Raw genomic sequence first — 69,789 nt, forward strand, 5'->3', positions numbered from 1 at the left:
CCGGCGCTGCTCCACCAATCACGGGCACCCTCTGCTCCGGCTGCTCTGCCTGTGTGGGAGGGAGAAGCCTCCCAGGCGGGTCCCCTGCAGAACAGAGCGGCCGGAGCAGAGGGTGTCCGCAATTGGCGGAGCAGCAAGGTGGGCGTGGCCAGAGAATACTGGCTTCCCTGGTCACGCCCACCCAGCGCCGCTCCGCCAATTGCGGACATCTTCTGCTCCAGCCATTCTAGTCTCTGTGGCCACGAGGCGCCTCCCGCTCCACTCCCAGCCACGCCGGGAGAACAAGCCCCCTCATCGCCACTGTGAAAAGGTTTGGCACATTTGGAATATCAGTGCCAAGTTTGCAGGTGAACTATAAATCCCAGCAAATACAACCCCCAAACGCTACCAGTGTTCACATTTGGACATATTGAGTTTCTGTGCCAAGTTTGGTCGAGTTCTATCATTGAGTCAACAGTGATTTATAGAGGCAGGTAAACTACAACTCCAAAACCAAAGGACACTGCCCACCAAACCCTTCCAGTATTTTCTGTTGGTCATGGGAGAACTGTGTGCCAAGTTTGGTTTAATTCCATCGTTGATGGGGTTCAGAATGCTCTTTGATTGTAGGTGAACTATAAATCCCAGCAAATACAATTCCCAAATGTCAAGATTCTATTTTCCCCATACTCCACCAGTGTTTACAATTGGGCATATGGAATATTAGTGCCAGGTTTGGTCCAGATCTATCATTGAGTCCACAGTGATTTATGGAGGCAGGTGAAGTACAACTCCAAAACTCAAGGTCAATGCCCACCAAACCAGTATTTTCTGTTGTTCATGGGAGTTCTGTGTAACAAGACTGGTTCAATTCCATCATTGGTGGAGTTCAGAATGCTCTTTGATTGCAGGTAAACTATAAATCCCAGCAAATACAACCCCCAAATGCCACCAGTGTTCACATTTGGACATATTGAGTATCAGTGCCAAGTTTGGTCCAGATCTATCATTGTTTGAGTCCACAATATCTGCTTTGAACTGCATTATCAGAGTCCACACTGCCATATAAGCCATTTAAGTGTGGATTTTATACAGCTGTGTGGAAGGGGCCAAAGCAGCTTGCATTTCTGTTTATCCCAGATTATCTGTTTATCTGCCAGTGCAGACACATATAATCCAGTTTAGAGCAGAAAACCTGGGTCAGAACCTGGAATATAGGACCTGTCTGGAAGGGCCCACAGTCTCCTCGTGGAGAAAAAAAAGTGTATAAATAAACATAATAAGACATTTATAAAACAAAAATCTGTTCCTGGTTTGAAAGTGTTCCTGGTTTGAAAGTAAATTGTGTGGCCCTTACTTTGAAATTAGTTGTTTTCCTCCAGTTTTGATTGTTTTGAGGCATAACATTGTGCCATTGTAAAGCTGCCTTGAGTTCCCCTGTCGGAGTAGAGAAGGGCAAGGTACAAGTATGGCAAATAAATAATTTTAACATTACTTGTTCTTCATTTTAAATATTGTGTTTGTTCCCGTGTAAACTATAGTCCGGCCCTCCAATGGTCTGAGGGACAGTGAACTGGGCCCCTGCTCAAAAAGTTTGAGGACCCCTGGTTTAGAGGGCAGGCTGATCAAGTTTGCAGATGACTCCAGATTAGGAGAGAGAGAAATAATATTCCAGAGGAAAGGATCAAAATCCAAAATGACCCCCACAAACCAGAGATCTGTTTGGCCAAAACTGACGAAATGAATTTCAACAAGGATAAATGTAAGATACTACACTTAGGCAGAAAAAAATGTAATCCACAAAAGCAGGATAGGAGACGCCTCGCTCGGCAACAAATTTACATGTGGAAAAGATTGTTGCACTCTGGCCTGAAGTCACCTTTGCACCCACACCAAACAAGAGTCCAGTATTACTAACTAAACAGTTTATGAAATAAAGCAAGTATAGGCAAAAGGCAATGTAAAAACGCAATGTACAAAAAGCAATAGGAAAAAGACTTCAAAAGGCAATAGTCCAAACATCAAAGTTCTGTTCAAAAGAGGCAAGATACATGAAAAAACAAAACAAAAACAGGAAACAAAACATAGGCAGAAATCCATAACCAGGAATACAGGAACTTCTTCCAAAACATGAATCCATGAACATGAGCATGAGACTTTCCCAAATATCATAGGCATAGACTTGAACATGGAACAAGAACAAGATCCAAGGTGTACATAATAATGCAGCATTGCCTGCTCTAACCCTTTCAGTAAACAACAGTTTAATTTAAGGTCCACAAACCATGAAGTCATGCCTTTGACATCTGGTCTATTTCAAGGATTTCTCTCTGTGACCTCCATAATCTGACTCCTCCTCCTGGAGATCGAGTCTCATACTCCTAAAGCTCAGGTGTTTTCCACGGGGAAAGATCTTTCCCTTCCAGCTTCCAAAGATCTTTCCCTATCTTCCATTGCCAAGGAATGACCAGGGAAAGGTCTTCCCTGACTGCCAATGCCCAAGCATCTCCATCTCCTCCCTACTCTAAAGCTGTTTCTTTCTGACCACAGACCCATTCTCCCAGACAGAATCATGATCCAAAATCTCTTCATTTCTCACACTGGGAAACCCATCTTTCCTCACAACTTCTGACTGAACAATCCCCTTGTCTTCAGCTTCTGGCTGAACCACAACAAAAATCTTGGAGTCTTCGTGGAGAACAAGTTAAACATGATCCAATATGTGATGCAGCAACTAAAAAAAGCCAATAGGATTTTGGTCTCCATCCAAAGGAATCTAGTATCCAGATCAAGGGAAGTCATGGTGCCTCTCTGTAAAGCTTTGATCAGATCTCTTCACCTGGAATCACACTGTGTACAATTCTGGACACCACAGTTCAAAAGAGATATTGACAAGCTGGAAGGTATCCAGAGGAAGAGGGAGACTAAAAGGATCAAAGGTCTGGAGACCACAAATCCCTATGAGGTGCAATTAAAAGAGCTAGGTCTGTTTAGCCTACAGAAGAGAAGGGTGAGAGGAGACGTGAGAGTCATGTATAAATATGTGAAAAGATACCTTAAGGAAAAAGGATCAGGTTTGTTTTCTGCTGCCCTTGAAACTAGGACTCAGAGTCATGGGTTCAGATGACAAGAAAGAAGATTCCACCTGAACATTAGGAAGAACTTCCTGACAATGAGAAGAACTGTTCAGCAGTGGAACTTTCTGCCTCGGAGTCTGGCGGAAGCTCCTCTCCTGGAGGTTTTAAAACAGAGACTGGGTGGCCATCTGTTGGGAAGGCTTTGATTGTGCTTTTCCTGCATGAAAAAAGAGAGCTGGACTAGATGGCCTATACGGTCTCTTCTAAGTCTATGATTTGGGAAAGTGTGCTCCTTGGGAGTCTCCCAAAGGGACTTGGAAATGCCCAGGTCTGACTGATGGAGATCTAACCCTTCCCTGGACTTCTACTGACAGCTCGAGGCCCAATGGCCTTTGCCAACACTCCTTTGCCCACTTGGGTGTCCTACGGTCCCACCCTCTTTGTCCCTCCTTGCTTTGTCAGCCGTAGTTTGCCTTCGGTCTTTTGCTCATCTTCTTTTCTTCTCAGCCATAGTTTGCCTGTGGTCTTTGGCTCATCTCCTTCTTTCCTTCTTCACCCTCTTTCTATTGCCCCCTATTTTTTGACCCATCCAGCTTTTTAATCTTCCTTTTGACCATCTTTCCTTGCAAACATGAGCAAACTTAGGCCCTCCGGGTAGTTTGGACTTCAACTCCCACCATTTCTAACAGCCTCAGGCCCTTTCCTTTCCCCCCTCAGCCGCTTAAGCGGCTGAGGGGGAAAAGGAAAGTGCCTGAGGCTGTTAGGAATGGTAGGAGTTGAAGTCCAAATCAGCTGGAGGGCCTAAGTTTGCCCGTGCCTGTTTCCCTTGCCTGTCTTCTATTGCCAACTCTTCATTTGTCCACCTTCCTTTCCCCAACCCTGCCTTGGCTTCTTATGCAACTGATAAGCCTTTTTTGGGTGGGGATCTTGTGGAGGGGGAACCTGTGGCCAAAGCCCACCCTCAGCATCCCCAGAGGCTGTGCCCCTCCCTCTTCCCGGGGGAGGGGGAGAAATAGATTAAGAGGAGGCCCCTCCCATCCCCCCTCCTTCTTCTCCCCACCCCTCGGCCTCGCCCCCCGGGAGCTCTCCATTTCAGCACCGCAAGAAGCAAGGGGCCCCTCCTTTGGTTGGAGATAGGCGCCCCCCCTCCACAACCCCCCTCTTTCAGGCCCGCCACCTCAAGCGCCCCCCCCCCCTTGTTCCCGCGTCTGCAGCCCCCGCCTCCCTCCTCTCTCTGAGAGAGACACAGAGATTCGCGCAGAAGCAGCTGAAGCCGGGAAGGAAGGAAGGAAGGAAGGAAGGAAGGAAGGAAGGAAGGAAGGAAGGAAGGAAGGAAGGAAGGAAGGAAGGAAGGAAGGAAGGAAGGAAGGAAGGAAGGCAGAGGAGAGGAGAGGAGAGGAGAGGAGAGGAGAGGAGAGGAGAGGAGAGGAGAGGAGAGGAGAGGAGAGGAGAGGAGAGGAAGAAGAGCTGCCTTCTTCACTCCAAAGCCTCCGGGATGGAGCCAGGGAAAGGGACAGGGGAGAAGAAGCCCCCCGCCCCGCCCTGAAAGGAGAGACACCCCTAAGAGCAGCTGAGAAGGAAGGAGGGAAGGAGGAAAGAGAAGGGAGGAGAGGAAGAGAAAGGAAAGTGGGAAGGGAAGGGAGGTGTGGAAGAGAAAGAAAGGAAGGAAGGGAAAGAGGAAAGGAGGAAAGGAGGAAGGGAAGGGAGAGAGGAAGGAAAAAAGAAAGAGGGAGGAAGCAAGGAAGGGAGCCTGGTTTTCCATCTGTCTTGGGCGTGGGATGCTCCAGGGGCGAAGGGCTGCTTAGACACCTTGTCCTCCTCCTCCTCCATCCAGATGCCCCGGCTGCCCCCCTCGCTGCACCCCTCACTCCTGAGGCCGGCGAGGCCCTTGTGGGGCTGACCTTTGCCCCCAGGCCCCTTCCCTCTGGCCACTGCCTCGGGCAGGGGGCCATGCCTGACCATGCAGCTGTGTGACCGAGGCCTGCAGATGCTGGTGACCACCCTGGGCGCCTTTGCAGCCTTCAGCCTGATGACCATCGCTGTGGGCACCGACTACTGGCTCTACTCCCGGGGCGTCTGTCGGACCAAGTCCTCCAGCGACAATGACACCAGCCGCAAGAATGAGGAGGTCATGACCCACTCGGGGCTCTGGAGGACCTGCTGCCTGGAAGGTAGGCAAAAGCTCACCACAAAGGGTCAAGGAATGGGCCAGCATCCCCATATCTCCTGCGATCCCCACCTGGGCCTCTTAGGATGGTACCACTCTCTTGCATGCAACAATACACAACAATACTCTGGCTGCTGGGAAAAGGGTGCCAGGTGGGCAGAGCCAGAGGGACGCTCCTCGGAGCCCAGGGCTCACTTGTTGCAGACGGGGCTCCCAGTGTCTCTGGTGCATTTTGTGGCTGCAAAAGAAGCTCTGGAGCAGCCTTGGGAGGGCCGTTGCTGCAGTTGTTGTTGTTATTGTGACTGTTCCTGTGAACCCCAGCAAATGAGTCTGAGGGATGGAGAAGAATACTGATGCTGGGTGGGCAAAGGACTGGCCTCACAGCTGCTCCCAATGCAAGGAAACTGGACTTGCAGGGAGAATGATGTTGCATCAACCTGTAGGGACATTCTGTGGGTCCAGTGGATCTACTACTCTTAGATTTGGCTGCATTATACGGAATTCTCACCTCATTCATGACAAATATATCATTAACACAATTAAGTGGTACTTGTGGGGGTAACAGGGGTGCATGCATCCTGACATGAGATGCATCTCTTTCTTAACCCTTACTTTCTGTGTTAGGACCCTATCTCTCAATTTACCCCTCCTTCCCTCCATCTCTTCCTCCCTCTATCTATCCCTCCATCCATCCATCCCTCCCTCCCTCCATCTATATCTCTCTCAATCAACCCTCCATCTATTCATCCCTCCCTCTCTCCATTCTCTCTCCCTCCATCCCTCTATCCCTTCCTCTATCCATTCATCCATTCCTCTATCTATCTATCTATCTATCTATCTATCTATCTATCTATCTATTGTCAACCTCTGGAAGGGGCTGCCTGGGTCTCCCATTCTCAGCATGGTTCCCTATATCCATATGGCACACCAGCAACTGGTCTACTCCATTGATATGCACAGTCTCACTTTGCTTTCTCCTTCCGCACTTATTTGGGTCTGCAGCTTTCCCAAGGAAGCAATCCCGCTCCTCTTTCAAGTCCCCAACCTGTGGGGGAATGCCAGCGTGGCTTCTTTGCCCCTCAATCCCCGAACTTTCCCAAAAGATACACACATGTGGATGTGTGTGTATGGAGCACATGCTCACACATGGGGGCATACACACACAAATGCCCAGATCCCGCTTAAGCGCCAGTGAGTCATCCGGAAAGTGTTCCACGTCTCTGCTCTGCTCACTGGTCTTCAAACAACACCGAGCTTGTAGAGGTGGGAGAAGGCAGGGCCCCACACTTTGGAACGCAGGCATGGAAGCAGTGGGAGGTGGGAGCAAGGCCTCCACCCTCACATAGGCCCCAACATGATTGGATGGATGGATGAATAGATAGGTAGATAGATAGCCAGGTAGGTAGGCAAGTATATGGGTACATGGTTAGGTGGATAGAAAAATAGAGAGAGAGAGAGAGAGAGATAGGCAAGTAGGCAGGTGAACATGACAAGTGCATTGGTAAGTGGATAGATGGATGGATGGATGGATGGATGGACGGACGGACAGGTAAGTATGCAGTTAAGTAAATAGGTAGGCAGGTGAATAGGATAAGTATATTGGAAGGTGGATAGATTTTTATTTATTTATTTATTATTTAAACTTATATCCCACCACTCCCCTGGGGCTCGGAGTGGCTTACAAGAACAGGCTAAAATCTAACAAAATTTAAAAGCAATTTAAAACAATTTAAAAACAACACTATCAAACATTAAAAGCCTGTCGGAACAGGTATGTCTTATATGCCCTGCTGAAAGCTGGTAAGTCCCGCAAGGCACGGACTTCAAGTGGCAGAATATTCCAGAGTGATGGTGCCACTGCTGTGAAGGCTCTGCGTCTGATTGCTGTTAGACGCAAGGTCTTGACACTGGGGGCTTCCAATAGATCTTGGTCCTCAGAATGGAGGGATCTCTGGGGTTGGTAGGGGGTGAGGCGGTCCCTCAGATACATTGGCCCCAGACCATGCAAGGCCTTATAGGTGAGTACCATCATTTTGAAAGTGATCCGGTGCTCAATTGGTAACCAATGCAGTTGTAGTAAGATTGGGGTTATGCGGCATCTCATCGGAATTCCCGCAAGAAGCCGAGCAGCTGCATTTTGTACCAACTTGAGCTTCCAGATCACCGACAGAGGAAGGCCAATGTAGAGGGCATTACAGTAGTCCAGTCTTGAGATGACCATGGCCTGGATCACCGTAGCTAGCTTGTCCCTGGACAGGTAGGGGGCCAGCCATCTAGCCTGCCGCAGATGAAAGAAGGTGGTTCTGTTAATGGCGGAGACCTGGGCCTCCATCGTCAGCAGAGGGTCCAAAAGGACTCCCAGACTCTTTACCAATGATGATGGGCGTAGCACCTCGCCATCCAGGGTAGGCAGCTGGATGTCCCCACTGCCCGGTCGACCCAGCCATAGGATCTCCGTCTTTGCTGGATTCACCTTCAACCTGCTGGCACACAACCATCCAGTAACGGCCTCGAGGCACCGATGGAAACAATCGGGTACAGAGTCCGGTCGGCCTTCCATCTTCAGCACCAGCTGAGTGTCATCAGCGTACTGATAACACTCAAGCCCAAAACCTCGAACCAGCTGAGCAAGTGGTCGCATATAGATGTTAAATAACAGAGGGGGGGGGGGAGAGAATGCCCCCCTGAGGAACCCCACACGATAGAGGGGACCTCTCAGAGACCAGGCCTCCCCTCTCCACTCACTGTCCACGGTTGTGAAGAAAGGAGGACAGCCAGTTTAAAGCTGTCCCCCTGACTCCAGCAACAGCAAGGCGGTGGGTCAAAAGATTGTGGTCGACTTTGTTAAATGCTGCTGTGAGATCCGATAACACAAACAGCGCTGACCCGCCCTGGTCAAGTTGGCATCGAAGGTGATCCGTTATGGAGACCAGCACAGTCTCTGTCCCATGCCCCGCATAGAAGCCGGACTGGAAGGCATCTAGTTCGGCTGTGTCGTCTAGGAATTGCTGCAACTTCTCTGCTGTTGCCCTCTCAATCACCTTGCCCAGGAACGAGAGATTCGAAACTAGATGATAGATAGATAGATATGCAGTTAGGTAGGTAGATATGCAGTTAGATATGTAGGTAGGCAGTTGAATAGGATAAGTACATTGGTACATGGATAGATTGATGATAGATGGATGGATGGATGGATGGATGGATAGATAGATAGATAGATAGATAGATAGATAAGTGGGTAAGTAGGTGGGCAGGTGAACAGATAGAAAGAATAGGATGGATGAATAGAAATATAGATCAGAAGGTGGAAAGACAGATTAGGATAGATGGATTGATTTGTAGCCGCTATGAGTCTCCTGCGGGAGAGAAAAAGCGGGGCATAAATAAATATAACAATAACAATAGCAACAGATTTGTAGGTGGATAAATAGATAGATAGATAGATAGACAGATAGAATTGGATGGATGGATAGATAGATATGTAGATAGGTAGGTAGCTAAATGGACAGGTGGATAGAATGGATGATGGAAGTAGGTAAGGTAGTTGCGTACATAAAAGGTAGGAAGTAGGTGAATGGATGATAGATAGATAGATAGATAGATAGATAGATAGGCAGATAGAGATTTTTGTTGTGTCTTCGTTCAGTCACTTCCGACTCTTCGTGATGCCATGGACCATCCCACACCATGAAGTCACGAAGATAGATAGATAGATAGATAGATAGATAGATAGATAGATAAGTGGGTAAGTAGGTGGGCAGGTGGACAGATAGAAAGAATAGGATGGATGGATAGAAATATAGATCAGAAGGTAGAAAGACAGATTAGGATAGATGGATTGATTTGTAGCCGCTATGAGTCTCCTGCGGGAGAGAAAAAGCGGGGCATAAATAAATATAACAACAACAACAATAGCAACAGATTTGTAGGTGGATAGATAGATAGATAGATAGATAGATAGACAGATAGAATAGGATGGATGGATAGATAGATATGTAGATAGGTAGGTAGCTAAATGGACAGGTGGATAGAATGGAAGATGGAAGTAGGTAAGGTAGTTGCGTACATAAAAGGTAGGAAGTAGGTGAATGGATGATAGATAGATAGATAGATAGATAGATAGATAGATAGATAGATAGACAGGCAGATAGAGATTTTTGTTGTGTCTTCGTTCAGTCACTTCCGACTCTTCGTGATGCCATGGACCATCCCACACCATGAAGTCACGAAGATAGATAGATAGATAGATAGATAGATAGATAGGCAGATGGATGGACAAAACAGGCAGATAGTTTCCCTTCTTTCTTTGGTCTCTCCATCAAAACTTTGATTCTCTTTCCCAGGTGAGCAATGCAACTGATCAAGGAGTGTGGTGAGATGAGAAACAGGTAGCTCAGCTTAAGGTCAAGGGAAAGATAATATGGAAATCGTTCAGAGGGAAAGCTATGTGTCCCTTTGCCCTTCACTTTGTTGAGAGATACACCGAATTCTTCATTTCGAAGTGTTTGAGGGAGAAGATGAGAACAACATCTCTGCATTAGGTTTCTCTAGGCAACATGTTCCCTTCTATTTTCTAAGAGGCTATTGTCCTGGCTGCTATTCATGACCAATAGATTCATCATAGTTTGTGGCAGCCACACAAACAAAGTTTCTGGAGAACAACTACTTTCAAAGTAAGGGCCACACAATTAAACAGGAAATAACACTTTCAAGCCAGGAACAGATTTTTATTCTCCAATTTGGTTTCCAAAGCAGGAGATCACAAGAGGAGGGCATCATTCTTATTCTTATATTTATGTTTATTATGTTTATTTATACACCACTTTTTGTCTCCACAAGGAGACTGTGGGCCCTTCCAGACAGGCCCTATATCCCAGGATCTGATCCCAGGTTTTCTTCTTTAAACTGGATTATATAAGTCTGCACTGCCAGATAATCTGGGATAAAGAGAAAACCTAGGATCAGATCCTGGGATATATGACCTGTCTTGAAGGGCCCTCAAAGGGCCCTTCCAAACAGCCATATAACCCAGAATTCAAGGCAGATAATCCACAATATCTGCTTTGAACTGCATTATCAGAGTCCACACTGCCATATAAACCAGTTCAGTGTGGATTTTATACAGCTGTGTAGAAGGGGCCAAAGCAGCTTACATTTCAATAAAATTTCAAATCTACAAATATATGAAACACTACAACAGAATTAAATATCATTGGTATTTCTTAAAGCAGGCATGGGTCAACTTGGGCCCTCCTTGTGTTTTGGACTTTAATTCCCACAATTTCTAACAGCCTACCTACGGGCTGTTTTCACAGCAGGACCCTGGATTTGCCGAAGAGAAGCAGAGGACAAAGAAGGGAAGAAAAGGAACCCCAGGTTTTGAGGAGACGTCTTTCCTCCGAGAGGCTGGCGTTTCTGCCGCCCCCATTCTCCCCTTCCTGTTTAGCTGGGAGGGGGTGGGCTTTGCAGGGGCTCCTTGAGCTGAGTTGAGGTAGAGGTGGAGGGAAGGAGGGAGGGCTTGATGGTGAGGGAAGGCTTCGGGGCTGCCCATTGGCTGCTGTGTCTTTTCTGGAAGAGTGGAAGCAAGGTATTCTCTTGCCTCCGCTCTTCCACCGCCGCCTTCACCTCCTCTGAGGAAGAAAAAGAGGAGAAAGGGAAGAAAAGAAAGGGAGAGGAAAAAAAGAGGGAGAAAGGAGGAGGGAGAAAGAGAAAGTTAGAGAGGAAAGGGGGAGAGACTGAAACGGGGAGAATGAGAGAGAGCTTGAGGGGGGGGGGGGGGGGAGAGAAAGAACAAAAGGAGCTCTGCGTTAGCAGAGCCAAGACTGATTTCGCTAAGACGCAGGCCAACTCCTCGGTGGGCCGGATAAATGCCCGGGGGGGGGGGCACATCCGGCCCCCGGGCCGTAGTTTGGGGACCCTGCTGTAGAATGTATGCAGTTTGATGCCCTTTGAACTGCCACAAATCAGTTCTATGGAATACTGGGAATCTCCGTTTGGGTTCAGACAGAGCTTCCAGGAATCCATAGCATTGAGCCAGGGCAGTTCAAATGGCATCAAACTGCATTAAGTCTACAATGTAATCATGTCCTTAAACCAAGGGTGGATCCTTGCAAAACTGCAATTCCCAGGATTCTATACGCTTGAGTCCAGGCAGTTCAAGAGACATCAAACTGCATTCGTTCACCACTATAGATGTGCACCTAAAACAAAGGGTAGATCCTTGCAAAACTGCAACTCCCAAGATTCTATACCCTTGAACCAAGGCAGTTCAAGACTCATCAAAATGCAAATAAATGCATTTTGATGCCTCTTGAACTGCCTTGACTTAAGACTATAGATTCCTGGATGTTGCAGTTTTTCAAGGATCCATCATTGTATTCATGATTGTAAACATGCCCTTAAGCCAAGGGTACATCCTTGCAAAATTATAACTCCTGTAATTTTATAGCATTGAGCCAGGGCAGTTCAAGAGGCCTTAAGTATACAGTGTAGATGTACTTTTAAGGCAAGGGTGGATCCTTGATTAACTACAACTCCCAGCATTCCATCGCCTCAAGCCAAGGCAGTCCAAGAAGCATTGAATTGCATTCATTCACCATTGTAGACACATCCTTAATCTAAGGTGAATCCTGCAGCATTAAAGGGGAATTAAGGCAATCTTGTTGGCTCAGGATTACCTGGCAGGGTTGGCGCTTTGCAGTGTGCCACTGCCTCCTTGTTCTGCACATGGAGGCTGGGCAGTGATCCGGCTCCATCGATTTAAAGGAAGGCGGGCGTAATGGGCTTGGCTAGTGCATGACTAGAAAGCCAGAGGAAGGAGGGAGGGAGGGCCAGAGTGAGTAGGAGGCCAGTTGTTGTTTGCTGCTTGCAATGACCTCCCCCTCGCCTTCTGCTTCGCTTGACTCGCCTTGCAAATCCCATTCGGAGGCATAACTGTGAGCCAGGGAAACCCTGCTTTGGTCTTGCCTCCGTGGCACAAAGCATGCCCATCTCCCTTGTGCCTTTGCCTGCATTGCAGGCAATGGGAAACATGGCAGGGGCCTACCTTGCATAGTTGTCGCAAGTGTTGTCATGATTGCATGCTTTGAAAACCTTGTTTGTCTACCCAAGACGTGTTTTAGAGTGAAAACTGTCAGCACACCAAGATTTGAGGGAAGGAGACACAAGTGTGGCAGAAACAACAGGTGTCATGTTTGGTTTTCAAAAGCAGAGACTTAGGGGTTCAAACCATCAAAACCAAGAAATCTATTGCATCGAATCCCTGGTTGATTAATTTCTTCATTCACTTGGCTATAAGCTGGTTTTCAGGTTTTCACAATGCATAAAGTGGAAAAAGGAAGGTTGTAGGCCGTACCTGAGCATGATTTTGCATTTTTGGGGTTCTGACCATTGTTTTCTGGTTTCCAAGCATTTAGCTCTTCTCATTGCTTTTTGGCACCAAGACGTTTTCTTGAAGCAAGTGGTTGTGGTTTATGTGCCATGTTGCATTCATTCTTTTTTAACAGAGCTTCTCCAGATGCAGCAGACAGTTACTATTTACATCTGTATATCTATCTACTCTTCCTTCCTTCCTCCTTTCCTTCCTCCCTTCCTCTCTCTCTTTCCCTTCTTCCTTCTACCATTCACATCCATATGTCCTTGCTTCCTTCCTTGTTCTCTCTCTCTCTCCCTTCCTTCCTTCTGTTATTTGCATATATCTTCCACTCTTTCTCCTCCTTCCTTCCTTCCTTCCTTCCTTCCTTCCTTCCTTCCTTCCATCATTTGCAATCATCTTGCTCTCTCCCTTCCTTCATTCCTTCCTTTCTCCCTTTCTCTCTTACCTTTCCTTCTTCCTTCTGCCATCTGTCTCTCCTTCCTTCCTTCCTTCCTTCTGTTATTTTCTGTTACTTGCATTAATCTCCCTCCCTCCTTCCTCTCTCCCTTTCTGTCTTTTCCTTCTCTTCATATTTCCACCATTTACATACATCTGTCCTTCCTTCCTTCCCCCTCTTCTCTTTCTTTCCCTCTCTCTCTCCCCCTCCCTCCCTCCCTTCCTTCCTTTCTTCTATCATTTGCAATCCTCTTCCTCTCTCCCTTCCTTCCTTCCTTCCTTTCTCTCTTCCTTTCTCTCTTTTCCTTTCCTTCTTTCCTCTTTTTCTTTCCTTTTCCTTTCCTTCTTCCTTCTACTATTTACATCCATATGTCTTCCCCTCCCTCCCTCCCTCCCTTCCTTCCAGCAGATTCCCTTTCAAAATTGTCTTTGCTTGACATTAAATTGTTTACATAAAAGACATCTGGTTCTGTTGCAGCCATCACGCGTACATTTCTTTATTTTGTCAGCGGACAGCTAAATAAAACGTTCCTCTTCACATTTATGATATTTCTGTAACAACTTCTTATCCAGTCTTCTTTAACATAAATAATATGACGAAGCAACATCTGACAAAATCCTCCAGAACTGGCTCTTTCTGGGTCCCTTTTGAGGAGGTAAAGCAGAGACATCCCAAACTTTTAATGGCATATTTATCAGTAGCTGCCAGGTTTCTCCCTTTTGCAAAGAGTGAACGGGCCTCTTGGTGATGAACCAGGAATAAGAAGGTAGAGCAACTGCCTCTGATTTAGAAATGAACTAAAGAAACTTTAAACAGCTAAAGGAAAGAAAGAAAAAGACAATTTTGTTACAATTTGGAGATTAATGTTGGAACTTCTAAAGGCATCCGACTCTCTTTGGCTGACTTTGGATATCCTTTATTTAAGAATTATAGCTCCATAAAGTAATTGAAAAGCAATTTTGTGTGCTGCTGGTTTATGAGTGTTTTATATATGTATGTATGTATGTATGTATGTATATGTGTGTGTACGTGTGTTTACACACATATTCATTTATTTACACACACACACACAAAGGCAAGTCCAGCAAATGTGAGTGTTTGGCATCCCAGTCCTGTTCTCCATCGCCTTTGCGGAATTAATGCAGTTTGACATCACTTGAGCTGCCATGGCTCAGAGCTATGGAACCGTGGGAGTTGTAGTCTGGGCAGGGCGCCTGCTTTTCAGGGACATGGTATAGATGGCCCATTCAGGGCCATCTCCTCCTGTGCGATTCCATTCTGCTCCTCGAGGCCCGGCTGAGCAAAGAGTCCTCAGCTTGGAGAAGATGTGTGCTTTGGGTAATGAGGAGGGATTAGCTCTGTCGCTAAACACAATGGTGGCGGGAGAGGAGAGGTGGCTCTGGCAGGGATGTTTGTTCCTCGTTCCCTCCCCCACCCCTCAAGTAGTCACAGTGACATTTCTTGCAGTCAGATCTCTCTGGGACATTATTTCAGAGGGATGGGAGAGAAGCCCCAAGGCTGAGAGATCAGCTAACATGGCAAATCCCATAGTCACACTTTAATGGGTTGAACAGGCCGCGTTGTGCTGTTGTGGAGTCGTTCTGCAGTATGTTTGTAGTGCATTGCAATAATATAATATGCAGAGGTCTGAATCTGAACTGTTCAGAATGGGCAGCACATATGACATTTCCCTTTGGAGATCACTGGAGGAAAGGGTAGCGAAATGGCCTATGATTTAAATAACAGGATAAAGTGCATGGTTTGCAGCAGGCCCTTGTATAGCAACATGAGAATAAAATAGGCGATACTGTAGAGACCAAGGCTAAAAGAACTGGGCTTTTTTTTTTTTTTGGAACATCTGCATTCATTTCAAGATTGCAAAAGCAGAGATGTGCAATGGGGCACATAGTTCTTGACCAAACAAAAAGAAAAGACATACTCCATTGAAATATCCGGGAGACACAAACCCAAAAGGATGCCAATGGGAATAAGGCATCACAAGTTGCAATGAAGGGAGAAGCTCTATTGCTTCTATCGGCGATTGTTTGCTTTTGTGGATTCATGTTGTTGTTGTTGTTTATATACTGCTTCTTTCCCAAAGGAGACACAGACTATTTCCACAAGGCATTGTTGTTGTTTGTATTTATATTCTTCTCTTTCTCTCCCAAAGAAGACTTAGGGCCCTTCCAGACAGGCCCAATATCCCAGAATGTGATCTCAGGTTTTCTGTTTATCCCAGATTATCTGGCAGTGTGGACTCATATAATCCAGTTTAAAGCAGAAAACCTGGAATCAGATTCTGAGATATAGGACCTGCCTGGAAGGGCCCTCAAAGTGCCTATTTCACTAGGACATCGTTGTTGTCATCATCATCATTGACATTAATATTTTTCTGCTTCTTTCCCAGACTGAAACTGTCTATTTCACTAAGGTATTATTATTATCTGTATTTATATTTTGTTCCTGCTCTCCCAAAGGAGACTCAAAGTGCCCATGTCATTAAGGCAATCTGAGCCAAATTTCCTGGTAAAAAGCCCCTAGAAAGCTTTACCTCCAGGACCAAAAAGATCCCTTTGAAAGAGAAAAGCAATCCCCATGAGATCTTCCCATATAAAGCGGCATTCAAACCCCAGCCTTGTGCTTCCAAGGTCAGGAGCATGGCTTGGTAATGCCACGATTCTCATTCCCGAGCCATTCATATGAAACGCCTTGAGATGCGTTGGTTTTATTGCATATTTATGGCGGCCGTCCCTTCTGCCGCCTGCCTGCCTTCCATTCAGGGCTGGCAATTGTCTTGGTGTAACCTACTGTCCTAGATTTCTGGATGGGAAACAAATGCTAATGAAAGGGGAGCGCCTGGGTTTCCACAAAATGTGAGCAATGAGAGGCACAGAGATGCGCCATTGGATTTCCTGGATTCCTGGAAGACTTGCTGGAGCCGAGGTGGAAGGGAGGAGAGAGAAAAAGGAAGAGAAAGGAGAAAGGAAGAAAGAGAGGAGAGAACGCATTGCAATGGTGCCCCTTCAGCTTCTCCATTCAACTGTCTGCATTATGCAGCACTGTCTCTCTGTAATGCAAGGGAGGGTCCCATTGGCCTTGGGACTCAGGCAACAACTATTATTGTTGTTGTTATTATTGTTATTGTTGCTCCAGTCTTCTCCCTTAAGTGAGATTTAAAGCAGCTCACAATGTTAGAATATAATTAAAAACCCATATAATTATTAAAATGATCTCTCTGACCCTGAAAATCATTGTTTTTAATGTAATTGGGAAAGGAGGATAAAATGCAGTGGTTTGACTGTTGACTCAATGCAACAGGAGTTGTGATATCGCAAGGTCCAGAGTTTTCTTTAAAAGCATGTTGAATGAATGCAGTTTGGACTCAGTGCTATGGGAGTTGTAGTATCACAAGGTCCATAGTTTTCTCTAAGTGCACCTATATTGTTGAACGAATGCAGTTTGGGCTCAAGGCAATGGGAGATGTAGTATCACAAGGTCCAGTTTTCTCTAAGTGCACCTGAACAAATGCAGTTTGGACTCAGTGCTATGGGAGTTGCAGTATCTCAAGGTCCACAGTTTTCTCTAAGCACACCTGTATTGTTGAACGGATGCAATTTAGGCTCAATGGTATGGCAGTTGTAGCATCACACGGTCCCTAGTTTTTTTATAAGTGCACCTGTATTGTTGAACAAATGCAGTTTGGGCTCAATACTGTGGGATGCGAGTTGTAGTATCACAAGGTTTTCACAGTTTTCTCTAAGCGCACCTATATTGTGGAACAAATGCAGTTTGTGCTCAATGCTATGGGAGTTGTAATTTGCCAAGTCGCAAGCACCCTCGGCAGAAAAGACCTTGCAAAACTACAACTCCCAGTGCCCCATAGCATTGAGCCGGGGCAATTCAAGTGGTGCTGAACTGCATCCATTCTACAATGTAGATGCACCCTTCGGACTTTTGAAACTACAACTCCCACAATTCTGTAGCATTGAGCCATGGTAGTTCAGGTGGTGTCAAACTGCATTCATTCTACAGTGTAGATGCATCTTAATATTGCAAGGGACCTAGAATGTTTTCTGTCATAAAATATGCCATTTTTGCATGCACTTACCTCGTTTTGAATCCCCCAAATGACTGGTGGAACTTGTCTAAAAGATACCTGATTTGCCCACCGTTCCTTCATTGTTGTTGTTTGACACTCGCAGCAGCAGCACTGAGCAGTTATATCTCCGAAATTGAATACTTCCCTTCTTATTGGATCGGCTTACCATGTCTCATTCCCCTCCATCCCTTTCTGTGAAGAGGAACTCTCTTTTCAAGTTCTATCAAGGACTAAAAGCACCAATAAATGCCAATCAATGGCAGGCTCTATGCGACGTATTGCAAAAAGGGCTCCTAGCCTCTTCTCTTGGCATGGAATTCAGACATGAACAGATCAAAAGCAATTTCTATTTTCAAAGGGAGAAGAAGCAGCGCCGAATAACTTGCCAGCAACAGTGTTGACCACAATTTAGTTAATTTTAAATTGTTCCCTGAATGATGATATAGTGGTTGAATGGGAGTTTAGAGACCTGGGTTTGAATCCCTGCTCAGCCATGGAAGTTCAGTGGATGACCTTGGGAGAGTCACGCTCTCTCAGCCTGAGAGGAAGGCAATGGCAATCCTTCCTGGGACAAGTCTTAACAGTGTCACCTTAGGTCAGAAATGCATTGAAGACACACAACAACTCATTGGAATTTGGGGGGGGGGGGGTTTGGTAACAATTGTGTGACCTTGGGAGAGTCACACTATCTCAATCCCAGAAAAAAATTGGAAAACCTTCCTTGGACAGGTCTTGATAAAGTCATCTTATGGTCACCTTTGGTCAGAAAGGCATCGAAGATACACAACAGTGTATTAGAAATTGGATCTCTTTTTTTGGGAATAATGGCATCACACTGCTTTTGAGCAAATCTTACAAGGAAACTCCATAACAGATTTGGAAATGCCTTGAAGACCCACAGCAGCACACTGGAAATTGGTGTTTGTTTTTTTTTTTTGACTAAATAAGAATGGTGTGACCTTGGAGGAGTCACACTCTCTCAACCTCAGAAGAAAGCAATGGCAAACCTTCTCTGGGCAAATCTTGATAGGGTCACCTTTGGTCGGAAATGACTTGAAGACCCATAACAAGCAACTGGAAATTGTTTTTGTGGCAACAATTGTGTGGACCTGGGAGAGTCACACTGTCTCAGCTTCAAAGCTGAAGCAAATGCGTACCTCTTCTGAACAAATCATGGCAAGAAAGTCCATGAAAGGTTTGGAAATACCTTGAAGACACACAGCCAATGCTCCCCAGTAACATTTTGAAAGGTTCAACTCCCCCCTCCCGCTTTTGTTTGCTGTGTTGCCTTCAGAGACAATAATGCGCAAGAAAACAAGTCCTTGGGCAGAGACACAAAAGCTTTAAATTGAGCCAGGAAAGTAGGAGAATCGGCTCTAATGCCAAAGAAGCATGGAAACAATGCCTGGAATCAAAAGTAATTGAGTGCTAGTGCTTTGCACAATTGCAAAAACTGGTGAAAATGTTCAGGAGGAAGAAAGCAGCTGCAGGGATGTGGGCAAACAATGGCTGCAGCTGAGCAGGAAAGCGATGTTCTCTCCTCTCTGGCCATTGAGCAGCTATTTTTGCCCCAAAGGAAGAGAGCCGCCGGGTCGATGGCCAAAATTGCATCCATCTCTCCAAAGACACAGTTTTCCAGGGATAGTAGCAATTTGGTGTCCCTTTATGGTGAATCTGTTCTGGGTTTAAGTCCAAACTTCAATCAAGAAGAGCCTGTTCTTCATATCATTAAGGAAGTGGTCTTCAAACACTTAGAAAGAAATGCGGTCATCACTAATAGGACCTATCTCCTTCTATGTCCCATCTCGGAGTTTAAGATCCTCTGGGGTGGCCCTGCTCTTGGCTCCGCCTTTATCACAAGTGAGACTGGTGGGGACGAGGGACAGGGCTTTCTCGGTAGTGGCCCCTCACCTGTGGAATGTGCTCCCCGGGGAAATTAGGTCATCAACATCCCTCCTCTCTTTCAGAAGGAAGCTAAAGACCTAGATATGGGACCAGGTCTTTGGGTAAGCTGGCAGATGGATAAAAGACAATGACGACCAGAGTAGGAAAGGACAATGACAATGCTGGCTGGATTATAGATTTATGAATTGACAAACGTTGACCACAAGATGATTTTATTGCTGTTGCTGTTTTAATTTGACTGTTTTAATTAGTTATAACCGTCATTGTTATATTGTAAATTGTATATTGTATTTTGTGAATTGTTGGGCATCGAATTGTGCAAATTCATTCTGTCCAACCAAGCATCTCTCCATATAAATATTAAAACCCCAGAACCAGGAGAAGTAATTTCAGGATCGGAAAACAGGGTAGCTATAATGGAGAAGAATGCACCTATCCTGAAAAGCCTCCCTTTGCATTTATGACCCCGCTAAGCCCATCCCTTTTTGGTTACTACTTCTTCTTCTTCTTCTTCTTCTTCTTCTTCTTCTTCTTCTTCCTCTTCCTCCTCCTCCTCCTCCTCCTCTTCCTCCTCCTCCTCCTCCTCTTCTTCTTCTTCTTCTTCTTCTTCTTCTTCTTCTTCTTCTACTCCCAGATTGTTTTCGGTGTTTCAACTACCTTGTGTAGGTTGTAATTATCCCACAGATTCCAGGATGGGAGCATGATTAATTGCTGCGATGGAGACTCCTACACGCATATGTATGAATGTTGAAATAAATGCCTCGGCATGCACTCCAAACTTTGCTTTAAGGACAGTCCAGAGGGGGAGAGTTTCCTTTGACACATTCTCCATTCCTCCGGCGCTTTCTATCTTTCTTTCATTCATAAAATCTGGGTCTCCTCCCTTTTGGGATTGTGTGCTTTCACGTTGCACTTATTCGACTCTGTCTTTCGCATCAAAGCCATGATAAACATGCGGAATCCATCGTTAAGCATTGCAAGTTTTGTGATTCTCTAGACCTTCCCATTGGTTTTGAAGACATAAAAATAAAAGGAGTTGGTGGAGAGGATACTTAAGGCTACATTGCCATCTTAAGAACAGTTCTAGAACTCTTTACTTCCAATCAAAACGATGATAAAAATGATGAATCCACAGAAAAGTTCTCATCATAAGTATTGCAAGTTTGGGGATTCTCCTGACTTCTCAATCAGTTTTGGAAGCATAAAACTCTTTATGGATGCTTCCTCCTTTGTTGCAATTAAAAAAAAACCCTTTGTGGTTGTTTTTTGCTTTGTCTCCAAGCCATCTTTGCAAAAATTAGCCTCTAGGGCCAGCGACCTGTTAGCTACTGATCCAAAGTGCCCTCTTTAATGCAAGCATCAATTGGGATGATGTATTTGAGCCTGAGCGCGGCAGGGAGCCCTGGCTTCACATTGGTGTGAACTGCAGTGGAGAGTTCCGCAGTTCCTGGGTCAAGTTTTGGGGACCAACGGATGAAATGTGCCCCAGCAGCCAGCTCAAAACCCAGGAATGCCTGCAACTTCCCTTTGCTTTCCCCTTCTCCCTACTTTGTATCATTTCCCTAATAAAGGTACTTGAAACTTGCAACTTTTTATCTCTCCGCTTGATACTTTTGTATCTTTCCTGGCTCAAACTATAACAACACAAAGATAAACCTTTTTCCGGGCTCCGGAGAGCCGTGAGCCCGCGGGAGGCGCCTTCGGGCGCCCCCGGGACCCCGAATCTGCGTCCGTTCAAACCGCGGATACGGAAACCACCATTTCAGACCCCCTTATCCGCAAAAAATAATAAAATGGCGGATCGCCGCCGTTTCAATTTTATATTTTTCTGCTACTAATCCTAAGCCTAACTGCTATCTCCCTTTTCTCATTTTGGGCTCCTACACCCGGGAATAAATTGTTTTGTTCCAAGTATTTTACTTTGACAGAAATCAGCTGTTTGCCAATTTGGCCGGGTTCTTCCCAGACAGTTCATTCCTCCTCAGCGGTGCTCACTCCTGCCAGGATCCAGCAACCGGGGACCCACTGCGGCCACCCACAGGAGACCCCGGGAAGGCAGCCAGGCGTGGGTCCTGGTCTCTGACCTAGGAGACATAGTTTTCCAAAGGACAAACAAGGACTCTGCCCCATCATTGCAACCCGGAAATCCTCCTTGGACTCTTTTTGCCCTCTCCTATTGACTTTCTGCTCCACGTCCCGGACTGTTTCCAGCCATATCTTTGGACATGAACTTTCAGACCAGGCTTGCCCTGAAGGGCAGGCAGCCTCCGTTTCCGCGCGCCTTCATCAAGGGACCATGAAATTCCCGTTTTTCTTAATAAAGATCAAATAATTTTTAATAAACTTTGCTTGGGGTGGGGATGGGATTGCCATATGGAATATATAAAATGTATGTAATGAGATATCATTTAGAATGTACTGTGTTTCCCCTTCCCGCCTTTCCTTTTGACCCTTGCCCCATAAAGATGTGACCTGGGGATTACTGTTGCGAGGAGGAACTCCTTTGTCCTCCCGAAACTCTCCTTAATTGTTTCATTTGCATGGGCCGTACTGTTAATCCCCCGACCCTAGCCGTCGGAGCAGACCAGCGAGGGGAGGGGGGGTCAGCAGAAACTCGGAAACAAAGACTGATTTAATCAACCAGGTATTGTTGATCCCCCTTTGAGGTCCGATATCGAAAAAGCCTTTTCATATTTACTCCCAAATCCCATCAACAGACCAGGAAACTCATTGTCCCCCTATCAGACACCTCGCCAAGTGAGGACAACGCCTCACATTCCAGCTGGCGGATGCCCTTAAGGCTGTCATTTCCTCAGTCTTTGTCAGGCTTCGTCCCGCCTCCTAGCTGCCGATTGGTCCATCTTCCGAGGCGCTAGGAAGGCGCTGATTGGCCTCCCAGAAGCTGCGGAGCTCGCTGATTGGACCAGAGGCGAGGCGTGCCGCCAAGCCTCCTCCCAGCTGTTCCGCGGCCAGCCAATCAGGGCGAAGCCGGCCGGCAGAGGGCGGGCGGGATTTTTGAAACTGTTTCCCTTTGTCTGAACCCTATAAAATGCTTGGAAAATTCTGTAAAATCATGCTTGTATGTGAATCATCACTACAATCTCATCCTTTTCAGCTGAATCGCAAAATAAACGCCTCGGTCACTGAACCTCTTCCGCCTCCGGTGAGATTAATTTTTAAAATATTTTCGTCTTCTTTGGATTGGCTTCGCTGGCCTCGCCGAGGTTCGAGGACCCTCTTGGGCGGTCCTAAGGGATCTCTCTCGCTGGGAGACCCCCACAAAATGGCTCGATATCATATAAAGCTCTATATAGCTAGGGGGCAGGTTATCCAAAGAGCTTTATTGTTCATTCTATTAAGATTATATGTATTTCAATTTCCCTTTTTTCCCAGGAAAGGGAGCATCTGGGTAGTTGAGAAAGCCAAACTGTGCTGTCAAAGCAAGGACCCTTTTCCTTTGCAGGAAAGTCTTCCTTGGCGTCACATTCAAAGGTGTGCTATGTCTTGGTCGGCATCTCATCCAAAGGTGGGCTATGTCTCACTTGGCATTCTATCCAAAAGTGTGCTACATCTCCCTTGACATCCTATCTGAGGGCGCTTTACATCTCCCTTGGCATCCCATCCAAAGGTGCCCTATGTCTCCCTTGGCATCCCACCCAAAAATCTGCCATGACTCCCTTGGCAGCCCATCCAAAAGAGTTCTGCGTCATCCAAAAGCATGCTACGTCTTCCTCAGTATCCCATACAAAGGTGTGCTATGTCTCCCTCAGTATGCCATCCTAAGGTGCACTATGTCTCCCTCAGCATCCCATCCAAAGGTGTGCTATATCTCCCTCAGCATCCTATTCAAAGGTGTGCTATGTCTCCTTCACATCCTATCCAAAGGTGTGTTGTGTCTCCCTCAGCATCCCATACATAGGTGCACTATGTCTCCCTTGGCATCCCACCCAAAGATGTGCTATGTTTCCCTCAGCATCCCATCCAAAGGTTTACTATGTCTCTCTTGGTATCCCACCCAAAGATGTGCTATGTCTCTCTCGGCATCCCATCCAAAGTTGTGCTATGTCTCCCTTGGCATCCCACCCCAAAGTCTGCTATCTCCCTTGGCATGCCATTCAAAATTGTGCTACATCATCCAAAGGTGCACTATGTTTCCTTCAGCACCCCATCCAAAGGTGTGCTATGTCTCCCTTGGAATCCTATCCAAAGGTATGCTATGTCTCCCTTGGCATCCCATCCAAAGGTGTGCTATATTTCCCTCGGCATCCTATCCAAAGGTGTACTGTGTCTCCCTTGTCATCCCATCCAAATGTGCGCTATATGTCCCTCGGCATCCCATCCAAAGGTGTGTTACATCTTCCTTGGTATCCCATCTAAAGATGTGCTATGTCTCCCTCAGCATCTTATCCAAAGGTGTTCTATGTCTCCCTCGGCATCAGCAATCGTGAGTGTTCGGCACACCAATGCCAATCTATTTTATTCTCTGACATTTCTCTTGGATTTTAGGAAAAGAAGGGGGAAGGAGGGAGAGGCGGAGGGAGGGGGGAACCTCCACTCTATTCATTAAAATCCGGAGATAGTTCCCATAGCAACCCCGTATTCATCTGGCATCCAGAAATATGTTCTGACTTTGGAAGAGATACCACAAAATTGCATTGAAGTGGACAAGGAAGGGCTCCAGAACCCCTTCTTGTTATGCCTCCCTTTCTTGGGTCTGCTTAACTATTGCACAGAGCCGTGATGGTTGAAGGGCTGCCAAACTGCATTCTTTTTACAGTGTAGATCCACCCAGAGACAGGCTACTAACTAGGTTTGACTGAGTATATCAGGTACCTAAGGTACTTTTTTTGTGCTTCATTGGAGGCCATTCCACATTATATTATTGGATATCCTGTTATCCCAGCATCGGGATGAACTAGATGGGCTTTGGAACCCCTTTGGATTTTGCTGCTCTACAGTTCTATGGTTCTCGGGCTTTGCAATGACCCTGGTGTCAAAATGCAAGAGGTTATTCCAAAACAGAACAAGAATTGGTGCAGAGGAGCTCTGAACCCTCATATACCACTAATTTGCAGACCTTTGGGGTCTGCCAATGAATTTCTGTGGCATTTGTGTAGCGGAGGGATGGAGCCGGGTCTGTGCTGGATCTCAAATTTGCCTGTGATCCCTGTCTTTTTAAATGCAGCTCCGCACTGGATTTCTGCCTCCTGCCTTGCCTTGAAGAGCACCCACAAGCACCCAGGTTCCTAAGCAACTCTCTTCATTGTGGGTGGGAATTGTTTCGATGGAGCACTCTCTCTTTGCTATATATGAGCGCAAAGTGGGAGGGATTGGGGGTATCTGCCTACCCCCCAAACCCTTCCCTCCTTCCTGCCTGATTATTTGGACTTTGGTGCTAATGATGGAGAGGAAAGGAAAAAGGAAAAGTATGCATTTCAGAAAGGAGTTGGACTAGATGACCTTTGGGTTCCTCTTCCAGCTCTCGTGGAACACAGCCTGCCTTCGAAGGCAGTGGATTCTCCTTCTTTAAAGAGATGTTGGGTGGTATCTCTATTTCAGTGTGCCCACCTGAATGACAGAATGGGGTGGGACTACATGACCTTTGTGTCCCCCTTTCAACTCTGATAGAATATGGATGGACTGAGAGAGATGGACTCTCATTCTTTTGGGGTCTTTAAAGGGAGTTTGGATGCACACCTTTTAGGAGTGCTTTGGTTGTGTATCCTCGCATGGAGAAGTGGGCTAGACTAGATGACTTTTGGGGGACCCTTCCAACTTTAATAAAACATGAGCAGCTATGGAGGGTAGTAGGCTATCTTTTAAAGAGAGGTTGCATGGGTATTGTTTGAGAATGCTTTGGTTGTGTATCCCTGCCTAGTAGAAGGGTACCTGCCCGCCCCCAAAGCTCATGGCAGAAGGGGGTTGGACTAGATGACCCTTGGGTTCCTCTTCAAACTCTAGTGGAAATTGACCTTTAGAGATTGGCTTCTAGGTGAGGGGGATGTATTCAAGAAAAGTTGGATGGGCATCTTTCAGGAGTGCTTTGGTTGTGTATCCCTGCCTAGCAGAAGGGGATTAGAATAGATGACCTTTGAGTTCCTCTTCGAACTCTAGTGGAAATGGACTTGATATCGAGCTGCTTTTAGGAGGGTCTCCCCAGCCGAGGAGATCCATGAGGACCGCACCAAAGAGAGTCCTGGAACCTTGGTGAGGCCAGTGAAGCCAATTTCAGCGATAAAAATATTAAAAATAATAAATCCTCACCAAAGTGGAAGAAGTTTCAGCGACCGAGGTGTTTTATTAGCGATACAGCTGCAATCGGATGCATTGTAGGGATAGTTCCACTACAAGCATGATGCTAAAGAATTTTACAGGCATTTTATAGAGAAAGTACAGCAAAACCTTTTGAATTTCCCGCCCGCCCCTCTCCGCCCGGCTTCGCGCTGATTAGTTGACAGCTGAACAGCTGGGAGGAGGCTTGGCGGCCTGCCTTACTTCTGGGCCAATCAGCGACCTTCTCCGCCTCTGGGGAGCCAATCGGCACATTTCTCTCGCTTCTGGAGATGGACGAATCAGAAGCGAGAAGGCGAGACGATCGCAAACAATGGGGAAAATGATAGGATTATAGATTGCCAGCCAGCTGGAATGTGAGGCTTTGTCTTGGCTGGCAAGGTGTGATCGCCGTAAACAAAGGTTTTCCTGTCCTTGATGGGTTTTGGTGGAAGAAACAAACAGAACGGGGCAGCAGACCTCGGGGGGATCAACACTGCCCTTTGTAAATCAATCATAGTGTCCAAATCCAAATAGATTTCCCCATCTCGCTAGACTAACTTAGAGGGCGAGGAAAGGAAATCACAAATGGCTTTTCTTTTGTCCATGCAGATGAGTCAATCAAAAGGAAGTTTCGAGGGAGGCAGGGATTCTCCCTCGAGCACTCCAACAGTCCTTGGCCACTTCTTTCTGGGGCAAAAGTCAAGGGAAAAAAGGAGGGAACGGACAATATTTCGTGCATTATTCCCTTATACAAAGTTCATATAAAAATATCCCATACCCACCCCACACCTTTATCATTTTATTAAAATATTGATTTTTATTAAAAAGAACTAGAAATCCCAAGCTCCTGGTGAAGTTCGCAGAAGTGGCCTGCAGCTCAGCCAAGCTGCAGAAAGTCACTTTTCCCTGACAGAAGTTTGCAGATGGGTGCTGAACTGATAAAAAACAAAATCCATCATTAGGGCCTTGGGAGACTATAACTTCCTCCCAAGGACCAGGCCTCCTGCCCGGCCCCTCTTCCGAAGTCTCCTGGGGGCAGCCAGATGGAAAGCAAAGGCAAGGCAGTTACCGAAGTGCCACCTGCCTGGAAAATGTATCTATTTATTTATTCATTAATTCATTTGTTTGTTTATTATTTCACCTTTTCTCAACATGAGACCCAAGGCATGTTATATACAAATATGCTTCGGAGTACCCATCTCTGGAGGTTTTTAAGCAGAAGCTAGATGACCATCTGTCTGGAAGGCTTGAATTTGTCTTCTATTTTGGCAGAAAGGAGTTGGCTGGATGGCCTTTGGCGGTCCCTTTCAACAATAGCATTGTATGATTTTATGTTCCTGCTGTATGATATCCTTCCTTTTGGGAGTCTGGTGAAATCTCCTTCTCTGGAGACTTTTAATCAAAGGCTGAATGACCATCTGTTGGGAGTGCTTGCATGGTGTCTTCCAGTTTAGCAGAATTGGCTAAGGCTGGATGGTCTTCAAACACGTGGATTCTGTGATTCTGTGGAAGTACAACTAAAACCTGACTGCTTCCTCTTGCATAAAATTGGGTATGCAATTCTGCTCTCCTCCAGTTCCCCAGTGCATGAGCAGAGTTCTTAATGGATAAAGGTTGCACAAATCCTTGCAAACTTATTGTATGCACGTAATGCTATGTCGGTGCCTTGATTTCCTTTGCAGTGTTCCCATTTTGCAGAAGGGGCCAAAAAAGAAGCAGCAAGCACGTTGCTCAGTGTGTCTGCAATTACTCAAAGTCAGCATTTAGCGGGAAAGCAGTGGCTTCCGATGTATATCCATTAAAAAAAAATATCCCGCAAAAGTGTTGTGACACCATTAAATATTATGCAATTCTATCAAAACTTTTAAAACATGTATAGGATGTATAGTAAGGATGAAAAAGCCGCACACCTATTAAAAAACCCAACCCTGCTGCCTCCGCATATGAATCATTTCCAGGAGATGCCTCCATTGAGATGGAGTGGGATCTGTTGATGGCTTGACGCTCCATCTCTCTCCCTCCGTGGCAGTTCAAGTGGTGCCAAACTGCATCTATTCCACATTGTGGATGCACCCTAGGTTTCATTTAATTTTGCTTCCTTGGGTTCCGGGTTCGAGAAAGGGTTAAAGCAAGGAGTGCATGGATGGAAACAAGTCAGCAATGTGAATTCAAGGGAACTGAGCTGGAAGCAAAAGGCTAGAGGCAAGAGAAGTCAGATAAAAAAGAGATCCGCTTCCCAGAATATGAAAGGGAGAGAGAGAGAGTTAGTTCACATTGCCATGAAAACCATAAAAAGCAGATCAAGCCCTGCAGAGGAAGGCATCTCCCTTGATCATCTTGCATCCCTTCCTCCACAATCTGGTCATCTGCATTCCTCACTGAAAGCCATCATTAAGTGTCTGGATTTGGACATTGGCCCAGGAATAATTTAAGGCAGGGGTCCTCAAACTTTTTAAACAGAGGGCCAGGTCACCATCCCTCAAACTGTTGGAGGGCCAGATTATATTTTGAAAAAAAAAACCCACCCATGAATTCTTATGCACACTGCACATATCTTATTTGTAGTAAAAAAAAAAAAGGGAAGTGTGGGCCTGCTTTTGGTTGATGAGATAGGATTGTTGTTGTTGTTGTGTGCTTTTAAGGCGTTTCAGACTTAGGTTGACCCTGAGCGAGGGCCAGGTAAATTACCTCAGAGGGCCGTATCCGGCCCCCGGGCCTTAATTTGAGGACCCCTGATTTCAGGCATTTTGGGGATGGGGGATAATCGATTGTCCCCATTGGGACCCATTGGATCCCTGGAGTTGACATTAAGGACAAGTCAGTGCCATTCCATCTGCCTCGATGCTACCCCAGGCAACTAAGAAAACGTGTTTCCGAATGCAAGTCATTACATGAAGCTGGGTTGCTGTGAGTTGTTTGGGTTGTATGGCCATGTTCCAGTAGCATTCTCTCCTGATGTTTCACCTGCATTTCTGGCTAATGCCATCTTCAGAGGTCTGTTGGAAGTGAGGCAAGTGTGTGTGTGTATCTGTGGAATGTCTGAGAAAGAACCCTTGTCTGTGTAAAGCTATTGTGAATGTTGCAATTAACAAGCTTGAATAGCACCAATTGTTTGCTGTCTGGAGTTCTCCTGTTTCTGAGTGTTGTTCATTATTTACTGTCTTGATTCTGGTGTTTTTCAATACTAGTAATCAGATTTTGTTCATTTTTTATGGTTTCCTCCTTTCTGTTGAAATTGTTCACGTGCTTGTGGATTTCAGTGTAGTCTGACATGATAGCTGTAAGAGTGGTCTGGAATTTCTGTGTTCACAATAATATTCAGCTTGGCTCAAGTGCTCTGCTATAGCTGACTTTTCTGGTTGAATTAGTCTGCAGTGCATTTCATAAAATCGTGGAATCATACAGTTGGAAGAGACCTCATGCGCCATCACGTCCAACCCCCTACCAAGAAGCAGGAAAATCACATTCAAAGCACCCCAACAGATGGCCATCCAGCCTCTGTTTAAAAGCCCCCCAAGAGGGAGCCTCTACTCCACTCTGGGGCAGAGAGTTCCACTGCTGAACAGCTCTCACAGTTAGGAAGTTCTTCCTCACGTTATTTAATTCGTACCTGTGCATTGCTTCGTTTGGTGGTCCCTATGTAGACTTGTCCATACCTGCAGATACCCTCACTGATTGACTTTGCAGCTTCATGGCTACTGAATGCTATTCATGCTTGCTACTTGCAACATTCACACTTGCTTCAGAATCAAAGAATCATAAAGTAGGAAGAGACCTCATAGGCCATCCAATCCAATCCCCTGCCAAGAAGCAGGAAAATTACATTCAAAGCACTCCAGAAAAAGGCATGGCCCAACTTATCGGGCAAAATAAGTTGTGGTGCAGGGTGTCCTCCACCGCCATTCTTGCCTGAGGGGGGACTTCTTCTTCCCAGAAGCCCCCTCTGATGGCGGGAAGGATTCCCGCCGGCAGGTCAAGGGGCCAATGGCCAATTGACCACGCCCACCATGGGTGAGGCCTGAGCTGGCCTCTCCATCCTTCTGGGCAGCCTTCATAAGGCTGTCCAAGGCTCTCCAGCAGGCACTTGGCCTGCAACAGCTGATCCATCCCACCCACCCTGCATGCGGTTTATGTTCTCATTGGCAGTTAATTTTGTTGGTGTGTACCTTGTCATGGTTCTGGTTAACAGTTACTTGTTTGTTTTATGCTCCTTGTCACAACTCCTTGTTGGCGTGGGGCATGAGCCCTGGATCTGGTTTGGTATCCCCCCTAGCGGTTAGGGGGGACACCTGGTGGTCCCAGGGGTGCCGAGTTGCGTTTGCCCAGTATTGTGCCGGCGGCACCCTGGTGTGTGCGGGATCGGGCAGTATTGGGCTGCCTGATCATGATCCAGAACCTATGCTTGGCTGCCAACCCTTGTTCCTGTTATCAATAAATGAATTGTGGCCATCGTTTATCCAACATCATGTGTGAGCGTACTTCTTGGGTTGGCTGTGGGAGGTGTATCGCACTTGCACACGCAAAGGGTTCTTTCTCCCACCCTGGATGTTCCACAGATATATATATATATATACACTCCATTTGCTTCACTGCCAACAGAACCACTAAAGATGCCATCTACAAATGCAGCAAAATGTTAGGAGAAAATGCTACAGGAACATGGCCATGCAGCCCAAAAAACTCACAGCAACCCAGTGATTCCGGCCATGAAAACTTTCGACAACACATTACATGAAATTGTGAAAATGAATGAACAGCATAAGTATAGAATGGGTGACACCTGGTTGGGCAACTTGTCAATGTGAACATCTTACATTTTGGTTCTGTCTCCTTTTTTTTGTTCTCCAGGAACGTTTCGGGGTATCTGCAAGCAAATCAATCACTTCCCAGAAGACGCCGATTATGAGCAGGATGCAGCTGAATACCTCCTGCGTGAGTTTATCTCTCCTCTCTGTTGGTGCCTCCAGCTACATCTACACAGTGGAATTAATTCAGTTTTGGTACCACTTTGACTGCCATGGCTCAATGCTATGGGATCCTAGCATTTTAGTTTAATGGTGCACCAACACTCTTTGGCAGAGGACGCTCAAGTCCTTGAGTATCACAGTTACAGTGGATTAAAACTGCATTCATTCCACAGTGCAGATGCACTTATCGGTTCATAAATGGGAGACAACAAATGAGTAAATTAGTGATTTCATGAAACCACAATCTCCCAGAATTTGAGATAAATTGACCTAAATACTCTCAAGGCACCAGATTCCATCTGATCTTGGAAGATGGGAGACTAAGAAACACTTATTCCTTGACTAAGACAACCAAGCAAAATTAATGTGATTGCCAGGTATTTTATCTATGTTTTAATATGTGCTTTTATAGATGTATTTGACTATTACTGTTGTTGTTGTTGTTAGTGTTATTATTTGATAGGTAGTTTAGTTTCTTTTCCCCAAAGACTATAGACCAGAGATGGGGAAAGGGACCTTTTGGGACTGTGATTTCCCCAAATCACTGAATGGTAGATTTTGGGAGTTACAGTCCAAAAAAGAAGGCCCTTTTGGACTGTAACTCCTGATGCTTTTCTCAATGTACCTTGGAGGCTATAGTCCCATAGAGGGCATTCTGTTCTTTATAGTAGCCATGCCACTTTGTTTGCTATTAAGCTGCAACTTTGTTTGCTATTAAGCTGCAACTCCCATCAGCCCCAGCTTGCATTGCTAGTGGATAATGGGACCCATCGCAGTCCAGCCCCATTTGCAGGGCTTCATGGTACCCATGGTGCCCACTGTGTAGGAACTGTGTAGGAAGGAAGTCCCCTCTCAAACCATATATTTTAGGATCTGTTTAATGTGATGAAGCTGCTGTAGCTCTGTGGTGCAGACGCCTTCCAATCCCGCTTAACGGGGGCTCCTTGCCTTTCCGTCCAGGTGCAGTGAGAGCATCTAGCATCTTCCCCATCTTAAGCGTTGGTCTCCTCTTCTTTGGAGGTCTCTGTGTAGCTGCCAGTGAGTTCTACAAGAGCAAACTCAACATCATCCTCAGTGCTGGGATCTTCTTTGTCTCCGCAGGTGAGTTTTCAAAGGTGCAGAATTAATATAGGGTCGCTGTGAGTTTTTCGAGCATAATGGCAATGTTCCAATGATCAAACCACTATGTCCTTCTGAATCCTAGGATTTTCTATGAAATATTTACTCAGAGAAGGCTTGCCATTGTCTTGGTGGATAACCTCCGCAGACAACTAGACAGGGGGAATGGTTCTCCTGGACATCTCAGTGGCTTTTGATACCATTCACCATGGTATGCTTCTGGGTCAACTCGCTGGGATGGGACTTGGGGCCATTGCTTTGCAGTGGCTATACTCATTCCTGGAGGGCCGGACCCAAAAGGTGGTGCTGGGTGATGACTGTTCAGACCCCTGGCCTTTAGCTTGTGGGGTTCTGCAAGGCTCGATTCTATCCCCCATGCTATTCAACATCTCTATGAAACTGCTAACCAAGGTCATTCAGAGTTTTGGAGTTTGGTGTCAACTGTATGCAGATAACACACAAACTCTGCTACTCCTTTCCGCCAAATGTCAGGGGAGCTGCTCAGGTCCTGAATCAATGCCTGGCAGCTGTAATGGGCTGGATGAGGGCTAACAGACTGAAACTTAATCCTGACAATACAGAGGTCCTCTTGTGGGGCCGATCAGGGTATAGAGTGGCAACCTGTGTTTGACGGGGTTGCACTCCCCCTGAGAAGACAGGTCCACAGTCTGAGGGTCCTTCTGGACTCAGCGCTGATTCTTGAAGTTCCTGTGTCGGCGAAGGCCAGCAGGGCCTTTGCACAGTTAAAACTTATGTGCTAACTGCACCTGCACCTCAAAAAGTCTGATCTGACCATGGTGGTCCATGCCTTAGTTACATCTTGGATGGATTACTGCAATGCACACTATGTGGGCTGCCTTTGAAGATGGTTCAGAAACTGCAATTAGTGCAGAGTGCAGCAGCCAGGTTTCTAACAGGAGCTGACTATGGGGAGCATACCACTCCCCTGTTAAAGCAGCTCCACTGGCTGCCTGTGAATTTCTGGGCCCAATTCAAGGTGCAGGTCATTACCTATAAAGCCCTTTATGGTTTGGGTCCAACCTATTTACACAACGGCATCTCCCCTTATGAACCCAGTCAGGCCTTAAGGTTCTCCAGGGAAGCCCTTCTCATGGTCCCACCACCCCCACAAGCACGGTTGGTGGGAATGAGGGAAGTGGCCTTCTTGGTGTGCCCCCCCCCCCCCCCGGCTCTGGAATGCCCTCCTTAAAGTGATTAGACAAGTCCCTTCATAGCTTCTTTTCAGAAATAATTAAAAACATGGACATGGAAGCAAGTTTCTGAAAATTGTTGATTTATAATTCTACTGTGAGGGTGGTAAGTGGTTTATAGCTGCACTAACCCAACTGTCTTGAACTGGTTTTGCCTCTGGTGGGCAACATGTTTAAATCCAGCAAAGGGTTTAAATTCACGCTGATTTCTATTGTGCTATTGTTTATTTTAATATTTTCATTATATATTTTGTTTTATTTTTGCCTTGGTTTTGCGTTTTATTTTGTTAGGTTTTGATATTGCTATTTATATATCATGTTTTATTTCTGTGTTGTACTGTGTTGTACTTTTTGTAAGTTTTGTAAGTTTGTACTGTGTTGTACTTTTTGTAAGTCACGCCAAGTCCTGTTTGGAGAGGGGGCAGGATATAAATGAAGTATTATTATTATTATTATTATTATTATTGACACAAAATCACAGTATGTCACAGCAAACGAGATCTATATGCTGGATTTCGTATCACAAAATCACAAGTTGAACACTTCCCAAGCGTCTAGGACTGTTTAGGGTTAACTCCAGCTGTGAAGTCTCGGCCTGTTTATTTCCCTGGAGTTAGACTGTTCCATTCTGTTAAGTTTTAGAGTAGGAGCTTAGGCTCCCCCTATAGGCCGAGCTCTTTGGTTCAGCCCATTCTGCCTCAGAGCCTGGTGAAAGACTTTTTGGCTCCATTCCTTTTGATCATAGTTTATAGATGCCAGAAAAGTGTCTGGTCTGGCTTGCAGTCCGTACAGGCCATCCTTATCACATATTTGCCTTAGAGTTTATAGTATTTGTAATAAAGAATAGATAATATTTGCCATAGAATAGTTATATTTGCCTTATAGATAGAGAGTTCATAGATAACACATGTTTCATAGAATAGTTATACTTGCCATAGTTTATAGAATACTTACCTCATAGAAATTATAGATTGTTACCTCAGAGTTTATATTTCACTGTTCTAACACCATCATAATCAAACTGTACTTTTACACCCGGTTTATCCAGTAAACAATTGTTGAACTTAATCTTGTTTGTAGAGTTTTATTTTGGGGGAATTATAGTAATTTAGGGCATACCAATGGTCACTGGGAAAATAGCCAGACACATTTAGTTTCTCATTAGATCTTCCTGGTGTGCCATCATACCAGCTGTGTTATGCCTCTGCTTTTAGTCTTTCTGCACAATATTCTTGCAGCAGCTGAGGATGTGATCTGTTGTTTCACCTGTTTCATACTGTGTTTAAATTAAAACCTAAAACATAAAAAGATTAAGAAAAAATTAAATAAATATCCTGCTTATCTGCAGCTGTTTCTGCTATTGCTCTTGTCTGTGGCTGAGAAAGTGTGACTCACCCATGGCTACTCATTGGATTGCCATGGTTAAGCAGGGATTAGAATCCTGGTCCTATCAAAGTGCCAAGCATTACATTCTTAAGTGACCCTCTCCTATGGTTTCCTTGGCAGAAAGTTTGTTATGGCCCTTTTCCGAGACTGAGAGAGTGTGACACATCCAAAGGCCACTCAGTGTGTTCCTATAGCTGATCTGGCTCCATTCCGACCCCTTCTCTTCCCTCCCTGCAGGCCTCAGCAACATCATTGGCATCATTGTTTACATCTCAGCGAACGCTGGGGACCCTGGGCAGAGTGACTCCAAGAAGAGCTACTCCTACGGCTGGTCCTTCTACTTTGGGGCCCTGTCCTTCATCATCGCGGAGATGGTGGGGGTGATTGCGGTGCACATGTACATCGAGAGGCACCGCCAGATGCGGGCCAAGTCCCACTCGGTGGCCCTGCTGAAGAAGTCGGCCTTTGCTCGCCTCCCCACCTACCGCTACCGCTTCAGGCGGAGGTCCAGCTCCCGCTCTACGGAGCCTCGCTCTCGGGACCTGTCCCCTTTGGGCAAGGGCTTTGGTGCCATCCCTTCCACCGACATCTCCATGTTCACCCTCTCGCAGGACCCCTCCAAGGTGACCCTTGGGACGCTGCTCAACTCGGAGCGGGACCACGCCTTCCTCCAGATCCACCACTCCCTGCCCATGGAGTTCAAGGACGCCTTGCACAACAGCCAAGCCAACAGACGGACCACGCCGGTCTGAAGGAGACGCGGGACCCCAGCCACGTCGCTCTTCGGCCTGCATGATGCCGCTGAACACGCCCCCTGCCCTGCCCCCTTCTGTGATGGTGTTCCTCGTGCAACCTTCGGATCCTTTCTCTTCCCCAAGAGAAATCCTACAAGGCCTCCTCGAGGCTTTCCTTGGGGGTTTTGCTCCATTTTGGGACCCAAAACATCCTCTGACTTGGTTCTTTTGCGGTCCCTCTTGGTCTCTGGCCAGGAACACACGCCAATGTTAGCCCATGTATGAACATGGCACCCGTTTTGGGGTCTTCGGTGGCCCACTCTTCTCCAAAATGCCCAATCCACAGAAATGCTGGAGAGCTTATGAGAAGATTGGGCCACAATCCCACTTCCAACAATGGTGTCTGGCATCTTGAGGGGTTATTGTGTTATCGTGTGCATGCATTAAATCCTCAAGAACCCAGTTTTGGGAATGGGACAGGGCCTTTTGACCCATTTAGGAAGGGTTCCCTATATTCTCTGTCTGTCCCATCCTCACCTCCAAGACTTGGGGCAGAAAACCCTGCTCCAATGTGATGGTCCTCAACCTGCCCCCCATGGGTCGCCTTTTGACATTCCAGGTGGGATGAAGCCCATGAAAAGAACCCTCCGGCCCCCAAACTGGACTTTCAGGGGAAGTCATGACCCAAGCGTAAAGGAAAACCAGTTTACCAATAAAAACACATTTGGATCAGCAGCCCTGGCTGAGTGACCCTTTGTCAGAAAGGCGAGGGGATGATAACAGCTTGAAGGTCAGGTCCTAATATTGATAAATACTAAAGGCCCTGATTGAAGAAAGCAGGGAAAGGAGGTTATTTGCAATTTAGGTCTTCCAGGTGGGAACATTCATGTACATGGTTCTCCTGCATTGGAAATAGATTTGAGGGCTGGAAAAGGGTATAGACTGCCCTATGCTTATAGGAGTAAATGCAAAGAGACTCAGTCACCCCATAGTTGAATAAGAGACCAGGAGAAAAATAAGAAATATGCAGGATAAACTAGGACAGAAATCAAGGCACAGTCTATATCATTCCACAACTTAGAAAAGTATGGATCTTGTTGGAAAAAAATCACACCAAACCCCTTCATTGAGAGATTATCCTTGTAGGTTCAGCGTCTTTTAAAGTGCAAATTAGAACCCAGAATGGATCCATGTCCCATTGGTGTGGAGACTAGGGGTGCAGCTAGACCAGGCATGGGCAAACTTTGGCCCTCTAGGTGTTTTGGACTTCAACTCCCTTAGGCCCTTTCCTTTCCCCCTTCAGCCGCTTAAGTGGCTGAGGGGGAAAAGGAAGGGGCCTGAAGTCAGGAATTGTGGCAGTTGAAGTCCAAAATACCTGGAAGGCCAAAGTTTGTCCATGTCTGATCTAGACTGTAGAATGAATGGGTCATGCTATTAGATCTTGGAGCTTTGAAAATTATTTTGCCGTCTCTGTCAAAGAGGACTGGTGCCTCTCCAAATTACATCTCTCAGGGTGCCAAAGCATTAAACCATGGCAGTTAAACCAGTATCAAACTGTGTTGATTCTACATTATATAGATGAAGCCCTAGAGAGAAAATATGGAATCAGTGAATGCTCTGAAGCAAAACCTGCAGGTGAGGAGCATTTTGTCAGGGTATTTTGTTTTACCCTGAGGGCTTGGGTGAAACATTTAAGATGGCTCTTCAGTTTCTTCCGTCTCCTGGCTGTCTCCTTCCATCCATCCCCCCAAACGCTCAGGATCTGCCTCCTTGGCTCTGAAATTCTGTGTTTGCAGAATCGATGAGGCTGAGGGCAGGTGAAGGACTTGCAGCCACCGGCTTTGAGGCTGAAGCACAAATGGAAGGCAAGGAGCTGGCAACAGAGCTTAGAAAGTTACGCCTTCCTTTCCTGTACTACTGGGGTGTCCCTTCCCCAACATCCTTGGGGCCAGATATGCTAAGGATTCCTGAACTTTTCAAATCTGCAGTAAGTGAGATATCTTGGATGTGGGACACAAGAAGTCTAAACATGACATTAATGGATGTTTACATAGGCACTGGAGCCCCCAGTGGCACAGTGGGTTAAACCCCTGACCTGCTGAACATAGAATCATAGAGTTGGAAGAGACCTCATGGGCCATCCAGTCCAACCCCCTGCCTAGAAGCAGGAAAATTGCATTCAAAGCACCCCTGACAAACGACCATCCAGCCTCTGTTTAAAAGCCTCCAAAGAAGGAGCCTCCACCACACTCTGGGGCAGGCAGTTCCACTGGTGAACAGCTCTGACAGTCAGGAAGTTCTTCCTGATGTTCAGATGGAATCTCCTTTCTTGTAGTTTGAAGCCATTGTTCCCTATCCTAGTCTCCAGGGCAGCAGAAAACAAGCTTGCTCCCTCCTCCCTGTGACTTCCTCTCACATATTTATACATGGCTATCATGTCTCCTCTCAACCTTCTCTTCTGCAGGCTAAACATGCCCTGCTCTTGAAGCTCTTGTTCTCCAGACCCTTGATCATTTTAGTTGCCCTCCTCTGGACACATTCCAGCTTATCAACATCTCCCTTCAATTGTGGTGTCCAGAACTGGACACAATTGGGCACATGCTGATCGAAAAGTTGCAGGTTCAAATCTGGTGAGCAGCATGAGCTCCCGCTGTTAGACCCAGCTTATGTCAACCTAGCAGTTCAAAAATGTGCAAATGTGAGTAGATCAATAAGTATCACTCCAGGAGGAAGGTAACTTCGCTCCATAAAGTCTTGCCAACCACATGACCTTGGAGTGGTCTACAGACAACAGTGTCTCTTCAACTTAAAAATGGAGATGAGCACTAATCCCCAGAGTTGGACATGACTGGACTTACTGTCAGGGGAAAACCTTTACCTTTACCTTACATAGGCACAGTATAAGGTCATTTCATAGTAATTTTGCACAGGGAACGACGTTTATGTAAGTTGGACCATGCGAAAGCAAAGGGGAGACTATCTCAGAAACCCATGTGGATAATTTTGGATTTGGGGAGATCTTGGAATTATAGATAAAGATTAGAATTATAGCTAGTATTAGAAGTAGGGGTAGAATTGGGACTAGAATTAGAATCAGAGTTAGAGTTAATGTTTTGGTAAGAGAGTTAAGTTAGAGTTAGGGTTTGGCTTTGTTTTAGGATTAGAATTAGGGTTAGGAGGTGACCTCCATTTCTGCAGGGTTATGATTAATTTTTATTATTTCAAAGAATATATGCAGAGCACTGAGCCCTTTTTTCAGGGACAGAGCTCAACCCCTTGGAGTTCTGTCTCGAATTCATACCAAAACCCAAATTCACTGAGTTCCTTAATGCGGAGTTTTTAGCTCCCTGTACCTCTCCCCAGGGTTGGCAGCTGAGCATGTTTTGCAAACCACATGGGGATGCATTCATGCCTTTCTTTCCTCTCTCTCCCTGGTGCTAAATTGGGAATGTTATGGTAACTTTTCTCAAAGCCCTAGTCCTCGAGAAGGCACAAGCACAGCTCCAAAGCAGAGCAGATGGCTCCGGCACAAAGCGGCTCCTACACACAGGCGCATGCTCACACAGGCAGCAAATTTTCAAGGGAAAGATCACTAGTGTTGGGATGGGGGCGGGAAAGCCCCCTGTTTCCCTATGGAGCACCTGGAGTGAGATCTCAGTCAGAGGAGGCAGAAGGGAATGGGTTTGGGTTGGGTTGGCAAAGCAACAAGAGGAGGTCAACACTGCCTTTTCTGAAAGGCCTGGCACTCGGCTTCTCTCCAGGCCAGGAGACCCCGGGCACCTTTCACTGCACTGCATGTTTTTAAGAAGCAAAAGATTACAGTCTGAGTTAAGTCTAGAGTTAGAATAATAGTTTAGGGTTAGAGTTAGGGGCAGGGTTACAGTTTGAGTTAGAGCTACAGTTAGCGTAAGGGCTAGATTTACAGTTATAGTTTGGGCTGTGGTTAGAATTATGGTCAAGATTAGGGTCAGTGTTTGAGTTAGGTTTACAGTTAGAATTCGAATTGGAGTTAGGGTTAGGGTTGGAATTAGGATTAGGGTTGATTTAAAATGCAGAAATGTATAAATCAGGGATCCTCAAACTTTTTGAGCAGGGGCCAGTTAATTGTCCCTCAGACCATTGGAGGGCCGGACTATAGTTTACACGGGAACAAACACAATATTTAAAATGAAGAACAAGTAATGTTAAAATTATTTAGTAATTTGCCATACTTGTAGCCTGCGCTTCTCTACTCCAACAGGGGAATTCATTACAATGGCACAATGTTATGCCTCAAAACAATCAAAACTGGAGGAGAACAACTAATTTCAAAGTAACATTGAATTATTATTACCAGTATTATATTGTATTACATTATAATATTGTAAATATTATATGTATATACAATATACTATATTATATTATTAGTAAAGACAAGATGGAAGTGTCTTCTGCTCCCCTCTGTCTTCGCTCTGGCCAGAGCAGCCGTTGGTGCCAGAAGGGGGAGGGGCCTCTCAAGTGAGGATATAGGCAGAAGACAAGATGGAAGTGTCTTCGCTCTGGCTAGAGCAGCCGTTGGTGCCAGAACGGGGACCTCTCAAGGGATGATATGGGCAGAAGATGGAAGTGTCTTCTGCTCACTTCTGTCTTTGCTCTGGCCAGAGCAGCCGTTGGTGCCAGAAGGGGAGGGGCCTCTCAAGTGATGATATAGGTAGAAGACAAGATGGAAGTGTCTTCGCTCTGGCTACAGCAGCCGTTGGTGCCAGAAGGGGGAGGGGTCTCTCAAGGGATGATATAGGCAGAAGATAAGATGGAACTGTCTTCTGCTCTCTTCTGTTTTTGCTCTGGCCAGAGCAGCCGTTGGTGCCAGAACGGGGAGGGGACTCTTAAGTGATGATATGGGCAGAAGACAAGATGGAAATGTCTTCCGCTCCCTTCTGTCTTTGCTCTGTCCAGAGCAGCCGTTGGTGCGAGAAGGGGGAGGGGCCCCTCAAGGGATGATATAGGCAGAAGATAAGATGGAAGTGTCTTCCACTCCCTTCTGTCTTTGCTCTGGCCAGAGCAGCCGTTGGTGCGAGAAGGGGGAGGGGCCCCTCAAGGGATGATATAGGCAGAAGATAAGATGGAAGTGTCTTCTGCTCGCTTCTGTTTTGCTCTGGCCAGAGCAGCCGTTGGTGCAAGAACGGGGAGGGCCTCTGAAGTGATGATATGAGGAGAAGACAAGATAGAAGAGTATTCTGCTCCCATCTGTCTTTGCTCTGTCCAAAGCAGCTGTTGGTGCGAGAAGGGGGAGGGGCCTCTCAAGTGATGATATAGGCAGAAGACAAGATGGAAGTGTCTTCAGCTCCCTTCTGTCTTTCCTCTGGCCAGAGCAGCCGTTGGTGCCAGAAGGGGGAGGGGCCTCTCAAGTGATGATATAGGCAGAAAGCAAGATGGAAGTGTCTTCTGCTCCCTTCTGTCTTTGCTCTCTCCAGAGCAGCCGTTGGTGCCAGAAGGGGGAGGGGCCTCTCAAGTGATGATATAGGCAGAAGACAAGATGGAAGTGTCTTCTGCTCACTTCTGTCTTTGCTCTGGCCAGAGCAGCCGTTGGTGCCAGAAGGGGGAGGGGCTTCTCAGAGATGATATTGGCAGAAGACAAGATGGAAGTGTCTTCTGCTCCCTTATGTCTTTGTCCGGCCAGAGCAGCCGTTGATGCCAGAAGAGAGAGGGGCCTTTCAAGTGATGATATAGGCAGAAGACAAGATGGAAGTGTCTTCTGCTCCCTTCTGTCTTTGCTCTGGCCAGAGCAGCCGTTGGTGGTAGAAGGGGGAGGGGCCTTTCAAGTGATGATATAGGCAAAAGACAAGATGGAAGTGCCTACTGCTCCCTTCTGTCTTTGCTCTGTCCAGAGCAGCCGTTGGTGCCAGAAGGGGGAGGGGCCTTTCAAGTGATGATATAGGCAGAAGACAAGATGGAAGTGTCTTCTGCTCCCTTCTGTCTTTGCTCTGGCCAGAGCAGCCATTGGTGCCAGAAGGGGGAGGGGCCTCTCAAGTGATGATATAGGCAGAAGACAAGATGGAAGTGTCTTCTGCTCCATTCTGTCTTCGCTCTGGCCAGAGCAGCCGTTGGTGCCAGAAGGGGGAGGGGCTTCTCAAGTGATGATATAGGCAGAAGACAAGATGGAAGTGTCTTCGCTCTGGCTAGAGCAGCCGTTGGTGCCAGAACGGGGAGGGACCTCTCAAGGGATGATATAGGCAGAAGACAAGATGGAAGTGTCTTCTGCTCCCTTCTGTCTTGCTCTGGCCAGAGCAGCCGTTGGTGCCAGAAGGGGGAGGGGCCTCTCAAGTGATGATATAGGCAGAAGACAAGATGGAAGTGTCTTCGCTCTGGCTAGAGCAGCCGTTGGTGCTACAACGGGGAGGGACCTCTCAAGGGATGATATAGGCAGAAGACAAGATGGAAGTGTCTTCTGCTCCCTTCTGTCTTTGCTCTGGCCAGAGCAGCCGTTGGTGCCAGAAAGGGGGGGGGGGGCTCTCAAGTGATGATATAGGCAGAAGACAAGATGGAAGTGTCTTCGCTCTGGCTAGAGCAGCCGTTGGTGACAAAACGGGGAGGGACCTCTCAAGGGATGATATGGGCAGAAGTTGGAAGTGTCTTCTGCTCACTTCTGTCTTTGCTCTGGCCAGAGCAGCCGTTGGTGCCAGAAGGGGGGGGGGGGGCTCTCAAGTGATGATATAGGCAGAAGACAAGATGGAAGTGTCTTTGATCTGGCCAGAGCAGCCGTTGGTGCCAGAAGGGGGAGGGTCTCTCAAGTGATGATATGGGCAGAAGACAAGATGGAAGTTTCTTCCGCTCCCTTCTGTCTTTGCTCTGTCCAGAGCAGCCGTTGGTGCGAGAAGGGGGAGGGGCCCCTCAAGGGATGATATAGGCAGTAGATAAGATGGAAGTGTCTTCCGCTCCCTTCTGTCTTTGCTCTGGCCAGAGCAGCCGTTGGTGCGAGAAGGGGGAGGGGCCCCTCAAGGGATGATATAGGCAGAAGATAAGATGGAAGTGTCTTCCGCTCCCTTCTGTCTTTGCTCTGTCCAGAGCAGCCGTTGGTGCGGGAAGGAGGAGGGGCCCCTCAAGGGATGATATGGGCAGAAGACAAGATGGAAGTGTCTTCTGCTCCCTTCTGTCTTTGCTCTCTCCAGAGCAGCCATTGGTGCCAGAAGGGGAAGGGGCCTCTCAAGTGATAATATAGGCAGAAGACAAGATGGAAGTGTCTTCTGCTCCCTTCTGTCTTTGCTCTGGCCAGAGCAGCCATTGGTGCCAGAAGGGGAAGGGGCCTCTCAAGTGATGATATAGGCAGAAGACAAGATGGAAGTGTCTTTGATCTGGCCAGAGCAGCCGTTGGTGCCAGAAGGGGGAGGGTCTCTCAAGGGATGATATAAGGAGAAGTTAAGATGGAAGTGTCTTCTGCTCTCTTCTGTTTTTGCTCTGGCCAGAGCAGCCGTTGGTGCCAGAACGGGGAGGGGCCTCTCAAGTGATGATATGGGCAGAAGACAAGATGGAAGTTTCTTCCGCTCCCTTCTGTCTTTGCTCTGTCCAGAGCAGCCGTTGGTGCGAGAAGGGGGAGGGGCCCCTCAAGGGATGATATAGGCAGTAGATAAGATGGAAGTGTCTTCCGCTCCCTTCTGTCTTTGCTCTGGCCAGAGCAGCCGTTGGTGCGAGAAGGGGGAGGGGCCCCTCAAGGGATGATATAGGCAGAAGATAAGATGGAAGTGTCTTCCGCTCCCTTCTGTCTTTGCTCTGTCCAGAGCAGCCGTTGGTGCGAGAAGGAGGAGGGGCCCCTCAAGGGATGATATGGGCAGAAGACAAGATGGAAGTGTCTTCTACTCCCTTCTGTCTTTGCTCTCTCCAGAGCAGCCATTGGTGACAGAAGGGGGAGGGGCCTCTCAAGTGATGATATAGGCAGAAGACAAGATGGAAGTGTCTTCTGCTCCCTTCTGTCTTTGCTCTGGCCAGAGCAGCCATTGGTGCCAGAAGGGGAAGGGGCCTCTCAAGTGATGATATAGGCAGAAGACAAGATGGAAGTGTCTTCTGCTCCCTTCTGTTTTTGCTCTGGCCAGAGCAGCCGTTGGTGCAAGAACGGGGAGGGCCTCTGAAGTGATGATATGAGGAGAAGACAAGATGGAAGAGTATTCTGCTCCCATCTGTCTTTGCTCTGTCCAAAGCAGCTGTTGGTGCGAGAAGGGCCCCTTGAGAGGCCCCTTGAGAGGCCACTTGAAGGGAGAGGGGCCTTTCAAGTGATGATATAGGCAGAAGACAAGATGGAAGTGTCTTCTGCTCCCTTATGTCTTTGCTCTGGCCAGAGCAGCCGTTGATGCCAGAAGGGGGAGGGGCCTTTCAAGTGATGATATAGGCAGAAGACAAGATAGAAGTGTCTTCTGCTACCTTCTGTCTTTGCTCTGGCCATAGCAGCCATTGCTGCCAGAAGGGGGAGGGGCCCCTCAAGTGATGATATAGGCAGAAGACAAGACGGAAGTGTCTTCTGCTCCATTCTGTTTTCGCTCTGGCCAGAGCAGCCGTTGTTGCCAGAAGGGGGAGGGGCCTCTCAAGTGATGATATGGGCAGAAGACAAGATGGAAGTGTCTTCTGCTCCCTTCTGTCTTTGCTCTCTCCAGAGCAGCCATTGGTGCCAGAAGGGGAAGGGGCCTCTCAAGTGATGATATAGGCAGAAGACAAGATGGAAGTGTCTTCTGCTCCCTTCTGTCTTTGCTCTGGCCAGAGCAGCCGTTGGTGCCAGAAGGGGGAGGGGCCTCTCAAGTGATGATATAGGCAGAAGACAAGATCGAAATGTCTTCTACTCCCTTCTGTTCTTGCTTTGGCCAGAGCAGCCGTTGGTGCCAGAAGGGGGAGGGGTCTTTCACGTGATGATATAGGCAAAAGACAAGATGGAAGTGCCTTCTGCTCCCTTCTGCGTTTGCTCTGTCCAGAGCAGTCGTTGGTGCTAGAACGGGGAGGGGCCTTTCAAGTGATGATATAAGCAGAATACAAGATGGAAGTGTCTTCTACTCCCTTCTGTCTTTGCTCTGGCCAGAGCAGCCGTTGCTGCCAGAACGCAGAGGGGCCTCTCAAGTGGTTATATAGGCAGAAAACAAGATGGAAGTGTCTTCTGTTCCCTTATGTCTTTGCTCTGTCCAGAGCAGCCGTTGGTGCCAGAAGGGGGAGGGGCCTCTCAAGTGATGATATAGGCGGAAGACAAGATGGAAGTGTCTTCTGCTCCCTTCTGTCTTTGCTCTGGCCAGAGCAGCCGTTGGTGCCAGAAGGGGGAGGGGCCACTCAAGTGATGATATAGGCAGAAGACAAGATGGAAGTGTCTTCTGCTCCCTTATGTTTTTGCTCTGGGCAGAGCAGCCATTGGCGCCAGAAGGGGGAGGGGGCTCTCAAGTGATGATATAGGCAGAAGACAAGATGGAAGTGTCTTCTGCTCCCTTCTGTCTTTGCTCTGGCCAGAGCACCGTTGGTGCCAGAAGGGGGAGGGGCCTCTCAAGTGATGATATAGGCAGAAGACAAGATGGAAGTGTCTTCTGCTCCCTTCTGTCCTTGCTTTGGCCAGAGCAGCTGTTGGTGCCAGAAGGGGGAGGGGCCTCTCAAGTGATGATATAGGAAAAAGACAAGATGGAAGTGCCTTCTGCTCTCTACTGTCTTTGCTCTGTCCAGAGCAGCCATTGGTGCCAGAAGGGGGAGGGGTCTTTCACGTGATGATATAGGCAGAATACAAGATGGAAGTGTCTTCTTCTCCCTTCTGTCTTTGCTCTGGCCAGAGCGGCCGTTGGTGCCAGAACGGGGAGGGGCCTCTCAAGTGGTTATATAGGCAGAAAACAAGATGGAAGTGTCTTCTGTTCCTTTATGTCTTTGCTCTGTCCAGAGCAGCCGTTGGTTCCAGAAGGGGGAGGGGCCCCTCAAGTGATGATATAGGCAGAAAACAAGATGAACGTGTCTTCTGCTCCCTTCTGTCTTTGCTCTCTCCAGAGCAGCCGTTGGTGCCAGAGGGGGGAGGGGCCTTTCAAGTGATGATATAGGCAGAATACAAGATGGAAGTGTCTTCTGCTCCCTTCTGTCTTTGCTCTGGCCAGAGCAGCCGTTGCTGCCAGAACGGGGAGGGGCCTCTCAAGTGGTTATATAGGCAGAAAACAAGATGGAAGTGTCTTCTGTTCCCTTTTGTCTTTTCTCTGTCCAGAGCAGCCGTTGGTGCAAGAAGGGGGAGGGGCCTCTCAAGTGATGATATAGGCGGAAGACAAGATGGAAGTGTCTTCTGCTCCCTTCTGTCTTTGCTCTGGCCAGAGCAGCCGTTGGTTCCAGAAGGGGGAGGGGCCTCTCAAGTGATGATATAGGCGGAAGACACGATGGAAGTATCTTCTTCTCCCTTCTGTCTTTGCTCTGGCCAGAGCAGCCGTTGCTGCCAGAACGGGGAGGGGCCTCTCAAGTGGTTATATAGGCAGAAAACAAGATGGAAGTGTCTTCTGTTCCCTTATGTCTTTGCTCTCTCCAGAGCAGCCGTTGGTGTCAGAAGGGGGAGGGGCCTCTCAAGTGATGATATAGGCGGAAGACAAGATGGAAGTGTCTTCTGCTCCCTTCTGTGTTTGCTCTGGTGAGAGCAGCCGTTGGTGCCAGAAGGGGGAGGGGCCTCTCAAGTGATGATATAGGCAGAAGACAAGATGGAAGTGTCTTCTGCTCCCTTATGTTTTTGCTCTGGGCAGAGCAGCCGTTGGTGCCAGAAGGGGGAGGGGCCTCTCAAGTGATGATATAGGGAGAAGACAAGGTGGAAGTGTCTTCTGCTCCCTTCTGTCTTTGCTCTGGCCAGAGCAGCCATTGGTGCCAGAAGGGGAAGGGGCCTCTCAAGTGATGATATAGGCAGAAGACAAGATGGAAGTGTCTTCTGCTCCCTTCTGTTTTTGCTCTGGCCAGAGCAGCCGTTGGTGCAAGAACGGGGAGGGCCTCTGAAGTGATGATATGAGGAGAAGACAAGATGGAAGAGTATTCTGCTCCCATCTGTCTTTGCTCTGTCCAAAGCAGCTGTTGGTGCGAGAAGGGCCCCTTGAGAGGCCCCTTGAGAGGCCACTTGAAGGGAGAGGGGCCTTTCAAGTGATGATATAGGCAGAAGACAAGATGGAAGTGTCTTCTGCTCCCTTCTGTCTTTGCTCTGGCCAGAGCAGCCGTTGATGCCAGAAGGGGGAGGGGCCTTTCAAGTGATGATATAGGCAGAAGACAAGATAGAAGTGTCTTCTGCTACCTTCTGTCTTTGCTCTGGCCAGAGCAGCCATTGCTGCCAGAAGGGGGAGGGGCCTCTCAAGTGATGATATAGGCAGAAGACAAGACGGAAGTGTCTTCTACTCCATTCTGTTTTCGCTCTGGCCAGAGCAGCCGTTGTTGCCAGAAGGGGGAGGGGCCTCTCAAGTGATGATATGGGCAGAAGACAAGATGGAAGTGTCTTCTGCTCCCTTCTGTCTTTGCTCTCTCCAGAGCAGCCATTGGTGCCAGAAGGGGAAGGGGCCTCTCAAGTGATGATATAGGCAGAAGACAAGATGGAAGTGTCTTCTGCTCCCTTCTGTCTTTGCTCTGGCCAGAGCAGCCGTTGGTGCCAGAAGGGGGAGGGGCCTCTCAAGTGATGATATAGGCAGAAGACAAGATGGAAATGTCTTCTACTCCCTTCTGTTCTTGCTTTGGCCAGAGCAGCCGTTGGTGCCAGAAGGGGGAGGGGTCTTTCACGTGATGATATAGGCAAAAGACAAGATGGAAGTGCCTTCTGCTCCCTTCTGTCTTTGCTCTGTCCAGAGCAGCCGTTGGTGCTAGAACGGGGAGGGGCCTTTCAAGTGATGATATAAGCAGAATACAAGATGGAAGTGTCTTCTACTCCCTTCTGTCTTTGCTCTGGCCAGAGCAGCCGTTGCTGCCAGAACGCAGAGGGGCCTCTCAAGTGGTTATATAGGCAGAAAACAAGATGGAAGTGTCTTCTGTTCCCTTATGTCTTTGCTCTGTCCAGAGCAGCCGTTGGTGCCAGAAGGGGGAGGGGCCTCTCAAGTGATGATATAGGCGGAAGACAAGATGGAAGTGTCTTCTGCTCCCTTCTGTCTTTGCTCTGGCCAGAGCAGCCGTTGGTGCCAGAAGGGGGAGGGGCCACTCAAGTGATGATATAGGCAGAAGACAAGATGGAAGTGTCTTCTGCTCCCTTATGTTTTTGCTCTGGGCAGAGCAGCCGTTGGCGCCAGAAGGGGGAGGGGGCTCTCAAGTGGTGATATAGGCAGAAGACAAGATGGAAGTGTCTTCTGCTCCCTTCTGTCTTTGCTCTGGCCAGAGCACCGTTGGTGCCAGAAGGGGGAGGGGCCTCTCAAGTGATGATATAGGCAGAAGACAAGATGGAAGTGTCTTCTGCTCCCTTCTGTCCTTGCTTTGGCCAGAGCAGCCGTTGGTGCCAGAAGGGGGAGGGGCCTCTCAAGTGATGATATAGGAAAAAGACAAGATGGAAGTGCCTTCTGCTCTCTACTGTCTTTGCTCTGTCCAGAGCAGCCATTGGTGCCAGAAGGGGGAGGGGTCTTTCACGTGATGATATAGGCAGAATACAAGATGGAAGTGTCTTCTTCTCCCTTCTGTCTTTGCTCTGGCCAGAGCGGCCGTTGGTGCCAGAACGGGGCGGGGCCTCCCAAGTGGTTATATAGGCAGAAAACAAGATGGAAGTGTCTTCTGTTCCTTTATGTCTTTGCTCTGTCCAGAGCAGCCGTTGGTTCCAGAAGGGGGAGGGGCCCCTCAAGTGATGATATAGGCAGAAAACAAGATGAACGTGTCTTCTGCTCCCTTCTGTCTTTGCTCTCTCCAGAGCAGCCGTTGGTGCCAGAGGGGGGAGGGGCCTTTCAAGTGATGATATAGGCAGAATACAAGATGGAAGTGTCTTCTGCTCCCTTCTGTCTTTGCTCTGGCCAGAGCAGCCGTTGCTGCCAGAACGGGGAGGGGCCTCTCAAGTGGTTATATAGGCAGAAAACAAGATGGAAGTGTCTTCTGTTCCCTTTTGTCTTTTCTCTGTCCAGAGCAGCCGTTGGTGCAAGAAGGGGGAGGGGCCTCTCAAGTGATGATATAGGCGGAAGACAAGATGGAAGTGTCTTCTGCTCCCTTCTGTCTTTGCTCTGGCCAGAGCAGCCGTTGGTTCCAGAAGGGGGAGGGGCCTCTCAAGTGATGATATAGGCGGAAGACACGATGGAAGTATCTTCTGCTCCCTTCTGTCTTTGCTCTGGCCAGAGCAGCCGTTGGTGGCAGAAGGGGGAGGGGCCTCTCAAGTGATGATATAGGCAGAAAACAAGATGAACGTGTCTTCTGTTCCCTTATGTCTTTGCTCTGTCCAGAGCAGCCGTTGGTGACAGAAGGGGGAGGGGCCTCTCAAGTGATGATATAGGCGGAAGACAAAATGGAAGTGTCTTCTTCTCCCTTCTGTCTTTGCTCTGGCCAGAGCAGCCGTTGCTGCCAGAACGGGGAGGGGCCTCTCAAGTGGTTATATAGGCAGAAAACAAGATGGAAGTGTCTTCTGTTCCCTTATGTCTTTGCTCTCTCCAGAGCAGCCGTTGGTGTCAGAAGGGGGAGGGGCCTCTCAAGTGATGTTATAGGCGGAAGACAAGATGGAAGTGTCTTCTGCTCCCTTCTGTGTTTGCTCTGGTGAGAGCAGCCGTTGGTGCCAGAAGGGGGAGGGGCCTCTCAAGTGATGATATAGGCAGAAGACAAGATGGAAGTGTCTTCTGCTCCCTTATGTTTTTGCTCTGGGCAGAGCAGCCGTTGGTGCCAGAAGGGGGAGGGGCCTCTCAAGTGATGATATAGGGAGAAGACAAGGTGGAAGTGCCTTCTGCTCCCTTCTGTCCTTGCTTTGGCCAGAGCAGTCGTTGGTGCCAGAAGGGGAAGGGGCCTCTCAAGTGATGATATAGGCAAAAGACAAGATGGAAGTGCCTTCTGCTGCCTTCTGTCTTTGCTCTTTCCAGAGGAGGCGTTGGTGCCAGAAGGGGGAGGGGCCTTTCAAGTGATGATATCGGCAGAATAAAAGATGGAAGTGTCTTTTGCTCCCTTCTGTCTTTGGTCTGGCCAGAGCAGCCGTTGGTGCCAGAAGGGGGAGGGGCCTTTCAAGTGATGATATAGGCAAAAGACAAGATGGAAGTGCAGTCTGCTCCCTTCTGTCTTAGCTCTGGCCAGAGCAGCCGTTGGTGCCAGAAGGGGGAGGGGCCTCTCAAGTGATGATATAACCAGAATACAAGATGGAAGTGTCTTCTGCTCCCTTCTGTCTTTGCTCTGGCCAGAGCAGCCATTGCTGCCAGAACGGGGAGGGGCCTCTCAAGTGGTTATATAGGCAGAAAACAAGATGGAAGTGTCTTCTGCTCCCTTATGTCTTTGCTCTGTCCAGAGCAGCCGTTGGTGCCAGAAGGGGGAGGGGCCTCTCAAGTGATGATATAGGCAGAAGACAAGATGGAAGTGTCTTCTGCTCCCTTCTGTCTTTGCTGTCTCCATAGAAGCTGTTGGTGCCAGAAGGGGGAGGGGCCTCTCAAGTGATGATATAGGCAGAATACAAGATGGAAGTGTCTTCTGCTCCCTTCTGTCTTTGCTCTGGCCAGAGCAGCCGTTGCTGCCAGAACGGGGAGGGGCCTCTCAAGTGATGATATAGGCAGAAGACAAGATGGAAGTATCTTCTGCTCCCTTCTGTCTTTGCTCTGGCCAGAGCAGCCGTTGCTGCCAGAACGGGGAGGGGCCTCTCAAGTGGTTATATAGGCAGAAAACAAGAGGGAAGTGTCTTCTGCTCCCTTATGTCTTTGCTCTGTCGAGAGCAGCCGTTGGTGCCAGAAGGGGCAGGGGCCTCTCAAATGATGATATAGGCAGAAGACAAGATGGAAGTGTCTTCTGCTCCATTATGTCTTTGCTCTGCTTAGAGCAGCCGTTGGTGCCAGAAGGGGGAGGGGCCTCTCAAGTGATGATATAGGCAAATAACAAGATGGACGTGTCTTCTGCTCCCTTCTGTCTTTGCTCTCTCCATAGCAGCCATTGGTGCCAGAAGGGGGAGGGGCCTCTCAAGTGATTATATAGGCAGAATACAAGATGGAAGTGTCTTCTGCTCCCTTCTGTCTTTGCTCTGGCCAGAGCAGCCGTTGGTGCCAGAAGGGGGAGGGGCCTCTCAAGTGATGATTGAGGCAAAAGACAAGATGGAAGTGCCTACTACTCCCTTCTGTCTTCGCTCTGGCCAGATGAGCTGTTGGTGCCAGAACGGGGAGGGGCCTCTCAAGTGATGATATGGGCAGAAGGCAAGATGGAAGTGTCTTCTGCTCCCTTCTGTCTTTGCTCTGGCCAGAGCAGCCGTTGGTGCCAGAACGGGGAGGGGCCTCTGAAGTGATGATATAGGCAGAAGACAAGATGGAAGTGTCTTCCTCCCTTCTGTCTTTGCTCTGACCAGAGCAGCCGTTGGTGCCAGAACTGTCTTTGCTCTGGCCAGAGCAGCCGTTGCTGCCAGAACGGGGAGGGGCCTCTCAAGTGGTTATATAGGCAGAAAACAAGATGGAAGTGTCTTCCTCCCTTCTGTCTTTGCTCTGACTGGAGCAGCCGTTGGTGCCAGAACAGGGAGGGGCCTCTTAAGTGGTTATATAGGCAGAAGACAAGATGGAAGTGCCTTTTGCTCCCTTCTGTCTTTGCTCTGGCCAGAGCAGCCGTTGCTGCCGGAACGGGGAGGGGCCTCTCAAGTGATGATATAGGCAGAAAACAAGATGGACGTGTCTTTTGCTCCCTTCTGTCTTTGCTCTCTCCATAGCAGCCGTTGGTGCCAGAAGGGAGAGGGGTCTTTCTAGTGATGATATAGGCAGAAGACAAGATGGAAGTGTCTTCTGCTCCCTTCTGTCTTTGCTCTGGCCAGAGCAGCCATTGGTGCCAGAAGGGGGAGGGGCCTCTCAAGTGATGATATAGGCAAAAGACAAGATGGAAGTGCCTTCTGCTCCCTTCTGTCTTTGCTTTGGCCAGAGCAGCCATTGGTGCCAGAAGGGGGAGGGGCCTCTCAAGTGATGATTGAGGCAAAAGACAAGATGGAAGTGCCTACTACTCCCTTCTGTCTTCGCTCTGGCCAGATGAGCTGTTGGTGCCAGAACGGGGAGGGGCCTCTCAAGTGATGATATGGGCAGAAGGCAAGATGGAAGTGTCTTCTGCTCCCTTCTGTCTTCGCTCTGGCCAGAGCAGCCGTTGGTGCCAGAAGGGGGAGGGGCCTCTCAAGTGATGATACAGGCAGAAGACAGGATGGAAGTGTCTTCTGCTCCCTTCTGTCTTTGCTCTGGCCAGAGCAGCCGTTGGTGCCAGAACGGTGAGGAGCCTCTCAAGTGATGATATAGGCAGAAGACAAGATGGAAGTGTCTTCTGCTCCCTTCTGTCTTTGCTCTGGCCCGAGCAGCCGTTGGTGCCAGAAGGGGGAGGGGTCTTTCTAGTGATGATATAGGCAGAAGACAAGATGGAAGTGTCTTCTGCTCCCTTCTGTCTTTGCTCTGGCCAGAGCAGCCGTTGGTGCCAGAAGGGGGAGGGGCCTCTCAAGTGATGATTGAGGCAAAAGACAAGATGGAAGTGCCTACTACTCCCTTCTGTCTTCGCTCTGGCCAGATGAGCTGTTGGTGCCAGAACGGGGAGGGGCCTCTCAAGTGATGATATGGGCAGAAGGCAAGATGGAATTGTCTTCTGCTCCCTTCTGTCTTCGCTCTGGCCAGAGCAGCCGTTGGTGCCAGAAGGGGGAGTGGCCTCTCAAGTGATGATACAGGCAGAAGACAGGATGGAAGTGTCTTCTGCTCCCTTCTGTCTTTGCTCTGGCCAGAGCAGCCGTTGGTGCCAGAACGGTGAGGAGCCTCTCAAGTGATGATATAGGCAGAAGACAAGATGGAAGTGTCTTCTGCTCCCTTCTGTCTTTGCTCTGGCCAGAGCAGCCGTTGGTGCCAGAAGGGGGAGGGGCCTCTCAAGTGATGATATAGGCAGAAGACAAGATGGAAGTGTCTTCCTCCCTTCTGTCTTTGCTCTGACCAGAGCAGCCATTGGTGCCAGAACTGTCTTTCCTCTGGCCAGAGCAGCCGTTGCTGCCAGAACGGGGAGGGGCCTCTCAAGTGGTTATATAGGCAGAAAACAAGATGGAAGTGTCTTCCTCCCTTCTGTCTTTGCTCTGACTGGAGCAGCCGTTGGTGCCAGAACAGCGAGGGGCCTCTTAAGTCGTTATATAGGCAGAAGACAAGATGGAAGTGCCTTTTGCTCCCTTCTGTCTTTGCTCTGGCCAGAGCAGCCGTTGCTGCCGGAACGGGGAGGGGCCTCTCAAATGATGATATAGGCAGAAAAAGAGATGGACGTGTCTTCTGCTCCCTTCTGTCTTTGCTCTCTCCATAGCAGCCGTTGGTGCCAGAAGGGAGAGGGGTCTTTCTAGTGATGATATAGGCAGAAGACAAGATGGAAGTGTCTTCTGCTCCCTTCTGTCTTTGCTCTGGCCAGAGCAGCCATTGGTGCCAGAAGGGGGAGGGGCCTCTCAAGTGATGATATAGGCAAAAGACAAGATGGAAGTGCCTTCTGCTCCCTTCTGTCTTTGCTTTGGCCAGAGCAGCCATTGGTGCCAGAAGGGGGAGGGGCCTCTCAAGTGATGATTGAGGCAAAAGACAAGATGGAAGTGCCTACTACTCCCTTCTATCTTCGCTCTGGCCAGATGAGCTGTTGGTGCCAGAACGGGGAGGGGCCTCTCAAGTGATGATATGGGCAGAAGGCAAGATGGAAGTGTCTTCTGCTCCCTTCTGTCTTCGCTCTGGCCAGAGCAGCCGTTGGTGCCAGAAGGGGGAGGGGCCTCTCAAGTGATGATACAGGCAGAAGACAGGATGGAAGTGTCTTCTGCTCCCTTCTGTCTTTGCTCTGGCCAGAGCAGCCGTTGGTGCCAGAACGGTGAGGAGCCTCTCAAGTGATGATATAGGCAGAAGACAAGATGGAAGTGTCTTCTGCTCCCTTCTGTCTTTGCTCTGGCCCGAGCAGCCGTTAGTGCCAGAAGGGGGAGGGGCCTTTCAAGTGATGATATAAGCAGAATACAAGATGGAAGTGTCTTCTACTCCATTCTGTTTTCGCTCTGGCCAGAGCAGCCGTTGTTGCCAGAAGGGGGAGGGGCCTCTCAAGTGATGATATGGGCAGAAGACAAGATGGAAGTGTCTTCTGCTCCCTTCTGTCTTTGCTCTCTCCAGAGCAGCCATTGGTGCCAGAAAGGGAAGGGGCCTCTCAAGTGATGATATAGGCAGAAGACAAGATGGAAGTGTCTTCTGCTCCCTTCTGTCTTTGCTCTGGCCAGAGCAGCCGTTGGTGCCAGAAGGGGGAGGGGCCTCTCAAGTGATGATATAGGCAGAAGACAAGATGGAAATGTCTTCTACTCCCTTCTGTTCTTGCTTTGGCCAGAGCAGCCGTTGGTGCCAGAAGGGGGAGGGGTCTTTCACGTGATGATATAGGCAAAAGACAAGATGGAAGTGCCTTCTGCTCCCTTCTGTCTTTGCTCTGTCCAGAGCAGCCGTTGGTGCTAGAACGGGGAGGGGCCTTTCAAGTGATGATATAAGCAGAATACAAGATGGAAGTGTCTTCTACTCCCTTCTGTCTTTGCTCTGGCCAGAGCAGCCGTTGCTGCCAGAACGCAGAGGGGCCTCTCAAGTGGTTATATAGGCAGAAAACAAGATGGAAGTGTCTTCTGTTCCCTTATGTCTTTGCTCTGTCCAGAGCAGCCGTTGGTGCCAGAAGGGGGAGGGGCCTCTCAAGTGATGATATAGGCGGAAGACAAGATGGAAGTGTCTTCTGCTCCCTTCTGTCTTTGCTCTGTCCAGAGCAGCCGTTGGTGCCAGAAGGGGGAGGGGCCACTCAAGTGATGATATAGGCAGAAGACAAGATGGAAGTGTCTTCTGCTCCCTTATGTTTTTGCTCTGGGCAGAGCAGCCGTTGGCGCCAGAAGGGGGAGGGGGCTCTCAAGTGATGATATAGGCAGAAGACAAGATGGAAGTGTCTTCTGCTCCCTTCTGTCTTTGCTCTGGCCAGAGCACCGTTGGTGCCAGAAGGGGGAGGGGCCTCTCAAGTGATGATATAGGCAGAAGACAAGATGGAAGTGTCTTCTGCTCCCTTCTGTCCTTGCTTTGGCCAGAGCAGCCGTTGGTGCCAGAAGGGGGAGGGGCCTCTCAAGTGATGATATAGGAAAAAGACAAGATGGAAGTGCCTTCTGCTCTCTACTGTCTTTGCTCTGTCCAGAGCAGCCATTGGTGCCAGAAGGGGGAGGGGTCTTTCACGTGATGATATAGGCAGAATACAAGATGGAAGTGTCTTCTTCTCCCTTCTGTCTTTGCTCTGGCCAGAGCGGCCGTTGGTGCCAGAACGGGGAGGGGCCTCCCAAGTGGTTATATAGGCAGAAAACAAGATGGAAGTGTCTTCTGTTCCTTTATGTCTTTGCTCTGTCCAGAGCAGCCGTTGGTTCCAGAAGGGGGAGGGGCCCCTCAAGTGATGATATAGGCAGAAAACAAGATGAACGTGTCTTCTGCTCCCTTCTGTCTTTGCTCTCTCCAGAGCAGCCGTTGGTGCCAGAGGGGGGAGGGGCCTTTCAAGTGATGATATAGGCAGAATACAAGATGGAAGTGTCTTCTGCTCCCTTCTGTCTTTGCTCTGGCCAGAGCAGCCGTTGCTGCCAGAACGGGGAGGGGCCTCTCAAGTGGTTATATAGGCAGAAAACAAGATGGAAGTGTCTTCTGTTCCCTTTTGTCTTTTCTCTGTCCAGAGCAGCCGTTGGTGCAAGAAGGGGGAGGGGCCTCTCAAGTGATGATATAGGCGGAAGACAAGATGGAAGTGTCTTCTGCTCCCTTCTGTCTTTGCTCTGGCCAGAGCAGCCGTTGGTTCCAGAAGGGGGAGGGGCCTCTCAAGTGATGATATAGGCGGAAGACACGATGGAAGTATCTTCTGCTCCCTTCTGTCTTTGCTCTGGCCAGAGCAGCCGATGGTGCCAGAAGGGGGAGGGGCCTCTCAAGTGATGATATAGGCAGAAAACAAGATGAACGTGTCTTCTGTTCCCTTATGTCTTTGCTCTGTCCAGAGCAGCCGTTGGTGACAGAAGGGGGAGGGGCCTCTCAAGTGATGATATAGGCGGAAGACAAAATGGAAGTGTCTTCTTCTCCCTTCTGTCTTTGCTCTGGCCAGAGCAGCCGTTGCTGCCAGAACGGGGAGGGGCCTCTCAAGTGGTTATATAGGCAGAAAACAAGATGGAAGTGTCTTCTGTTCCCTTATGTCTTTGCTCTCTCCAGAGCAGCCGTTGGTGTCAGAAGGGGGAGGGGCCTCTCAAGTGATGTTATAGGCGGAAGACAAGATGGAAGTGTCTTCTGCTCCCTTCTGTGTTTGCTCTGGTGAGAGCAGCCGTTGGTGCCAGAAGGGGGAGGGGCCTCTCAAGTGATGATATAGGCAGAAGACAAGATGGAAGTGTCTTCTGCTCCCTTATGTTTTTGCTCTGGGCAGAGCAGCCGTTGGTGCCAGAAGGGGGAGGGGCCTCTCAAGTGATGATATAGGGAGAAGACAAGGTGGAAGTGCCTTCTGCTCCCTTCTGTCCTTGCTTTGGCCAGAGCAGTCGTTGGTGCCAGAAGGGGAAGGGGCCTCTCAAGTGATGATATAGGCAAAAGACAAGATGGAAGTGCCTTCTGCTGCCTTCTGTCTTTGCTCTTTCCAGAGGAGGCGTTGGTGCCAGAAGGGGGAGGGGCCTTTCAAGTGATGATATAGGCAGAATAAAAGATGGAAGTGTCTTTTGCTCCCTTCTGTCTTTGGTCTGGCCAGAGCAGCCGTTGGTGCCAGAAGGGGGAGGGGCCTTTCAAGTGATGATATAGGCAAAAGACAAGATGGAAGTGCAGTCTGCTCCCTTCTGTCTTAGCTCTGGCCAGAGCAGCCGTTGGTGCCAGAAGGGGGAGGGGCCTCTCAAGTGATGATATAGCCAGAATACAAGATGGAAGTGTCTTCTGCTCCCTTCTGTCTTTGCTCTGGCCAGAGCAGCCATTGCTGCCAGAACGGGGAGGGGCCTCTCAAGTGGTTATATAGGCAGAAAACAAGATGGAAGTGTCTTCTGCTCCCTTATGTCTTTGCTCTGTCCAGAGCAGCCGTTGGTGCCAGAAGGGGGAGGGGCCTCTCAAGTGATGATATAGGCAGAAGACAAGATGGAAGTGTCTTCTGCTCCCTTCTGTCTTTGCTGTCTCCATAGAAGCTGTTGGTGCCAGAAGGGGGAGGGGCCTCTCAAGTGATGATATAGGCAGAATACAAGATGGAAGTGTCTTCTGCTCCCTTCTGTCTTTGCTCTGGCCAGAGCAGCCGTTGCTGCCAGAACGGGGAGGGGCCTCTCAAGTGATGATATAGGCAGAAGACAAGATGGAAGTATCTTCTGCTCCCTTCTGTCTTTGCTCTGGCCAGAGCAGCCGTTGCTGCCAGAACGGGGAGGGGCCTCTCAAGTGGTTATATAGGCAGAAAACAAGAGGGAAGTGTCTTCTGCTCCCTTATGTCTTTGCTCTGTCCAGAGCAGCCGTTGGTGCCAGAAGGGGCAGGGGCCTCTCAAATGATGATATAGGCAGAAGACAAGATGGAAGTGTCTTCTGCTCCATTATGTCTTTGCTCTGCTTAGAGCAGCCGTTGGTGCCAGAAGGGGGAGGGGCCTCTCAAGTGATGATATAGGCAAATAACAAGATGGACGTGTCTTCTGCTCCCTTCTGTCTTTGCTCTCTCCATAGCAGCCATTGGTGCCAGAAGGGGGAGGGGCCTCTCAAGTGATTATATAGGCAGAATACAAGATGGAAGTGTCTTCTGCTCCCTTCTGTCTTTGCTCTGGCCAGAGCAGCCGTTGGTGCCAGAAGGGGGAGGGGCCTCTCAAGTGATGATTGAGGCAAAAGACAAGGTGGAAGTGCCTACTACTCCCTTCTGTCTTCGCTCTGGCCAGATGAGCTGTTGGTGCCAGAACGGGGAGGGGCCTCTCAAGTGATGATATGGGCAGAAGGCAAGATGGAAGTGTCTTCTGCTCCCTTCTGTCTTCGCTCTGGCCAGAGCAGCCGTTGGTGCCAGAAGGGGGAGTGGCCTCTCAAGTGATGATACAGGCAGAAGACAGGATGGAAGTGTCTTCTGCTCCCTTCTGTCTTTGCTCTGGCCAGAGCAGCCGTTGGTGCCAGAACGGTGAGGAGCCTCTCAAGTGATGATATAGGCAGAAGACAAGATGGAAGTGTCTTCTGCTCCCTTCTGTCTTTGCTCTGGCCAGAGCAGCCGTTGGTGCCAGAAGGGGGAGGGGCCTCTCAAGTGATGATATAGGCAGAAGACAAGATGGAAGTGTCTTCCTCCCTTCTGTCTTTGCTCTGACCAGAGCAGCCGTTGGTGCCAGAACTGTCTTTGCTCTGGCCAGAGCAGCCGTTGCTGCCAGAACGGGGAGGGGCCTCTCAAGTGGTTATATAGGCAGAAAACAAGATGGAAGTGTCTTCCTCCCTTCTGTCTTTGCTCTGACTGGAGCAGCCGTTGGTGCCAGAACAGGGAGGGGCCTCTTAAGTGGTTATATAGGCAGAAGACAAGATGGAAGTGCCTTTTGCTCCCTTCTGTCTTTGCTCTGGCCAGAGCAGCCGTTGCTGCCGGAACGGGGAGGGGCCTCTCAAGTGATGATATAGGCAGAAAACAAGATGGACGTGTCTTTTGCTCCCTTCTGTCTTTGCTCTCTCCATAGCAGCCGTTGGTTGCAGAAGGGAGAGGGGTCTTTCTAGTGATGATATAGGCAGAAGACAAGATGGAAGTGTCTTCTGCTCCCTTCTGTCTTTGCTCTGGCCAGAGCAGCCATTGGTGCCAGAAGGGGGAGGGGCCTCTCAAGTGATGATATAGGCAAAAGACAAGATGGAAGTGCCTTCTGCTCCCTTCTGTCTTTGCTTTGGCCAGAGCAGCCATTGGTGCCAGAAGGGGGAGGGGCCTCTCAAGTGATGATTGAGGCAAAAGACAAGATGGAAGTGCCTACTACTCCCTTCTGTCTTCGCTCTGGCCAGATGAGCTGTTGGTGCCAGAACGGGGAGGGGCCTCTCAAGTGATGATATGGGCAGAAGGCAAGATGGAAGTGTCTTCTGCTCCCTTCTGTCTTCGCTCTGGCCAGAGCAGCCGTTGGTGCCAGAAGGGGGAGGGGCCTCTCAAGTGATGATACAGGCAGAAGACAGGATGGAAGTGTCTTCTGCTCCCTTCTGTCTTTGCTCTGGCCAGAGCAGCCGTTGGTGCCAGAACGGTGAGGAGCCTCTCAAGTGATGATATAGGCAGAAGACAAGATGGAAGTGTCTTCTGCTCCCTTCTGTCTTTGCTCTGGCCCGAGCAGCCGTTGGTGCCAGAAGGGGGAGGGGTCTTTCTAGTGATGATATAGGCAGAAGACAAGATGGAAGTGTCTTCTGCTCCCTTCTGTCTTTGCTCTGGCCAGAGCAGCCGTTGGTGCCAGAAGGGGGAGGGGCCTCTCAAGTGATGATTGAGGCAAAAGACAAGATGGAAGTGCCTACTACTCCCTTCTGTCTTCGCTCTGGCCAGATGAGCTGTTGGTGCCAGAACGGGGAGGGGCCTCTCAAGTGGTGATATGGGCAGAAGGCAAGATGGAATTGTCTTCTGCTCCCTTCTGTCTTCGCTCTGGCCAGAGCAGCCGTTGGTGCCAGAAGGGGGAGTGGCCTCTCAAGTGATGATACAGGCAGAACACAGGATGGAAGTGTCTTCTGCTCCCTTCTGTCTTTGCTCTGGCCAGAGCAGCCGTTGGTGCCAGAACGGTGAGGAGCCTCTCAAGTGATGATATAGGCAGAAGACAAGATGGAAGTGTCTTCTGCTCCCTTCTGTCTTTGCTCTGGCCAGAGCAGCCGTTGGTGCCAGAAGGGGGAGGGGCCTCTCAAGTGATGATATAGGCAGAAGAGAAGATGGAAGTGTCTTCCTCCCTTCTGTCTTTGCTCTGACCAGAGCAGCCGTTGGTGCCAGAACTGTCTTTCCTCTGGCCAGAGCAGCCGTTGCTGCCAGAACGGGGAGGGGCCTCTCAAGTGGTTATATAGGCAGAAAACAAGATGGAAGTGTCTTCCTCCCTTCTGTCTTTGCTCTGACTGGAGCAGCCGTTGGTGCCAGAACAGGGAGGGGCCTCTTAAGTCGTTATATAGGCAGAAGACAAGATGGAAGTGCCTTTTGCTCCCTTCTGTCTCTGCTCTGGCCAGAGCAGCCGTTGCTGCCGGAACGGGGAGGGGCCTCTCAAATGATGATATAGGCAGAAAAAGAGATGGACGTGTCTTCTGCTCCCTTCTGTCTTTGCTCTCTCCATAGCAGCCGTTGGTGCCAGAAGGGAGAGGGGTCTTTCTAGTGATGATATAGGCAGAAGACAAGATGGAAGTGTCTTCTGCTCCCTTCTGTCTTTGCTCTGGCCAGAGCAGCCATTGGTGCCAGAAGGGGGAGGGGCCTCTCAAGTGATGATATAGGCAAAAGACAAGATGGAAGTGCCTTCTGCTCCCTTCTGTCTTTGCTTTGGCCAGAGCAGCCATTGGTGCCAGAAGGGGGAGGGGCCTCTCAAGTGATGATTGAGGCAAAAGACAAGATGGAAGTGCCTACTACTCCCTTCTATCTTCGCTCTGGCCAGATGAGCTGTTGGTGCCAGAACGGGGAGGGGCCTCTCAAGTGATGATATGGGCAGAAGGCAAGATGGAAGTGTCTTCTGCTCCCTTCTGTCTTCGCTCTGGCCAGAGCAGCCGTTGGTGCCAGAAGGGGGAGGGGCCTCTCAAGTGATGATACAGGCAGAAGACAGGATGGAAGTGTCTTCTGCTCCCTTCTGTCTTTGCTCTGGCCAGAGCAGCCGTTGGTGCCAGAACGGTGAGGAGCCTCTCAAGTGATGATATAGGCAGAAGACAAGATGGAAGTGTCTTCTGCTCCCTTCTGTCTTTGCTCTGGCCCGAGCAGCCGTTGGTGCCAGAAGGGGGAGGGGCCTCTCAAGTGATGATATGGGCAGAAGACAAGATGGAAGTGTCTTCTGCTCCCTTCTGTCCTTGCTTTGGCCAGAGCAGCCGTTGGTGCCAGAAGGGGGAGGGGCCTCTCAAGTGGTTATATAGGCAGAAAACAAGATGGAAGTGTCTTCTGTTCCTTTATGTCTTTGCTCTGTCCAGAGCAGCCGTTGGTGCCAGAAGGGGGAGGGGCCTCTTAAGTGATGATATAGGCGGAAGACAAGATGGAAGTGTCTTCTGCTCCCTTCTGTCTTTGCTCTGGCCAGAGCAGCCGTTGCTGCCAGAACGGGGAGGGGCCTCTCAAGTGGTTATATAGGCAGAAAACAAGATGGAAGTGTCTTCTGTTCCCTTATGTCTTTGCTCTCTCCAGAGCAGCCGTTGGTGTCAGAAGGGGGAGGGGCCTCTCAAGTGATGATATAGGCGGAAGACAAGATGGAAGTGTCTTCTGCTCCCTTCTGTGTTTGCTCTGGCCAGAGCAGCCGTTGGTGCCAGAAGGGAGAGGGGCCTCTCAAGTGATGATATAGGCAGAAGACAAGATGGAAGTGTCTTCTGCTCCCTTATATTTTTGCTCTGGGCAGAGCAGCCGTTGGTGCCAGAAGGGGGAGGGGCCTCTCAAGTGATGATATAGGCAGAAGACAAGATGGAAGTGTCTTCCTCCCTTCTGTCTTTGCTCTGACCAGAGCAGCCGTTGGTGCCAGAACTGTCTTTCCTCTGGCCAGAGCAGCCGTTGCTGCCAGAACGGGGAGGGGCCTCTCAAGTGGTTATATAGGCAGAAAACAAGATGGAAGTGTCTTCCTCCCTTCTGTCTTTGCTCTGACTGGAGCAGCCGTTGGTGCCAGAACAGGGAGGGGCCTCTTAAGTGGTTATATAGGCAGAAGACAAGATGGAAGTGCCTTTTGCTCCCTTCTGTCTTTGCTCTGGCCAGAGCAGCCGTTGCTGCCGGAACGGGGAGGGGCCTCTCAAGTGATGATATAGGCAGAAAACAAGATGGACGTGTCTTCTGCTCCCTTCTGTCTTTGCTCTCTCCATAGCAGCCGTTGGTGCCAGAAGGGAGAGGGGTCTTTCTAGTGATGATATAGGCAGAAGACAAGATGGAAGTGTCTTCTGCTCCCTTCTGTCTTTGCTCTGGCCAGAGCAGCCATTGGTGCCAGAAGGGGGAGGGGCCTCTCAAGTGATGATATAGGCAAAAGACAAGATGGAAGTGCCTTCTGCTCCCTTCTGTCTTTGCTTTGGCCAGAGCAGCCATTGGTGCCAGAAGGGGGAGGGGCCTCTCAAGTGATGATTGAGGCAAAAGACAAGATGGAAGTGCCTACTACTACCTTCTATCTTCGCTCTGGCCAGATGAGCTGTTGGTGCCAGAACGGGGAGGGGCCTCTCAAGTGATGATATGGGCAGAAGGCAAGATGGAAGTGTCTTCTGCTCTCTTCTGTCTTCGCTCTGGCCAGAGCAGCCGTTGGTGCCAGAAGGGGGAGGGGCCTCTCAAGTGATGATACAGGCAGAAGACAGGATGGAAGTGTCTTCTGCTCCCTTCTGTCTTTGCTCTGGCCAGAGCAGCCGTTGGTGCCAGAACGGTGAGGAGCCTCTCAAGTGATGATATAGGCAGAAGACAAGATGGAAGTGTCTTCTGCTCCCTTCTGTCTTTGCTCTGGCCCGAGCAGCCGTTAGTGCCAGAAGGGGGAGGGGCCTCTCAAGTGATGATATGGGCAGAAGACAAGATGGAAGTGTCTTCTGCTCCCTTCTGTCCTTGCTTTGGCCAGAGCAGCCGTTGGTGCCAGAAGGGGGAGGGGCCTCTCAAGTGGTTATATAGGCAGAAAACAAGATGGAAGTGTCTTCTGTTCCTGTATGTCTTTGCTCTGTCCAGAGCAGCCGTTGGTGCCAGAACGGGGAGGGGCCTCTTAAGTGATGATATAGGCGGAAGACAAGATGGAAGTGTCTTCTGCTCCCTTCTGTCTTTGCTCTGGCCAGAGCAGCCGTTGCTGCCAGAACGGGGAGGAGCCTCTCAAGTGGTTATATAGGCAGAAAACAAGATGGAAGTGTCTTCTGTTCCCTTATGTCTTTGCTCTCTCCAGAGCAGCCGTTGGTGTCAGAAGGGGGAGGGGCCTCTCAAGTGATGATATAGGCGGAAGACAAGATGGAAGTGTCTTCTGCTCCCTTCTGTGTTTGCTCTGGCCAGAGCAGCCGTTGGTGCCAGAAGGGAGAGGGGCCTCTCAAGTGATGATATAGGCAGAAGACAAGATGGAAGTGTCTTCTGCTCCCTTATGTTTTTGCTCTGGACAGAGCAACCGTTGGTGCCAGAAGGGGGAGGGGCCTCTCAAGTGATGATATAGGCAGAAGACAAGATGGAAGTGTCTTCTGCTGCCTTATGTCCTTGCTTTGGCCAGAGCAGTTGTTTGTGCCAGAAGGTGAAGGGGCTTCTCAAGTGATGATATAGGCAAAAGAGAAGATGGAAGTGCCTTCTGCTCCCTTCTGTCTTTGCTCTGTCCAGAGCAGCCGTTGGTGCCAGAAGGGGGAGGGGCCTTTCAAGTGATGATATAGGCAGAATACAAGATGGAAGTGTCTTCTTCTCCCTTCTGTCTTTGCTCTGGCCAGAGCAGCAGTTGCTGCCAGAACGGGGAGGGGCCTTTCAAGTGATGATATATGCAGAAAACAAGATGCAAGTGTCTTCTGTTCCCTTATGTCTTTGCTCTGTCCAGAGCAGCCGTTGGTGCCAGCAGGGGGAGGGGCCTCTCAAGTGATGATATAGGCGGAAGACAAGATGGAAGTGTCTTCTGCTCCCTTCTGTCTTTGCTCTGGCCAGAGCAGCCGTTGGTGCCAGAAGGGGGAGGGGCCTCTCAGGTGATGATATAGGCGGAAGACAAGATGAACGTGTCTTCTGCTCCCTTCTGTCTTTGCTCTGTCCAGAGCAGCCGTTGGTGCCAGCAGGGGGAGGGGCCTCTCAAGTGATGATATAGGCAGAAGACAAGATGGAAGTGTCTTCTGTTCCCTTATGTCTTTGCTCTGTCCAGAGCAGCCTTTGGTGCCAGAAGGGGGAGGGGCCTCTCAAGTGATGATATAGGCGGAAGACGAGATGGAAGTGTCTTCTGCTCCCTTCTGTGTTTGCTCTGGCCAGAGCAGCCGTTGGTGCCAGAAGGGGAAGGGGCCTCTCAAGTGATGATATAGGCAAAAGACAAGATGGTAGTGCCTTCTGCTGCCTTTTGTCTTTGCTCTGTCCAGAGCAGGCGTTGGTGCCAGCAGGGGGAGGGGCCTCTCAAGTGATGATATAGGCAGAAAACAAGATGAACGTGTCTTCTGCTCCCTTCTGTCTTTGCTCTGGCCAGAGCAACCGTTGCTGCCAGAACGGGAAGGGGCCTCTCAAGTGATGATATAGGCAGAAGACAAGATGGAAGTGCCTTCTGCTCCCTTCTGTCCTTGCTTTGGCCAGAGCAGTCGTTGGTGCCAGAAGGGGAAGGGGCCTCTCAAGTGATGATATAGGCAAAAGACAAGATGGTAGTGCCTTCTGCTGCCTTTTGTCTTTGCTCTGTCCAGAGCAGGCGTTGGTGCCAGAAGGGGGAGGGGCCTTTCAAGTGATGATATAGGCAGAATACAAGATGGAAGTGTCTTTTGCTCCCTTCTGTCTTTGGTCTGGCCAGAGCGGCCGTTGGTGCCAGAAGGGGGAGGGGCCTCTCAAGTGATGATATAGGCAGAAGACAAAATGGAAGTGTCTTCTGTTCCCTTATGTCTTTGCTCTGTCCAGAGCAGCCGTTGGTGCCAGAAGGGGGAGGGGCCTCTCAAGTGATGATATAGGCGGAAGGCGAGATGGAAGTGTCTTCTGCTCCCTTCTGTGTTTGCTCTGGCCAGAGCAGCCGTTGGTGCCAGAAGGGGGAGGGGCCTCTCAAGTGATGATATAGGCAGAATACAAGGTGGAAGTGTCTTCTGCTCCCTTCTGCCTTTAATCTGGCCAGAGCAGCCATTGCTGCCAGAACGGGGAGGGGCCTCTCAAGTGGTTATATAGGCAGAAAACAAGATGGAAGTGTCTTCTGCTCCCTTATGTTTTTTCTCTGTCCAGAGCAGCCGTTGGTGCCAGAAGGGGGAGGGGCCTCTCAAGTGATGATATAGGCAGAAGACAAGATGGAAGTTTCTTCTGCTCCCTTATGTCTTTGCTCTGGCTAGAGCAGCCGTTGGTGCCAGAAGGGGGAGGGGCCTCTCAAGTGATGATATAGGCAGAAAACAAGATGGACGTGTCTTCTGCTCCCTTCTGTCTTTGCTGTCTCCATAGAAGCTGTTGGTGCCAGAAGGGGGAGGGGCCTCTCAAGTGATGATATAGGCAGAATACAAGATGGAAGTGTCTTCTGCTCCCTTCTGTCTTTGCTCTGGCCAGAGCAGCCGTTGGTGCCAGAACGGGGAGGGGCCTCTCAAGTGATGATATAGGCAGAAGACAAGATGGAAGTATCTTCTGCTCCCTTCTGTCTTTGCTCTGGACAGAGCAGCCGTTGCTGCCAGAACGGGGAGGGGCCTCTCAAGTGGTTATATAGGCAGAAAAGAAGATGGAAGTGTCTTCTGCTCCCTTATGTCTTTGCTCTGTCCAGAGCAGCCGTTGGTGCCAGAAGGGGCAGGGGCCTCTCAAATGATGATATAGGCAGAAGACAAGATGGAAGTGTCTTCTGCTCCATTATGTCTTTGCTCTGGCTAGAGCAGCCGTTGGTGCCAGAAGGGGGAGGGGCCTCTCAAGTGATGATATAGGCAGATAACAAGATGGACGTGGCTTCTGCTCCCTTCGGTCTTTGCTCTCTCCATAGCAGCCGTTGGTGCCAGAAGGGGGAGGGGCCTCTCAAGTGATTATATAGGCAGAATACAAGATGGAAGTGTCTACTGCTCCCTTCTGTCTTTGCTCTGGCCAGAGCAGCCGTTGGTGCCAGAAGGTGGAGGGGCCTCTGAAGTGATGATATAGGCAGAAGACAAGATGGAAGTGTCTTCCTCCCTTCTGTCTTTGCTCTGACCAGAGTAGCCGTTGGTGCCAGAACTGTCTTTCCTCTGGCCAGAGCAGCCGTTGCTGCCAGAACGGGGAGGGGCCTCTCAAGTGGTTATATAGGCAGAAAACAAGATGGAAGTGTCTTCCTCCCTTCTGTCTTTGCTCTGACTAGAGCAGCCGTTGGTGCCAGAACAGGGAGGGGCCTCTTAAGTGGTTATATAGGCAGAAGACAAGATTGAAGTGCCTATTGCTCCCTTCTGTCTTTGCTCTGGCCAGAGCAGCCGTTGCTGCCAGAACGGGGAGGGGCCTCTCAAGTGATGATATAGGCAGAAAAAGAGATGGACGTGTCTTCTGCTCCCTTCTGTCTTTGCTCTCTCCATAGCAGCCATTGGTGCCAGAAGGGAGAGGGGTCTTTCTAGTGATGATTTAGGCGGAAGACAAGATGGAAGTGTCTTCTGCTCCCTTCTGTCTTTGCTCTGGCCAGAGCAGCCATTGGTGCCAGAAGGGGGAGGGGCCTCTCAAGTGATGATATAGGCAAAAGACAAGATGGAAGTGCCTTCTGCTCCCTTCTGTCTTTGCTTTGGCCAGAGCAGCCATTGGTGCCAGAAGGGGGAGGGGCCTCTCAAGTGATGATTGAGGCAAAAGACAAGATGGAAGTGCCTTCTGCTCCCTTCTGTCTTTGCTCTGTCCAGAGCAGCCGTTGGTGCCAGAAGGGGGAGGGGCCTTTCAAGTGATGATATAGGCAGAATACAAGATGGAAGTGTCTTCTTCTCCCTTCTGTCTTTGCTCTGGCCAGAGCAGCAGTTGCTGCCAGAACGGGGAGGGGCCTTTCAAGTGATGATATAGGCAGAAAACAAGATGCAAGTGTCTTCTGTTACCTTATGTCTTTGCTCTGTCCAGAGCAGCCGTTGGTGCCAGCAGGGGGAGGGGCCTCTCAAGTGATGATATAGGCGGAAGACAAGATGGAAGTGTCTTCTGCTCCCTTCTGTCTTTGCTCTGGCCAGAGCAGCCGTTGGTGCCAGAAGGGGGAGGGGCCTCTCAGGTGATGATATAGGCAGAAAACAAGATGAACGTGTCTTCTGCTCCCTTCTGTCTTTGCTCTCTCCAGAGCGGCCGTTGGTGCCAGAAGGGGGAGGGGCCTCTCAAGTGATGATATAGGCAGAAGACAAGATGGAAGTGTCTTCTGTTCCCTTATGTCTTTGCTCTGTCCAGAGCAGCCTTTGGTGCCAGAAGGGGGAGGGGCCTCTCAAGTGATGATATAGGCGGAAGACGAGATGGAAGTGTCTTCTGCTCCCTTCTGTGTTTGCTCTGGCCAGAGCAGCCGTTGGTGCCAGAAGGGGGAGGGGCCTCTCAAGTGATGATATAGGCAGAAAACAAGATGAACGTGTCTTCTGCTCCCTTCTGTCTTTGCTCTGGCCAGAGCAACCGTTGCTGCCAGAACGGGGAGGGGCCTCTCAAGTGATGATATAGGCAGAAGACAAGATGGAAGTGCCTTCTGCTCCCTTCTGTCCGTGCTTTGGCCAGAGCAGTCGTTGGTGCCAGAAGGGGAAGGGGCCTCTCAAGTGATGATATAGGCAAAAGACAAGATGGTAGTGCCTTCTGCTGCCTTCTGTCTTTGCTCTGTCCAGAGCAGGCGTTGGTGCCAGAAGGGGGAGGGGCCTTTCAAGTGATGATATAGGCAGAATACAAGATGGAAGTGTCTTTTGCTCCCTTCTGTCTTTGGTCTGGCCAGAGCGGCCGTTGGTGCCAGAAGGGGGAGGGGCCTCTCAAGTGATGATATAGGCAGAAGACAAAATGGAAGTGTCTTCTGTTCCCTTATGTCTTTGCTCTGTCCAGAGCAGCCGTTGGTGCCAGAAGGTGGAGGGGCCTCTCAAGTGATGATATAGGCGGTAGGCGAGATGGAAGTGTCTTCTGCTCCCTTCTGTGTTTGCTCTGGCCAGAGCAGCCGTTGGTGCCAGAAGGGGGAGGGGCCTCTCAAGTGATGATATAGGCAGAATACAAGGTGGAAGTGTCTTCTGCTCCCTTCTGCCTTTAATCTGGCCAGAGCAGCCATTGCTGCCAGAACGGGGAGGGGCCTCTCAAGTGGTTATATAGGCAGAAAACAAGATGGAAGTGTCTTCTGCTCCCTTATGTTTTTTCTCTGTCCAGAGCAGCCGTTGGTGCCAGAAGGGGGAGGGGCCTCTCAAGTGATGATATAGGCAGAAGACAAGATGGAAGTTTCTTCTGCTCCCTTATGTCTTTGCTCTGGCTAGAGCAGCCGTTGGTGCCAGAAGGGGGAGGGGCCTCTCAAGTGATGATATAGGCAGAAAACAAGATGGACGTGTCTTCTGCTCCCTTCTGTCTTTGCTGTCTCCATAGAAGCTGTTGGTGCCAGAAGGGGGAGGGGCCTCTCAAGTGATGATATAGGCAGAATACAAGATGGAAGTGTCTTCTGCTCCCTTCTGTCTTTGCTCTGGCCAGAGCAGCCGTTGGTGCCAGAACGGGGAGGGGCCTCTCAAGTGATGATATAGGCAGAAGACAAGATGGAAGTATCTTCTGCTCCCTTCTGTCTTTGCTCTGGACAGAGCAGCCGTTGCTGCCAGAACGGGGAGGGGCCTCTCAAGTGGTTATATAGGCAGAAAAGAGGATGGAAGTGTCTTCTGCTCCCTTATGTCTTTGCTCTGTCCAGAGCAGCCGTTGGTGCCAGAAGGGGCAGGGGCCTCTCAAATGTTGATATAGGCAGAAGACAAGATGGAAGTGTCTTCTGCTCCATTATGTCTTTGCTCTGGCTAGAGCAGCCGTTGGTGCCAGAAGGGGGAGGGGCCTCTCAAGTGATGATATAGGCAGATAACAAGATGGACGTGGCTTCTGCTCCCTTCGGTCTTTGCTCTCTCCATAGCAGCCGTTGGTGCCAGAAGGGGGAGGGGCCTCTCAAGTGATTATATAGGCAGAATACAAGATGGAAGTGTCTACTGCTCCCTTCTGTCTTTGCTCTGGCCAGAGCAGCCGTTGGTGCCAGAAGGTGGAGGGGCCTCTGAAGTGATGATATAGGCAGAAGACAAGATGGAAGTGTCTTCCTCCCTTCTGTCTTTGCTCTGACCAGAGTAGCCGTTGGTGCCAGAACTGTCTTTCCTCTGGCCAGAGCAGCCGTTGCTGCCAGAACGGGGAGGGGCCTCTCAAGTGGTTATATAGGCAGAAAACGAGATGGAAGTGTCTTCCTCCCTTCTGTCTTTGCTCTGACTAGAGCAGCCGTTGGTGCCAGAACAGGGAGGGCCCTCTTAAGTGGTTATATAGGCAGAAGACAAGATTGAAGTGCCTATTGCTCCCTTCTGTCTTTGCTCTGGCCAGAGCAGCCGTTGCTGCCAGAACGGGGAGGGGCCTCTCAAGTGATGATATAGGCAGAAAAAGAGATGGACGTGTCTTCTGCTCCCTTCTGTCTTTGCTCTCTCCATAGCAGCCATTGGTGCCAGAAGGGAGAGGGGTCTTTCTAGTGATGATTTAGGCGGAAGACAAGATGGAAGTGTCTTCTGCTCCCTTCTGTCTTTGCTCTGGCCAGAGCAGCCATTGGTGCCAGAAGGGGGATGGGCCTCTCAAGTGATGATATAGGCAAAAGACAAGATGGAAGTGCCTTCTGCTCCCTTCTGTCTTTGCTTTGGCCAGAGCAGCCATTGGTGCCAGAAGGGGGAGGGGCCTCTCAAGTGATGATTGAGGCAAAAGACAAGATGGAAGTGCCTATTACTCCCTTCTGTCTTCGCTCTGGCCAGATGAGCTGTTGGTGCCAGAACGGGGAGGGGCCTCTCAAGTGATGATATGGGCAGAAGGCAAGATGGAAGTGTCTTCTGCTCCCTTCTGTCTTCGCTCTGGCCAGAGCAGTCGTTGGTGCCAGAAGGGGGAGGGGCCTCTCAAGTGATGATACAGGCAGAAGACAGGATGGAAGTGTCTTCTGCTCCCTTCTGTCTTTGCTCTGGCCAGAGCAGCCGTTGGTGCCAGAACGGGGAGGAGCCTCTCAAGTAATGATATAGGCAGAAGACAAGATGGAAGTGCCTATTGCTCCCTTCTGTCTTCGCTCAGGCCAGAGCAGCCCTTGGTGCCAGAAGGGGCAGGGGCCTCTCAAGTGATGATATAGGCAGAAGACAAGAAGGAAGTGCCTTCTGTCTTTGCTCTGTCCAGAGTAGCCGTTGGTGTGAGACGGGAGAGGGGCCTCTCAAGTGATGATTTAGGCAGAAGACAAGATGGAAGTGTCTTCTGCTCCCTTCTGTCTTTGCTCTGGCCATAGCAGCCGTTGGTGCCAGAAGGGGGAGGAGCCTCTCAAGTAATGATATAGGCAGAAGACAAGATGGAAGTGTCTTCTGCTCCCTTGTGTCTTCGCTCTGGCCAGAGCAGCCATTGGTGCCAGAAGTGGGAGGGTTCTCTCAAGTGATGATATAGGCAAAAGACAAGATGGAAGTGCCTTCTGCTCCCTTCTGTCTTTGCTTTGGCCAGAGCAGCCGTTGGTGCCAGAAGGGGGAGGGGCCCCTCAAGTGATGATATAGGCAAAAGACAAGATGGAAGTGTCTTCTGCTCCATTATGTCTTTGCTCTGGCTAGAGCAGCCGTTGGTGCCAGAAGGGGGAGGGGCCTCTCAAGTGATGATATAGGCAGATAACAAGATGGACGTGGCTTCTGCTCCCTTCGGTCTTTGCTCTCTCCATAGCAGCCGTTGGTGCCAGAAGGGGGAGGGGCCTCTCAAGTGATTATATAGGCAGAATACAAGATGGAAGTGTCTACTGCTCCCTTCTGTCTTTGCTCTGGCCAGAGCAGCCGTTGGTGCCAGAAGGTGGAGGGGCCTCTGAAGTGATGATATAGGCAGAAGACAAGATGGAAGTGTCTTCCTCCCTTCTGTCTTTGCTCTGACCAGAGTAGCCGTTGGTGCCAGAACTGTCTTTCCTCTGGCCAGAGCAGCCGTTGCTGCCAGAACGGGGAGGGGCCTCTCAAGTGGTTATATAGGCAGAAAACAAGATGGAAGTGTCTTCCTCCCTTCTGTCTTTGCTCTGACTAGAGCAGCCGTTGGTGCCAGAACAGGGAGGGGCCTCTTAAGTGGTTATATAGGCAGAAGACAAGATTGAAGTGCCTATTGCTCCCTTCTGTCTTTGCTCTGGCCAGAGCAGCCGTTGCTGCCAGAACGGGGAGGGGCCTC

At 49.1% G+C, this 69,789-nt stretch overlaps 1 protein-coding gene across 2 annotated transcripts; it reads left to right on the plus strand.

Annotated features, from left to right (window-relative positions):
* Positions 1 to 4,298: 4,298 nt before the first annotated feature.
* Positions 4,299 to 35,463, plus strand: LOC132781912 (voltage-dependent calcium channel gamma-3 subunit). 2 transcript variants are annotated; one of them, XM_060786459.2, is made up of 4 exons: positions 4,299 to 5,227; positions 30,160 to 30,243; positions 31,239 to 31,379; positions 34,232 to 35,463. In XM_060786459.2, exons 1-4 carry the CDS (start codon positions 5,017 to 5,019, stop codon positions 34,744 to 34,746), a joined length of 951 nt encoding a protein of 316 aa, XP_060642442.2. In that variant the 5' UTR covers positions 4,299 to 5,016; the 3' UTR covers positions 34,747 to 35,463. The 2 variants fall into 2 exon arrangements, with proteins under 2 accessions (XP_060642442.2, XP_060642443.2); XM_060786460.2 differs by having other exon boundaries at positions 31,245 to 31,379.
* The last annotated feature ends 34,326 nt before the right edge of the window (positions 35,464 to 69,789 follow it).

The sequence above is a fragment of the Anolis sagrei genome, chromosome Y (genome assembly GCF_037176765.1).
Source record: "Anolis sagrei isolate rAnoSag1 chromosome Y, rAnoSag1.mat, whole genome shotgun sequence".
Classification (NCBI taxonomy): domain Eukaryota; kingdom Metazoa; phylum Chordata; class Lepidosauria; order Squamata; family Dactyloidae; genus Anolis; species Anolis sagrei.

Bases quoted from the DNA above. Each gene is read 5' to 3' on its own strand.
- LOC132781912 (XM_060786459.2), top strand. From the start codon at position 5,017: ATGCAGCTGTGTGACCGAGGCCTGCAGATGCTGGTGACCACCCTGGGC. The intron at 30,244-31,238 runs GTGAGTTTATCT...CTTTCCGTCCAG, and splicing joins TGCAGCTGAATACCTCCTGC to GTGCAGTGAGAGCATCTAGC. The intron at 31,380-34,231 runs GTGAGTTTTCAA...CCCTCCCTGCAG, and splicing joins GATCTTCTTTGTCTCCGCAG to GCCTCAGCAACATCATTGGC.